The sequence below is a fragment of the Hibiscus syriacus genome, unplaced genomic scaffold, assembly GCF_006381635.1.
Source record: "Hibiscus syriacus cultivar Baekdansim isolate YM2019G1 unplaced genomic scaffold, ASM638163v2 tig00000775_pilon, whole genome shotgun sequence".
Taxonomy (NCBI): domain Eukaryota; kingdom Viridiplantae; phylum Streptophyta; class Magnoliopsida; order Malvales; family Malvaceae; genus Hibiscus; species Hibiscus syriacus.
The window spans coordinates 7,335-79,423 of NW_024061824.1; the positions used below are offsets into that span (position 1 = coordinate 7,335).

Sequence of the window (72,089 nt, forward strand, 5' to 3'; positions counted from 1 at the left end):
ATTATTATACCGTGTATTTCTTTTATTTTCCTTAAGTTTCCTAATTATTAGTAGACGTGACACCCACGCATCGATATGCTGTTTTACAAAAAAATACATATATTAGTGAATTAAATTAATTTTAAACAAATTAATCAAATGAAAATATAAGAAAAATATAAGACTTACCCTCCATCGAAATAGCCATTGTCTTCGACCCCTAATAATACGCCCCACCAAGACCGATCAAGCAACAAATAGATATCATCATTGAGCTTGCATAGTCAGTGAAACACCCCTGGCTTCGCTCGTGTAGATAAAAATCAACTGCGGTCTTAGCCCAAAGGGTGTATCCAGAATTGTGTCCGGTAGTTGTTTCCTCTCCTCTTCAGATACCGGTATGGTACTGGCCGGTAACTCATACGAGAGCCAACTTAAATCCATCATGTCCGGCACGTCAGAGGGTTTCTCAAGAATCCTACATATGACGCCATGTGAATCGGGCTCTTGAATGGTGGGAGGGACCTCTTCAACGATGACAGTGGCCTCTTGAACGGTGGGAGGGGACTCTCGAGGAATGATAGGGGCCTCTTCAACGATAGGAGTGGACTCTTGAGGGATGATAGGCGAGTCGAGCTTCTTCTTGCGGTGTCTTCGCACTATTGGGGTACACGGAGACTTAATAGCACGTGCACGCCGTCTGATGCGTGAACTCTGTCGTGCAAGAAAAACCCGACGTAAAGCATCCACCTTATCGGTCCGCTAAATAAAAATACAAATATCAGTAAATAAACAGACATGATATTTAAACAGTGAAAACAAGATAAATATATTTCAAACTTTCAACCAAAAGACAAAACAAAGACAAATACTAACTTCACAGTGTTAAAGTAAAAAGTTTAGCAGTTTTGGCAGCAACCGAATAAATTTACTAAGCAATCTAAGTGAAATGGTTAATTTAAGTGAAATTACGAGTAAATTTATCATCAAGTTAAATATGGAAAATCTTAAACTTACCTCGTTGCGTAGAGTATGAACCTCATTCTGCAACGATACTACCATCTCACGTAGAGCGGCAACCTCACCACGTAAAGTAGACACCTCCACACGCCATGCACCATCGTTATCGCGTAGAGTACCGATCTCCTCACGCAAGGCATTGACTCATCACGTAACTCCCTTGACTCATCCGTGGAGGTGGAGAACAGGGAGATAGAAGTCGTGGCATCTTTGTCGGTCGCCTATCATGAGGTGATGGTGGAGAAGAGACTCGATGATGTGACGGGATATGTGATGGCTCTCGTTGTAGAGGTGTATAGTCGGGTCGATCAGGTGATGGCTCTGGGTGAGGTGATGGCTCTCGAAGTGGAGGAAGTGGAGGCTGCTCATCATTCGTTCCATCAAAAAACGCTGACTAGCTTGCCACCAATCAGTGGCAAGCTCAGCCTCCGTGGGTGTCAGTCTCATTAATGGAGTGTTGGCCTCCTAATAATATAAAAACTAAAACAAAGTTAAACGTCTACTATTAATAACTTGTTTATATATGATAGTATTTGTGTTAACTTACATTATTTATTGTCGCATATGGTATTAAGTCTTCCCAATCCAACATACGTTTCCTCTTCCAAGAAATAGCCCTAGGAATATCATCTGAGGATTTTAATGCATATGTCCGCATGCTGGGAAAGCCTCGAATATCCAAATCTACAAACAATATAACAAACATTAGTAATTGTTAAATAATTAATTATAATTTTGAAAACATTATATAGAAATTCTTACCTTAAAGGCCCAAACAAAGCCTGACAAAGTGTATTTCGACCATCGCCCGCAAACTTTTGCGGTCATCAAAGGCAGACGACAACTTAGTCCAGGTAGCTTTCCATATATACGAACCCCACGGAAACAGATTCCATGCATTTAGGTCCTCTACCAATAATATTAGCTCCTGAGGAATAGGTTGTCTGGCCTCTCTACCTAGAAAGCCGGCATACAAAAGTAGTAGAAGGCATACTCGGACAACATCGACGTCATTCATCCGAGTAAAACCATCTTTCTTATTAAACAATTTCTTCATGTCGTCGACGTGTAAGTTCGGCTTCTCTATTGACTCATCAGGAAAAACCCTGGATAACCATGATGGCGGGTGATATGACGAGTGTACCGGCCTACATCATCATGTCCGAATCGTAGACCAGTGATAAGCAGAACTCATTCTGCCCAAAACAAGTATACTCCGGTGGAAAATGAAACCATCTCTTCCTCACCACGTTGTATACTGTCGGGTAGATCGCTAGTCATGGTCTGAAGCCACAAATGGGTCAAACTAGCATCTCCACCCGGATGCTGTACTCTCAGCCATGGCCCGAAGCAGGTTTCTTCAAACAATTTTCTTTGTGCAGGTGAAAGCTTCGAAGCAATTGTAGTGGCTAGGCTAACTTTATTCCTTAATGTCAATGAAGCCGAAAAAAATTTCTACAAAAAAACAATAAACATACCAAGTTAGATATACCAAAAATTACACTGTCAAGATATACCAAAAACAAAACAAAAACATAAATAGTAGTTTATTCTTGAAACTAAAATTTGCAACACTGTTTCTGTCTTTTGGTTGAAATGAAAATCGCAACGAGATAATGAGAATCGCAACGCGGAAATGACTATCGCAACGAGAGAATCGCAACGCGAAATGACTATCGCGACCAGACAATCGCAACGCGAAATGAAAATCGCAACCGCGAAATTAAAATCGCAACGCGAAATGAAAATCGCAACGCGAAATGAAAATCGCAATGCGATTTTGGTTTCGCGTTGCGATAGTCATTTCCGCGTTGCGATTCTCATTCTCGAAACTATTCTTCTTCTGCATTACTTCAACCAAAAGACAAAGCAAAGACAAATACTAACTTCACAGGCTAAACAATTTAGCAGTATTGGCAGCAATCGAATGAATTTAATAAGAAATCTACGTGAAATGGTTAATCTATTATTGAAATTACCAGTAAACTTATCATCAATCTCAATATGAAAAACCTAAAATAATGCAAAATTTTCAAAATAAAAATAAAAAAAACTAACCCTCGGAGGTTGATTTTCCATTTCTGAATGATTGTGAGGGATTTTTGACTGTGAATGGTTGTGAGGGATTTCGCCGGCGATGGGGACGGAAATCTTCGGAGATGGGGACGGATTTCGCCGTAGAGAGTGAGAGATGGAGATGGGACTGAGTGTTGTGTTTTTGGGTTTGAGGTTATGAGTTGCGATTACTGTGGACGGTTCATTTTCCGATTTATTAAGAAAAAATACGTGTTTGGAATTTGAAAAAAAAATACGCGTTAATACGAATGGCGCTAAGTAAATCGCGTTGCGAAAGTCAGTATCGTGTTGCGAAAGTAAGTATCTCGTTGCGATTTTTTATTATCGCATTGCGATAGTCAGTATCGCATTGCGATTTTCCCAATTCGCGTTGCGATTTACTTATTCGCATTGCGAATTTCCCAATTCGCGTTGCGATTTACTTATTCGCATTGCGAATTGGGAAAATCGCAACGATACTGTAGACCATCGCAACGCGATTTTCAACTATCGCATTGCGAAAATGCAACGCGAATTTGCGATAATGGAGATCGCGTTGCGAATTAGCGATCGCATTGCGATTTTGTTGGTCATTTTGGCAAATCCGGAAAAAGTTGGTTAAAATCGTATATTATATGGGATTTTTGGTCACTGAGGTTATTTTCTCTATTAATAATATATATAGTAACATAAAAATAAATCATTAAACGTTTATAATTACTATATTAATATTTTAAAATTAACTTAAAAGGTAAGTTTAAATTAATTATTTTATTAAATTTCCTGGAACTTCACATGAATTTGTCTAAGGAAAAGAGGACTAATATACGATTAAGAAATGATATGACTAAAAGTTTAATAAAATAATTAATATATTTAGTAAAACGCTTTACATATTTCGCCTCGCATGTGATTTTAGACGCGTTTTCTTGTGTGATTATAAACACTTTGCGCCTAAAGCGAGCTTTATAAAACCAAAATCATGAGGCCCTTAATTTGTATGGATTGGTGTCGGGGCATAAGTTTGATTTTGATAAATCCAAACATCTATTTTAGTCCTATCATCCCTACTGGCGTTCAAGCACATCTTAGTTCGATTGTGAGGATTTCTTGTGTCCTGGAGCCGGGTCACTACTTGGGGATGCCATTGGTTACTGGTCACAACAAAACTCCCAAGTCTTCGATTTCCTTCGTGATAAGTTAATTACACGTGTTCGAGGATGGACGAATAACTTAGTTTCTTTTGCAGGTCGAGTGATTTACATTAAGACTGTTGTTCAAGTGTTGCCATGTATGTTATGGGATGTTATTTGCTTTGGTCTGGTGATATAACATGTACAGTTTCGGCCCTTGGTGCATAGTGGTGGAGTGGTGATCCTAGCAGTGGCGGATTCAGAACTTAAAATTTGGGGTCCAAATAAATATTATAATATTATTTAATAATGACATTTGTTATTAAAAAAATAAAATCTTAATTACTGATTAAGCAATTTTAATTGATTCAGTTTAAAAAATTAAAATGTCCAAATTACTCAACTTAAAAATACATATTCATAATTTTATATATCACAATTTAATTTTCAAATCATAAAAACATCAAAATTTATTAAATTAAAATTAAGATTTAATTTAATTTAATCTCTCAATTTTAACTCACTCAAATTAAGATTTTTCTTTAAAAAATTAAAACTTAAAATATGAATTTAACTAAATTTAAGATGATAAGTAAAGAACCTAAAGAAAAGAAAACAGTAACTTGCAGGTAATTTGGTTGTAAAAGTTGATAAAAAAATTGTCGGTGGAAGGAGTCATTGCTGCTAGTTCAGATTGAGACGGCATATGGTTCCATGAGAATTGAGTTTGAATTGAAAAAAGCAAAAGAGAAACTTTGGAAGTAGAAAAAGTAAAAAAGTAAAAAATGTGAAAGGTATATAATATTTTAATCAATACTTTTTTAACTTAAGAATTTAAAATAAAATTAATTTCTTACTTACGTCAAAGAGCACAAAATTCAAGAAATGGGTGTGCAAAATTTTCACTCTCTTACTATAAAACATTATATTTTGATAACTTTCTAGAGAGAATGGGTGTGCATTTGCTGCCTTCTGGGCCAAGTAGATCCGCCCCTGGATCCTAGTGAACGCGGCTGGCCACTTCTTACATGGGATTCGTTGCGTTATCCGAAGCGACCGAGGGGTTTGGCTTTCATGATTTTCATCTTTCTAACATTGAAATTTGGCGTTTTATCTAGTCTCCGGATTTTCTTGTTGTTCATCTCATTTGTGCCAAATACTTCTCCTCGGTAATGTTTTGGATTCACCACTGGTGATCGGCCCTCATATGCGTGGCGTAGCCTGCACTCTGTCATTCAAACTTTCAAAGTTGATTTTCATTGATGTCCGGGACAGTTCCATTCCTATAAATAGTGCACGGTGGGGAGGTTCGGCTCCAATCCAGCTTCAATCTACTTATGTTGATAGCCCTTTACAGTCGATTTTGTATGAAGATTTCATGATTCCAAACACTGCTTAATGGGATGCGTCTTTGGTCTGTGATATCTTCTCTCTGTGGATGCTTATCTTATCATAAATTATCCTGTTTCTCTTTTGGCCATGGATGCTCTCCTTTGGAGTGGGCACTCATCTGGTATTTATTCTGTTCGTTCTTGATATAGTTGGCTCCGACGCCAGCAAGGTATTGATATTTATGTTTCTCGGCTTTGGCTTCATCTATCGCATTTACCCACTCTACCTCAGGTTCGGATGTTCAATTGGTGGGCTGCGCATGAAGCCCTTCCTGTTGGACATCGCTTGAACATTGTTGGTTTGTCAGATGGTGGTCGATGTTGTTTATGTGGGGTTGCAGAAGAAACAGCTACTCATGATTTAAGCAACTGTCCAGAGGTTTAGCAAATTTATGCCGCTGCTGAGTTATCCTTCACTGTTCCTTCACATCTGCACGCATCCTTTGGTGCTTGGTTGGAGTATCTCATTACTGTTTTGCCTACATCAAGATTTATTCGTATCGTCGAAATCTTTACATTCATGAGAGCCAATTTTTTCCAGGTTGGCAGCTTCTTGCATCCGTGGAGATTCTTTATTCCTCTTTCTCAGCTACGGTTTTGAATCATTCTCCGGACGGTTCATCAGCCCTTTCCGTGCTAATGGACGTGCGATGGGGAAAATCACCAACTAGAGTCATTCAGAGCAATGTTGGTGGAGCGTGTCTGCCGATTGATGGTTCCTTTACTGTGGCTATTCTTTCCCGTGACAATGCTGGCTCTATGATAGCTGGTCGGGCTCTGCCCATTTCTGGTCCTCGAGATGTTGGGATTATTGAAGCTCAAACCCTTTGCCATGACTGTTGAGATGGAGTTTAGCCAAGTAATTTTCGAGTGCAATTCTTTGAATGCGGTTTTTGTCATTTGGAATCTCCTACTTCTGATCAGTCTCTCATCCATTTCTACCTCGCCAAGGGCTGCCAATTGCTCGCCGGTAATCACCATATCACAATGCGTCATGCTCATCGCACCGTGAATGGTGCAGCACTCATGTTTCTCGTTCGTTTGTTCCGTTGTTTTTTTATTATAGTTATTCGGATTGTGTTTCTAACATTGCTGTTATTCACGCTATTTTCGAATAATGACCGCCTAAATATTTATTCATTTTACTTTTGTAGTTGATCTTTCAATTTTGTCAATAAGACTACATATCTATATAATTGTATTCAATCAAGCCACTAACCGTTAACAGTTGACTGAAAATATTTTGGTATAATTATACATATGGTCTTTTTTGGTTACATATTCTTTCAATTTAGTCTTATTTTAATAAATTAAAATAAATTAGTCTTATTTTTAATGTTGACATGTAGTACCATTCGATTGGATAATTTTTATTTTTATTTGATATATTTATTCTCCACCAATCAGAGGGTGACACAAGTCATTATATGGTTGTAAGAAAACAAACCAAGCAAAATGGAGTTAGTGAGATACAATCCAAGGGCAAAGGGGTTGGCAAACAAATGCCTAACCACTAAGCCAATACCACTTATGGTTTAATATGGACAACACTTTGTATATAATTTATATTAAAATGTATAAATACTTAAATTAATAATATTTTATATATCTTTAAAAATATATTTTTTATGTTAAGTTATTAAATATATTTTATTATTAACTTAATTTAAGAATATTTTATTACTCTTTTAATATATATATATATATATATATATATATATATATTCTTATCTTAGCTTAAATATATATTGTATGCTTATTTTAAATCTTAAAAATAATTTTAAATTAAAAATAAAATATTCTTAAATATATATTTAAAAATAAAAATAAAATATATTTTAAAATTATAATAATAATAATAATAAAACATTCTTAAATTAAGTTAATAAAAAATATTTAATAACTTAAGATAAAAATATATTGAAAAAATTAAAAATATATAAAATATTATTAATTTAAGTATTTATAAATTATGATACAAATTATGTACAAAGTGTTATCTATTTTTAACCATCAAGTAGTCTTGGCTTAGTGGTTAGGCATCTTCTTGCTAATCGAATTGCCTTTGATCGAATTCTACTTACTCCATTTTGCTAGGTTTGTTTTCTTATAACCTGTCACCTTCTGAATGGTGGAGAATAAGTGTATCAGATTAAAATTGTCATCATTAAAAATAAGACTAATTTATTTTAATTTATGAAAAATAAGACTAGATTGAAAGAATATGTAAACAAAAGGGATCATATGTATAATTATATCAAAAATATTTAACTGTCACGTTAGCATTTACGTCAATTTTAACAGTTAATGGCTTGATTGAATATAATTAAATAGTTATGTAGTTTGATTGACAATATTGAAAGATAGATAACAAAAGTAAAATAGCTAAATAGTTAGATAATGTTATAGTTTACCCTAAAAAAATATTAAATATATCAAAACAACGATAAAACCTCATGCTTACTCCAATAATAATATTAATAATAATAATAATAATCACAAACTTGATCAGATAACTGTCGGAATTCTCAGGAAATATTTGTTTGATTTGTACAAGGAAGAATCTAATCAATAAAGGTATATTTTTTAAAACGTGCTCTATTATTATTTTGTTTTCAATAGAGAAGATATATCAGGAATATATCACCTGCCACGTATCAGAAATATACATATATTGTGTTTTTAGGTGATTTGATTAAGAAAACATGAATTGTGAAAAATAATACGCATTTGGGTTTCAAATTTCGATTTAGTAAATACATTAACCTTAACTAATGAATTGGTTAGCAATAGCATACAAAGCTTGAAAAATAAAAAATAAAAACTGACCGTACAATCAACAGAGCATATCATGTAACATTGTAAAGAACAAAAGGGAAGTTTCCAACACTCTTTCAAGAATCGATCGAGTTAATGCAGGAGAACCAATTGGAAATGTTGATAAATCAGAAGATTATGCAAATAGGCAACAACTGCCAACACAAGTGAGAATCATAATCATGGGAGAGAAGCAAGCTTCATAAGCAGTTTTCTTCAATGGCTTTCATCAAGCAAAACAAGTAGCCCCTCATCTGTAATTTCCCCCATCTCCATAGCCCTATCTAATGCACTAAATCCCCCACCATCTCTAATTGAAGCCCGTGCACCTCTGCAACTCATCGACTAATTAATATCATTTATCTAACAGAGGTGAGAGTATGAGACTAACAAGTAAAACATTGCATTAAGTTTTGAAAGGGAATCCGTTTCTTTTCATTTCAGCAATCTTTTTATCAAGCACTATATAAGCAGAGTAATCATACATCATGCAATATTTTGAGGGTACGAAATAAGGTTTATCAAATAATTTGGTGTAGTACCGACGACCAATTGGTGTAGTGGGAGACACTAGATTCTTTAAACAAGGTCAGGGGTTTGAATTCTGATGTCGTGAATGGAGTAAACTGGGTCGGGAGGACCACCCTAATAATAGACCTCTGCAAAACCCGATCCGGAGTGCTAAAATTGGTACTCTATCATTTAGTCTTAAGACATGCTTAGACGGTGTCATCTATTTTCATGAAGTACTAGATTTCTTACGGATAAGCACGCAAAATATGCAACCTACCTTTTCAGTATATGCTTTGCCAAAGTGTAATGGCCTGTAGCAATGCAATGGTGTAAAGGAGTCCTGCCATGGAAATCGCGCATATTTATATCGGCACCAGATAGCATCAACAACTCAACCAACACAGGATTGCCATTTTGGCATGCCAGATGCAACAGTGAACAACCTTGTAGACAATAAGTAGGGTCATTTGAATTCTTGATTCTCTGACAGGCCGATGGATCATTCTGTATACTCTGCTCAGTGTAGCTATCAATTTTTTGGTCGTGAGCATCAGCATGGTGATACCACTCCACGCTGAAGACATCATCAAAGGTGGAATTTACAATATTGGTGTCTGAAAATGCAATTAGACGATATACTTCTCGTAAATTATCAGCCTTAACTGCTTGCCAGATGTTTATGTGGTTTGTAGACACTCCATATTGCTCTGGATCTCTGATGATTAGCAATTTGCTTACGTACTGGTTAAGAGAGGAATAATGTTAGGCTTCTTATTGGAAATCGCAGCATTTCTAAACACAGCATGGTAAGAGATGAAAGACTAACATCAAGACATTTTGCAATCATGAGGAATGACAATTATCAAAATGGGACAGGTTTGCATGTGTGCACCTTTGGGCATAAAGAAAATGAAACCAACAGGAAACACAATCTTCAATATCAAGAACAACACATCATTTTCTGGAGTGATTTACTCCCTTCTCGCACAAGAAGGTAAACAATCTCGAGATCAATTCAGAGAATGACAAAAGATATTAGAAGATTAATAATATAACAGGGGGCAACAATGACAATGCAGAAAGATGTTTCCTTCTTAATGTAAAAACCAGCCAACTGCCCCATGGCACAATGCAAGGAAGAATGGGAAAGAAGTGCATGGATGATGAAATGTGAAACTTAGGTATGATCATTAAGAGAAAAAATTCAACTATGTACCTTAGCGTTAATATATTTCTCTTTATCCGAAATTGGGTCTTTGGGACAAGGTTTTGTTATTGATGTGCTAATAGGATTTGATTCATCCACACTGCAAAGAAATTGTATAGAACAGGAAAGAGAGCAATTATTATAGTGCTAGCTACCAGATACAAAATTAAGCCATCAGCTCAACCACTTATAATCATCAGTTCAACTCCACAACTGCTTTCAAATTCATCTTTTAGAACTTGCTGATTATCATTCTAACATGTCAAATAAAAACAGTATGCTTCGGAAAATATGGCACAGGTAATAAGGGAAAGAATAGGACACGAAGAAATGCTTCAATAACTTTTATCCAACTGACATTATAGGCACATATTTTTTAATATAGACATAAATAAAAACAAAACAGGACGAGGCTTTCAACTTTTTTTCTTAAGAAAAGGAGGAAAAAAACACTCTCATAAAAAAGGAAAGATAAACAAAATATTTCCATTATTACCAAACCATATTTTAGCCCAAAAAAAAAAGACAACTCTCTCCCACTTAAAGTTCATCCTTTTGAAGATAAAGCAAAAGAATTAAATTTAGTGATCAAACAACATCCTTCTGCTTAAAACCTTCAATGGATTTTTAGACTGAAGAAATGGTTGTTTTAAAGAAGCTTAAACAAAGAACTGAGGAAATCTCTTTCATTTAATATTCCCTACTTCTCTAAATTACATTTTAGAATATCAGAGTTAGCATCAATTAAACACATATTTAGAGATCATGAAGCTGTTACTGGAAATTCTGCTAACAAATTTAAAACAAGTCAGGCAGTTTTTTTCTTTCTTAAAACCATTATTTCTCTCAGTAGATGATGACCTGGTTGATCGATATTGATATTACGTTTGTAATTAGACCTTAACATGATTTTTATATGAATTCTTTCTTTTTATAAAGAAAAACCTATGATTTTTTAACCCTTTTAATGTAAAAAAAAGAAAAAGAGTTTAAGCTCTGAACACAAAAAGACCACCAAGTTTAGAGGATTGGTTATTGGTATATGTCCTCCTAATTAAGACATTACATTAACCTAATTTGAACTATTTAGATATGATTTTGAAATATCACATAAACATACAAAAGGCAAAGTACAAATTTCATTTCCGAGAGAAATAAGTAGATACAGACAAAGCCTCAATCATACAAATTCATATTTAGCATAATTTTAATATTAATAAAGAATATTAATTTTTGTGTCTTCCTTACCTGATCTTCTATAGGCACCATATATGCTTATGAGAAATCAAGAATTACAGTTTAGTGCACAGAAATGACATCACAAATTAACAGAGCAGTTACTACCACTACACACACACACGCACATTATTTCCCCCCTGTGGATATCTTACCTCTTATTCTGAAGGAGTGAACCTTCCCATATAGAGTTACAATAAGAATTGCCCAGAGTACGAAACAGTTCCACAACAGAAGGTTCCCACACTTTGACATCTAATGTCAAAGATCTCACCTGCAACAGAAGAGAGTATTATTTTATTGAAGACTCTTAAAATGAAGGAAAGATCATGATATCAATTTCTTTCTATCAGTTTCCTCCCTATAATTTTTCTTTTGACTTAAATTTTCTTATTTCACTACAAGCAAACTTCCATTCAACACTAGTACACCATATTTTCACAGGCAAAACTACTTGTAAGTCAATGGCAGCAAAGTCGTATGTAAGTATAATAGCTGGTATGAAACTGTACAACATATTAATCCAACAGCTTGCTGCTGCACCCACAAAGAAATGAACGGGAACTAAATGTATCGTCCGAATATAAATCATATGGCATTAAAGCTGGTTTGTGTTGTAAACGGACTTTCCCAACAGACTGGTGCAACACCCAAGTGTTTGAAATGAAGGGAACTAAATACTTTAAGAGACAATAATGTTGAATGCAATTCAACAAACTAATAGATTTAATCTGAAATGGAGGAACTGTTACCTGGGTGCACCAACTGTACAGCTACTAATAACTAAGACATGATTTACAATATGTAATGCAGTTTCATGAAAATTGAGGTGGAAAGTGTAAAATGTAAAATAACAACAATAGCAAGGAGAAACCTTTGCTGCAACCTAATAGTCTCAAATTTCAACCTTAAACAGGTTGAAGACCAAATATAAAGTACTAACTATAACCCTATAACCAAGGGGAAAGACCAATAAGGTCTCTGTCTCTTTTCTGAAGAATATATTGCACCTTTGAAATGTGTACACCGAGATTGCGGTGAGCACCAGAGCATTCGATGCATAATAATATGCCAAGATTAAGAGATGCCCAATCGGGTTCATGCGAATTGCACTCTGCACAAAAATAATTTCCGGGAATTTCTCGGAGGACTGCAGAAACAGGTTCTGCTCTGTTGCCTATTTGATCATCTGAAGTACCTTGGTTATAAGGTAACAAAACATTAGAAGTTCTGCGAGCATAGTCATTATTCTCCACATGCTTTTTTTTCCAGGATGAAGCCACAACAGAAAAACAAATCACACTATCAGTAGCAATTTAATGACAATTGATATTTCAACATCGCAAACCTAGGGAAAAAAAAGAACCTGCTGCAGGCATTGATTGTTCAAAAGAGATGTAATAACTGCAGTTATTTTATTAACCCAGTCCATTCTATCCCCCACATTTTCAGCCTGCCCAAACCAATGACAAAAGTATCAGCACAATCATGGTGAAGAAAACATTATAGTCTAGCTTAATTTAGACAGTGCGAAAATATTTCCCTTTGTTTGAATACATTCTATTATTTAATACAAATATAACTGTAATAATTCACGTTTGTACAAGAGAATGTCACATGCTTAGTTCTCCTATAGATAGAAGGTCCATTTCAAGTTACAATATGTTTCTTGGAGGCAACTTAGTAACATGATAGAATAAGAAACATAATGTTGTGGTTAGATCAAGTGTATAAGCTTAATTTAGAGCAATGACACAAGGTATTTGTAAGTTATTATGATTGAAGATTATATTGGCAGATTTGAAGATCAAACGAAATGGACTATTGAAGTTATACTGTGACAATAAAGCAGCTATTAGTATACCACATAACCTAGTGTAACATGAACTAATTAAGTGTATTGAGGGAACTAATTTGTCAAGGAAAAGCTAGAAAGTGGGCTAATTTGTACTCTACATATTACTTCCAAGGGGCAACTAGCACGTCTTTACAAACAGGTCTGACAGTACCACTTTCTATGGAATTATCAAAAAGCTGAGAATGAATGATACTAATTCACCAGCTAGAGGGGGCGTGGAAAATACCATGTATAATCTTTCCTTTTCTCGAGTACGTCATGAAAATATCTTGCTCCTAAAGTTTGGAGATTAAATAAATTATTTTTAGGCAGTTTAGTTTCTTATTTTATCTCTTTATCTTTGTAATTTTAGTCTAGATATGAAATGATATATTATAAACTCGTAAACACCTTGCAAAAGCAAGCAAGGTACCAGAATCTTGCTAAGTGCCTAATATACCGTCATCTATCTTTATTAATCATAAAATCAGGAGTTTAAACTTTAGTCAATTTTAAATAACTAAATTAAGGTTTCATAAGATATTAATAGTATTGTAGTCACAAGCAAAATTCCAACGGGTAACAGTAAGAACACCAAACTAACTCCCTATCATACTATACATAGTCAGCCAAATGTAAGATATTGAGACGTAGCAGTACCATATAGTTGACAAGTTCAGCAAAAGTGAAGCAAAAAAATCCAATGACTAGTCAATATCACCTGCAATGTGTAAGTTTTAAGAGGAGATATGATCCTAAAGCAGAGCCGTAAGTCTGTATCTTCCGCATCCATTTTTATTGTTGAAGTACGAAGATCAACGGTACGACATCCCAGATTTTCATTAGATGATGTCTTATATATTGAACGAAATTTAGCAAATACACCGCTATTATGGTCAACTGCACCAGCATACTGATGGAGAAAACTCTGGAAATACAACAGACAAACACTTAACTATCTCTGTCGCACACCCTCAAATATGTCAAAACCAAAAACTAGCAAGCATCAAGACTAAAATATATTTACAGTTATATGCCCCATCATTCATAATCATAATTAGCAAACACTATGTTTCAACCTATATGATTAAACTTAAACAATCAAGCACGGTTGTAAAGAAATACTACATACCGTTGGTTTGATACCCTTATTCCTATAATAGTACAGTGTTCCTTGACTATCAAGCACAAAGAACCTCCTCTTCCAATCTCCCCTCAAACTTGAAGATCGTTTCAACAAATATCCTTGTTTGATTGTCTGGACCTGTAAAACGAATGACTTTATCATCTCCCCCGGCAATACCTTTGATGGAATAAACACAATGGCTAAAAATAACAGCCAAACAATCAATATATATGTGTGTGAGTGTGTGTGAAGATCACTCACTCACCTCCCCGTTTATTGAGGACTGCATGATTGCTTCTATGTTTTTGTCTGAATTTATGCCCATAACAAAAATGCCACCAGAACTCGTTGAAGACCCTATGTTACTTGAAGCTTTTAGAGTATCAATCTCAGCTTGGGTCCTGTATTCTTGAATACGTTTCTCAAGACTACACTGCTCAGCTTTTGCTAATTCTTTTTCCTGCTGAGCATATGTATATACCTATTATAAAAGAAATCAAATTTGTCTTCAATGGAAATCACATTAACAAACCAACCAAATCAGATCAAGTTAAACTTAATACAATGGACAGACAATGTAACGACATGGGACCCCAAAGTCACCATTTTAAAATGATAAGTGTGCACACAATCTGCTGTCAATGTCAAGGTTTAACAGAGATATACATTTAACCTGTGCATTTATATAACCCAGAATATGGATGCATTTATCATTTTGCAATCAGGAGATTGATTTCTTATTAAAAAATTTCAAAGGATGAGCTATGCAACTAGATTGTTCTATGGTATGATATATTCATGTGCATTGGCATGACCAAAAAATAATATTCGACATGGAAACTCCAAAAAAAAACACAAGAATATCTCTTGAATGTGCCTCTATCTATTATTCCTTTGTAATTGAAAACATTTACAATTAATAATATGCTAGATGCTAGATAAAAGAAAAAGATAAAAGAAAGAGATATGCAAATAATATTTATACTAAAGAATCTAATTGAAGACACAATACTCCTATAATTGCATGGATTATTTTCGCTGATCAAAATTCTTTTTTAATTGCCAACACTGAGATCATAGGGTCAATAATTTGCAATAATAACTTCTCCGATGAAGAAGTTTCTAGAAATTATTGATTCCACTAGCTACATGCCAATAACTTGTTTTTAACATCATGGGGTGGATCAACCTTCACTAAATAGTTAATCGGACAGTAGTAGTCAACAGTCAACACCTTTCTAACTCCCTCTCATTCACTTTTTCTATATATACAAAAAGAGAAAAGAAGTTCAAAATATTACCTGGTGAATAAATGGTTCTAACTGCTTCAATAATTCATACCCCTATAAAGAAAATAAACCAATCATATTCAGTCTACATAAGACATGTCAAATATATCACCTAATGAAAAAAAAAAGAAATACATCATAAAAGGAAATACAAACCAGCTTAAAATATTTAAGATGACTATCCATAATTGCACTTATAGATTCCAGAAACTCGTACTTCTTTTTTGCTTCAATATTCATTAGCACACTTACCTGTTTTCCTTAAACCACAACGAGAAGTCACCAAATGAAGCATGAAATAATATGGAAACTTAATCTTAATATAAATAAATAGGGATTTGCAGCTACAGCAAACATACTAAATTGAAGCGGCTTCTCTCAAAAGTAGATTTTGAATTTTGTAGATCCTGTCAAAAACAAAATCCATAGTCACCTATAAGCCAGGTATTTTTTTTAACAAATAAGACAACTGCACCCTACAGACAAGTTAGAAGCTGGAAGGTATCAAGAAAACATATGAGATGTGAACAATAATATGGTATAATCTGAACAAATGATGCATTCATCAGCAAAACACCAAGCCAAAGTTCCATCTTTAATATAAGGAACTGATTTTTTTTTTTATATAAGAAGAGGCCTCGTTAAAAAACCCCTTCATAACCGTTAAGCTACAAGGTATCTTAACGGGCATTGGAAGGAGGAAAAGAGTGCCCAAATTTTATTAATAAAAACATAGAGTACAACCTAAGAACATCCCCCTATATTAAAACCTTTCATAGAAACGTACACCTAAAGTAGGAAAGAAAACAAATACTCTAAACAAACTTCTGCAAACAGTATACAACCAGAGCAACCTTTACCCATTTCCTTTCTTAGCTAAAGCATCAGCTTCCCAATTACTGCTTCGCTTCACAAACCTTAGCAGCATATTTGAATCCAGCACACACTTTGCTAATTCTTTAATCAGACTGCTAAACACAGTAGGGCATAACTCTGGGAATTTAATTCAATTCACAGCAACCATAGAATCAGACTCCAAAATAAGACGCCTCTTAACTTTCCACTTCGAGGCTAAAAACAATTGCAACTCTGCTTGAATAACTTTTAGTTCTACCAGAACCGGTGGACTAGGTCCTGACGCAACCGAGAAAAACTCCAGCTTCTTGGCTTCTGAATCCCTCAGTAACCCACTGATACCACTGCACCTCCAATCACAGCCCACTGCCCCATCCACATTAACTTTAAACCAGCCTAACGGGGGAGGACACCAACCTGTGAAAGCTGAAAAATTCTTCAACTTGCCCTTGTGCACATCTGTCAGTGTAAGATCACCTACCAGAAGATCAAGAGCAATTAGAAAACCGGACTTCTTCGCCAAAAACCAAGCAACAACCCTATATCTAACCAAAAAACACATAGGTTAGATCCAACCTTCCATTTTCAAAAACTGAATTATTCCTACATAACCTGATAAACCACATAACTGCTCCTGGAATAAATTTTCAAATCTCAAAATTCGAAACTAAATCAGCCCACACGAAAATGAACTCATTAGGACAATTTGACAAACCTGAACAAACATTCCACATCCTTAGGAATCTCATCCACACTCCCCAAACAATTCTGAAAGAAAAGAAAAGATGAGTAACCGATTCAACATCCGAACCACAAAATAGACAAAGGGGATCATCGATTCCGCTAACACCCCTCCTAATCAAGGCTGACTTAACTGCCATCTTCTGGTGAAAAATCTTCCATAGGAAAATTTCAACTTTAGGATGAGCCAAACCAACCCAAACAAACTCCGACCAAAGCGAATTCAGAACCGATGAGCTTGACACTGCTTTAATGCCCGATTTTACCGAGTAGATTCCTTCACCATTCCCTCTCCACACACAGCAGTCATCATCACCTACTCCCACACTCACTTTGTCCAATAACGAAAGCAATTCAACCCAAATATCCATATCCCATTCCAACAAATTCTTTCTCATCCGAATATCCCACACCCATCTTCCATAATTAAGCGACCCAAATTCTGCTATAACCCCATCTTTGTTAATCGATAAAGCAAAAAGCCTAGGAAATCTCAATCTCATATGAAGGTTTTCGATCCATACATCTTGCCAAAAATGAATAGAATTTCCTTTCCCTACTTGCAACACCAAAAGGTTACGAAACCCTATGCTAAACATATCATTTAACCACAAATTATTAAAAACTCCCTTCCAAAGACAAGAAGATTGGGCGGACAAACTACTTCTCAGCCTTATCTCCCTTTTATCCAATTCATACTTAGAGCAGACCATATTTTTCCACCAGGTATCTTTCTCACTTCCAAATTTCAAACCCACTTACCTAGAAGAGCTTTATTCATAAGCTTTAAGTCATTGATCCCCAACCCTCCAAACTCTTTTTGTTTGCAAACTTGCGACCAATTAACCCAATGAACTCTATTCTTCTGTGAAGTACTACCCATAAAAAATTTGCCATAACTGAATTCAAACATCTAGCAACTTGAGAAGGCATTTTAAACAAAGACATATAGTATATTGGAAGTGTCGAGAGGACAGGTTTCACAGTCACAACCCTTCCAGCGAGTGAAAGTGTTGAAGCTTTCCAACCAGCTAATTTCTGATAAAAGCTATTAATAATCAGCTACCATAAAACTATCAAATTCCTCTAGAATCCAAGAGGGAGCCCGAGATACTCCGTCAGAAAAACATCTGCTCTACACCCAATAGATATTGCTCAGTCATTAACAGTCGATGTCTTCAAATTGACCCCAAAAAATTTTGCTTTTCGAAAGATTTAACTTCAAGCTTGTGCACATCTCAAAAACAACTAAAATCCTCTTAACATTCTTCAATTGACCTTCATTTGCTCCACAAAAAATAATTAAATCATCAGCGAATTGCAGATGAGATAATAGAAACGAATTACTGTCACAACCAATCTGAAAGCCATTAAACAAACCCAACTCCACCGCATTAGACAACATTAGATTAAGCAACTCTCCAAGTAAGTTAAATAACATAGGCAATAGACTGCAACCTTGACATAAACCCCTCGATACGTTAAAACTTTCTGTCGGAGAGTCATTGACCATGACAGAAATAGTAGAAGAGGAAATACACTCGAAGATCCAAGAACGCCATTTCTGTCTGAAACCCATGTGCTCCATAATCTTCATTAAGACATCCCAATCAACTAAATCATAAGCTTTCTTAAAATTCACTTTGAAAGCGATACCTCTCCTACCTTTTCTCCTCCAATAGTGGATGGCTTCATTTGCGATAAAAGAGAAATCGCATATCTGTCTACGTGAACTGTGAAAGACCAATCAGCGAATCTAAGCACAATCTTAGCCTCAATGAAAGCACTTTCAACAAAATCTTATACAATCCCCCCACCAAGCTAATTGGTCTATAATCTTCTATTCCAACCGGATTTGACTTCTTTGGAATCAGAGTAATAACGTATGATTCACACCTTTTTGCAGTTTCTTACCCGAGTAAAAATCCTCAAAGAACTTCAAGATATCTTCCTTAAGCGAAGGCCAAATTTTTTGAAAAACCCCATGTTCGATCCATCCAGACCCGACGCCTTATTGCTATATGACGAATTAAAAGCCTCCCAACCTTCCTCCTCTGAAAACTTCCTTTCCACCAGTGAGCATTGATTCTCTGATAAGTACTTGAAAGACAAATCAAAATTCAATACATCCAAAGTTGGCTTCAAATTGTAGTTTTTCTTGAAAAACCCACTGACATAAGTTTTTATCTCATTTGGATTAGAAACAACCTTGCCATTCACTTCCAATTTCTTCAGGCCATTTATTCTTCCCCTATTTGATGCGCACTGATGGAAATACCGAGAATTCCGATCTCCATCTTGAATCCATTTCGCTCGAGATTTTTGAAACCAAATATGTTCCTATTTTTTGTACATTGACCACAACTCCTTCTTGTTGGGAAATAAACAACAAGTAATTTTCCTTTAGCCACATTAGTGAGAACACGAAATAAAAGTGGAAAATTAATACCCGAAAAATTGATAACGGAGTTCAGCCAATTGTGCTTACGTCTCCGGACTGTTGCAGATCTTTTACTAAAGAGAAAATTTACAGATGTTTACAAAACACACTTGAGAGAGAACTGGAAGATTTTGGGATGATTTTGAAGCTAAATGGGCTAGGGTATTTATAGTTGAATCTTAAGGACTAATCTTATAAATATCCTAAAATTTGCAGTGGCTAAAAAAGTAATTAACTCATTTCCAAAAAATATAAAAAATTGGGAGAATTAATTGCACCGAATTCGGTGCCCCCATGCGCCTCCATTCTTGACCCCATGTGCTTCCATTTTTTACTTTACAATCTCCCACTTGAAGACTGATTTTAATCTGTCTTCACACCTCGATCAATGTAGCAGCTTTTCTGGTCTTGTTATTCTAGCATTCCAACTGAAGTTGAACACAACTTCAGTTTGTCTGTAGTCACCGTCTTTGTCAACATGTCTGCTGGATTTTGAGATCCACTAATCTTTTCAAGCTTCAAAATCCCATCTTCTAGAAGAGACCGGATAAAATGATATCTCAATTGTATGTGCTTCGTCCTGGAATGAAAAGAAGGATTCTTTGCTAGATGAATAGCACTTTGACTGTCGCAATACAAGACACTGTTTTCTTGTTTCTTGCCTAACTCTTCCAAGAAACTTTGGAGCCAAACCATCTCCTTGCTGGCTTCCGTAACAGCGACATATTCTGCTTCAGTTGTGGAGAGAGCAACTATCTTCTGTAGTTGAGAAACCCAACTCACTGCAGTACCTCCTAGAGTATAGACATACCCTGTAGTGCTCCTTATGTCAACATTTCCGACTAAGTCAACATCTACATAGCCTGTCAGTATCGTATCTCCACCTTTGAAACAAAGTGCTTTGTTTGTAGTACCCCGCAGATATCTGAGGATCCATTTCACTGCTTCCCAGTGTACCTTGCCCGGATTATTCATGTACCTGCTAGCAGCTCCCACTGCATGAGCAATATCTGGTCTGGTACAAACCATGGCATACATTAGACTTCCAATTGCTGAGGCTTACGGCACCTTCACCATGTGTGCACGTTCTTCCTCCGTCTTTGGTGACTGTTCTTTGATGAGTCTAAAATGAACACCTAAAGGTGTACTTACTGGTTTAGCATCTTGCATGTTGAACCTGGAGAGTACTTTGTTGATGTACTCAGCTTGTGATAACATCAAAGTCCCTGACTTTGTGCCTCTCTTTATCCTCATTCCAAGAATCTACTTTACAGCGCCCAGATCCTTCATAGCAAACTGCTTCGACAATTCTTGCTTCAAGTGTATAATCTCTTGCATGTCTGAGCCTGCAACGAGCATGTCATCAACATATAATAATAAAATAATGAAGTTGTTGTCGAACCTCTTAATGTAGCAACAATGATCTGCTTAACATCTGGTAAACCCACTACTACTCATGAAACTATCAAACTTCTTGTACCATTGTCTAGGAGCTTATTTTAAACCATACAAACTCTTCTTCAACCTACATACCAGGTTTTTCTTGCCTGCCTCTATGAAGTCTTCTGGCTGCTTCATATAGATTTCTTCCTCCAAATCACCATGAAGGAAAGTTGTCTTTACATCTAACTACTCAAGATATAAATTTTCTGCAGCTATAATTTTCAACACCAGTCTGATTGTAGACAGTTTTACAACTGGAGAGAAAATTTCATTGTAGTCAATACCTTCCTTTTGCTAAAAACCTTTGACAACCAATCTTACTTTGTAGCGTTTGCTCCCATCATGCTCTTCTTTGATCCTATAGATCCACTTGTTATGGAGCGCTTTCTTACCTGGTGGTAATTCAGCTAATTCACATGTCTGATTTGACATAAGAGAGTCCATCTCATCTTTCATGGAAGACTCTCACTTGACTGAATCCTCCACTTGCATAGCTTCATCATAGCACTCTGGTTCACCATTGTCAGTCAGCAACAAGTAGTGCAAAGAAGGAGAATATCGCTGGGTTGGTTTAGGAATTCTAGAGGAACGTCTCAGTTCTGGTGTGCCTGGTTCTTCTTGAACTGCTTCAGGAATGATTTGAACATCATTTCTAGAAATCTCCTCGAACTCAGTAAATTCCTTTGTTTCAGCTTCGGTATTGAAGCTACTTGATTCTATGGTTGCCCTGTCTTTGTACATCACATTCTCATTGAAAATAACATCTCTGTTTCTGATGATCTTCCGATTTTCATAATCCCAAAATCGGTAACCGAACTCATCACCGCCATAACCAACAAAGGCACATTTGTTGGAATTAGCATCAAGTTTACTTCTTTCAGCATAGTCTATGTGTACATAAGAAATACAACCAAACACTCTTAAGTGTGAAAGGTTTATTTCTTTCTTGCTCCAAACTTCCTCTGATATTCTGTCATCCAAAGGAACTGAGGGCCCACGGTTGATCAGGTAAGCTGCAGTGTTGATAGCTTCAGTCCATAGAAATTTGGGCAATCCGGCATGTATCCTCATGCTTCTGGCACGTTCATTCAGAGTTCTGTTCATGCTCTCTGCTACGTCATTCTGCTGTGGTGTCATGGGAACTGTTGTCTCCATCTTGATCCCATTGTTTGCGCAGAAATCTCTGAATCTTCTATTTTTGTACTCTCCTCCATTATCAGACCTCAACCGCTTGACTTTCAAATCAGTCTCATTTTCCACCATGGCCTTCCATTTTCTGAAGGTATCAAAGACTTCTGATTTCTTCTTCAGAAAATAAACACACACCTTCCTCGTAGAATCATCGATGAAGTTGACATAATATAATGAGCCTGCAAGAGATGGAACTGGAGATGGTCCCCATACATCAGTATAAACCAACTCTAGTTTTTCTGCCTTGGGTGTCTTGCCAATCTTTGCAAAACTGACTTTCTTTTGTTTGCCAAAGATGCAATCTTCACATAGTCCGACATTTACATTCTTTAGATCCGGCAGCTTCCCTTTTGACAAAAGTGTCTTCATCCCTTTCTCGCTCATATGACCAAGCCTTTGGTTCCATAGGTTTGATTTTTCATCAGCATCTGCGGCTGCAATAATGTTCTCTAAATTTGAGGTTACATAGAGAGTACCAGTCTTCTTACCACGAGCAATGACGAGTGCTCTTTTAGTAATCTTCCATTCACAGCTTGAAAAGGTTGTACTATAACCTTCTCCATTAAGCTGTCCTACAGAAATCAGATTTCTTTTGAGGCCATGAATATGTCTCACTCCTGTCAGCTTCCAGGTGGTCTGGTTTGGCAGCTTTAGTCGGATGTCTCCTTTTCCGACGATCTTCAATGTTTCATCATCAGCTAGATGAACCTTCCCAAAATCACCACTGACATAGTTCTCCATGATTTCTTGGCATGGGGTTGAGTGGAAAGATGTCTATGAATCCAAGATCCATGATTCAATTAGACTGTTGACGCTTAGAATCATGTCATCACTGTCTCCTCTGTCACATTGGTTGATTCTTGTGCGTCGGTATTTTTCTTCGGTGCTCGGCAATCTCTTTTAAAGTGACCCTTTTTGCCGCAGTTATAACAGGTAAAATCTTTCTTTCCCGTTCTGGATTTGGATCTGCCACGATTTGAATTTCTTTCTGAAGTTCTCTCTCTGGACTCCGTGTGCAAGGCTGAGGAGGTTGATGCTTCATCCGATTCTCTCCGTCGAATTTCTTCACTCAATACCAGATCCCGAACATCGTCGAATTTCAATTTACTATTTCCCGACGAGCTGCTGACTGCTGTAACAGTAGCATTCCAACTATCTGATAGAGATGATAAGAGAATTAAAGCTCGAACTTCATCATCGAAATCAATTTCCACTGAACTCAACTGGGTTGTGATTGTGTTAAGTTCATTTAGGTGTTGTGCCACCGATGCCCCTTCCGTCATCCGCAAATTGAATAATCGCCTCATCAAATGAACTTTGTTTGAGGCCGATGGCTTCTCATACATACTGGAGAGAGCCGCCATAAGACCTGCCGTGGTCTTTTCCTTTTCTATGTTGAAAGCAACATTGCGGGATAACATCAGTCGGATAACTCTGATGGCTTGTCTGTCGAGAAGAGCATAGTCTTCATTCTTCATGCCTCTGGTTGCTTTCCTGAGAGGGGTTGATATAGATTTTTCTGGTACAAAAAATCTTCAATCTGCATATTCCAAAAGCCAAAGTCCGCACCATCGAACTTTTCAATTTTCACCTCCTTCGTCTGCAGCCATCGCTCCCACTCGAATCTGAATTTGTTTGGATTGTTTCTGACAATTCTTGCAAACCACCATGTATTAGAACACCTCCGTCGACAAATTCGTATCGCCGACAAAATTTCAGTATTCACGAAATTCACTATTCACGTGAATAGTAATGAATAGTAACCTCTCAAAAAATTGACAAAATTCACAACCAAAAGCTCTGATATCAGTTGTTGGGAAATAAACAAGTAACAAGTAATTTCTCTTTAGCCAGATTAGTGAGAATACGAAATAAAAGCGCAAAAATAATACCCGAAAAATTGATAACGGAGTTTAGTTAATTGTGCTTACGTCTTCGGACTGCTGCAGATCTTTTATTAAAGAGAAAATTTACAGGTGTTTACAAAACACACTTGAGAGAAAACTGGAAGATTTTGGGATGATTTTGAAACTAAATGGACTAGGGTATTTATAGTTGAAGATTAAGGACTAATCTTGTGAATGCCCTAAAATGTGCAATGGCTAAAAAAGTAATTAACCCATTTCCAAAAAATATAAAAAATTAGGAGAATTAATTGCACCGAATTCGGTGGAATTCGGTGCCCCCATGCGCCTCCATTCTTGACCCCATGTGCTTCCATTTTTTACTTTACACTTCTTGGCTTTCGCAATTGATTCCATCGACACCTGAGTAGACCCCTATTGTACTGCTTTCTCCATTTCAGAAATTGAATTTTCCAGCCTCGCAATCAAATTCGACAGCTTCAGATGATTGTTAGAGGACCAACATTTAATTGATTTTTTCAATTCTTTTAGCATAAATTCATTTTCTCTGCTTTTAACCTTCTTCACCTCCTTAATCTTCAACTCCATCATCTATTGGAAACCCTCCTCTTCCATAATGTAATTGAACAAATATAAGGAACTGATTAGTTAGTTACATTCTCAATTCTTGAAGCAAATGATTACTTACTTTTGCGAATAAGAAACAATGTTCAAGTTCTGCCACTAAATACTTTGTCGATTGCAGATCAATAATGAGCAGTAGATACTAGAAACAAAATAAAGGATATTGTATGGACATAGGACTCTTATGGTTGATAAAAGAATTTTTTTTCTTGGCTGAATTAAAAAATAACTGTCCAAATTATATCTTTAGTTAACTTTAGGCGTCTACTGTTTTTTTTCTTGGTTGTTGAGTAAGTGTCTAGAGTTTCTTTTAGTCAATGTCTTATTATGTTTTCTAAAGTTACAATTTTAAGTGCACGGTAACCATTAAAAAATCTATCAATCACTCAAAACAAGACACATGACGTGTTTATAATTTTTTTTATTTACAAAAACTTAAAATTATTGTTCTTTAAAAAAACTCAAATTTTACTAATATATAATAAAAAAACTAAAATTTTTAAACCCAACCATGAATGTTCGACAATTGGAGGAACATTGAATCTGCATGGGAAGTTCTAATGTTCGACAATTGGGTGGGATTTTAACTTTGGTTGCTCCAAGGGAGTAGGTATTGGGGTGACAATAAGGGCGGTGACTGGTTACTTGGTGGACGACGATGGGCGGATAGTCGTTCGGTGATGGTGGCGATAGCCGGCGACGGTATTGAGTGGTTTAGAATTAGAGACTTTAGGAATTTTGGGTTTTTTTTTTTTTGAGATTTTAGAAAATTTTGAGTTTTTTTAATAATAATAATAATTTTTTTTTTAAATAAAATTTTCAAAAGAATATAAATGCAACACATGTCATGTTTTAAATGGTTGACGAATCTTTTAAACAACCAGACACTTAAAATAGTAACGTTGGAAAACGTTTAGGTTCCCAAAGTAAATAAGAGGTATAAATTATAATTTGGACATATATTTTTTAATTAAGCCTTTTTTTTCTTGGGAGAAGTTAGATAGGACTTAGTAGAAGTTGTTTTATTATTCTCAGGAGAAGTTAATTATTTTAAGATTCTTAGAATAGAAGTTGTATTTTTGTAGGACTTTATTTAGTTATTGTAATCTGATTTTAAAGGGACGAATAGAATAATGAAAGGTAAACAGAATTTCTATCAGTAACATAAGAGATCTAAGTCTCTTCTGACGAGCTGAATTATCAATCCGAAACACACAGGCGTAACATATATCTAAGCAGAAAAAACTAGATTATGTAAACGTCCCATCCATGTAACTGGAAAGATACTCTCTTCAGATAAAGGTAAGTAAACCACAATTTATTTTTTAAATAATCTGAGGTGATTATAAGGTAATATGATGTTTTCTTAGCCTATTGACAAGCCACACACACTACATAAGTTTTCAAGAAAAAGGAACAACAGATCAGGATGTGTAGTTAAAAAACGACGAGGAGTCCAATGAGTACTAGCTAATTTGATATCAGATCCGTAGTTCCATGGTCCATGGAACAGGTATTTTTGTTTCTTTTTTATGGTTTTGAAACAGTTAATTTTTTTTTTCTAACTAGTGAACCGGATTCCATATAGCAGAACAATGAGAAAACTAGAGAAACATACAGAGAATAGTATAAGAATACCATTTTCCAGCCTTCTTAGAAACATGCGAGAAGTCAATAATTACATAAGGAAAGAGAATACCTCTTCTAGCTCAGCAACAATATCTTCTGGTGTGTTCTTCTTCAAAGAAACGAACCTTTCACGTGCCTGGCAGTAAAGAACATTAAGAGAGGACATTATATTTTACAGGAATCAAGGAATATAATGGCATGCAAAATGCTTGATTGTGACTTTTCATAGAATGATAGGAAATGCAGCAGATATTTAAAACTTATACAAGGGATAACCATCTGTATCTATTTAGAAATATCAAATATCAGCACTTGTATTAGATCCATTGGAGAACAACTTAAGAACTGGGACGTCTTCATCAATGTTTTCCACTTAATATGTTTTCGGCAAGAAATATTCAGGTTTCAGGACATGTCATCAACTTTCTGATTTGAATTCTCTGCTACTCATTTCTATTGGACAGCTCTTGATTCAGAATAATTCTCAGTGGTATTACATATAAGGATAGTATGCTTTTACCTAATGATTGAATAATTCAAAATTTTACTCCTGACGACCTCACATGCAAAAAGGAGAGAAACAATGAAGAATATTCCAAACGTTATTAAGATACAAACCCAATAGTTATCTTCATGTCAGAAAGGAAGTTTACATAGTCTTTAATACCTGATCATATGCAGTTATAGCTTTGTCAAACCGTCGACGAGACTCCTGCAGCATACAGAGGACAAAAACAGTGAGACAAATTAGGAAGGGATGAAGTTTAACATTTAACTCTGATTTAATTAGCAAAAAAATAAAATAGAACTAAAAACGTTGAGCTCTTTGATAATGAATTTTATTGTTATATTTTCTCGCCTGATTTATTAACCACCTCGCACACCCACCACACATGCTCCCACCATCAGAACTTATTATATTTTATGAAGACATCTTATCCTATCTTGCAATTATTTAACTTCCACAGTTACCAACACGTAGAGTTAAAATGTTCATCCACGATGAGTTCTTAAGCGGGCAATAGACAATCTCTCCTAAAGGACTTTGTAATGTCCATGACTCAGATAAGAAAAAACTGCAATATGTCCCATTCAAAAAGGAAAATGATATGGCTCCACGTTTGGTTTGTACTCATTTGTGGGCCCTACGTCTTCTAAACATTCTGAGTTTCAGATTCCAGATAGACTACTCATTTTTATTATAAGTGTGGCAATCATAAAACCCCCTATTGCAAGCACATAAACAAGTTCCTTTTTCTTTTTCCCCCTGCTCAGTAGCACACAACAAAGTTTCATAGAAAAATCTCAATAAGGAGTGATTGTGTTCATCAATCAGTTAATTTCAATTAAACATTTCGAGAGAGAGAGAGAGAGAGCTGGAAAGTGGGCTAGTTGGTAACAATTTCAATAAACTGATGTTAAAATAACCAGTTTTAGAAAACAAAATTTAAAGATAGCTGCTAAATTATATTTACCTTTGCATCTTGCACATCAACAGTCATAAAGTGCATCAGTCGATCAATTAACACATGATCCACCTATAATTGATATTCAAATCTCAAAAAGAAAATTGAATATCCAAAATAAAATATGCAAAATATAAGTTCCAATTCTCTAGGGCATGAAGCAGGCTAAGAGGGTAATGTTTATATATACTCTCACATATAAGAAGTTTTTTAAGACAATTTTGTTTATCTGAAGTTAAGCAGCAGATAACCTCGAGATTGTTAGCTTTCATGTGCAACAAATATGTTCAATGTCTACTAATGCATTACATTAAAGAGCAAGGTAACTAACCATGTTTGAGATAAAAACATCTAATTGCAAATGAAGAATTTATAATTGCCTACGTAGAAACTAATATGTTAAATACTGGTTTGGGTAAAGCTACAACCTGATCTCGTAAATCTTTTTCAGAAGAAAATCTAATGTTGTGAGACTGTTCGTAAAGGTGCACCTGCATCAATTTTAAAAGACAAATTGCAAAGGTCCTTGGTTTCATTCTATGGCTGCTTATTTCCTTATTAAAATCTGTTTAAAGGAGTTCATACCTTAAATACACATGCTATGTCTTTTACAAATACTAGTTATAAAAATACGTGATATCTACCATCTAGAAGCTCATCTTCTGATCATGTCTTTCAAACTCATTTTGGGAGTACAGGTAAGGTGATTATAATCTGATACCAAAATTATCCGATTAACAAATTGTTCATGCAAGGTTAATTACTTCAGATAACTTAAAAAATATAGTCATGCATATCCATCCATAGAGATGTAAAAATAAATAAAGCACCAATAAGTGTTAAGCGGTTTTATCCTACATCTGTTAAGTCTTAGGTTTCCAAGGTCTTATATTAAAGTTGGGCCCTCCCCTTTTACCAATTGGATTTAGGTTGGACACTTAATATGATATCAAAGCCTAGGTTTTTCATTTTGTTCTTCCTTCCTAATCTCATGTGACGTTGACAACACCAAGGGTTGTCAACTACTAAGTATTAGGTCTCCTATGGGCTTATATTCAAATTACCATTTAGTAAAGTGTTGCTAGTAACAAAACGGATACATTTATAACATGAATAAGAAAAAAGCTACTTATCCCTGTGTTATTCAATTGCATAAGAAATAATTGCTTTCTATAAATGGTAAATTAACACTCACTTGTGAACGAAGCAACTCTTTATAGCTAGCCAGCTCACGAAAAGTTTCGATGAACTTGGACATGATTGGCCCTACAAAAAGGAAGCATAAAAATGCTTTAAAATCTTCAAATTTTCAGCTTGGTTGTTCTATCTCAACAACACAAGGAGCTCTCCTATTTTTGAAATCAGATTTGTAATCTTCTGCTTTTTCACTTTGCATTATATTTTTTTATTTAGTGAATTTGTGTATGATGCAACAGCGGGGCAAGACAATGATTGGGACATGTACAGAGGCTTCACATAAAGGAATAGATCACGAGGAAAAATCAATTGAAATTCTCAATTTCCTTTAAAAAAAAGAAAAAAGAAAAACCTCAACCTCACCTAACAAGTAAGCAAGTGGAGTATGACCTGATAAAAATTCTCATTTAAAAAAATAAAACGTAGGTTACAATTTTTGGGCCCAAGCAAAATGTTAGATGGAGAAAAGGAAAGGAAAATGTTACCCCTAATGAGTAAGCTAACGGAGCAACATGATAATCTCCTATTCTCTTTCACCAAGACAACTCAATTACTGGATGAGACGCAGCCAACAAAAAACAAGAGTACGAAACAAATAAGTGCACAGTGTTCAATGCACATATGTTGTCTGTTTCATCTCCAGTAATTGAAAAAACTTGCAAGTTGCAACAGTAGAACCAAAACTTCAAACCTAATCAAAATTGAAAACATTAACTAGTAAGACGGGTTTGGTAGTTAAAATAAGTTTGAATAAGATGACACCTTGGAAATCTCCTACGGATAAACTATCAGGATCATCCTTCCCACTACCAAATGCTTCTAAAGAATCAGCAAAGCTATTTTCTCCATTATGTGCTTCTACAAGGGCTGTCCTGCAAAAGCAGTAGAGATGGAGCAAAATAAATAAGCATGAATGTATGGAAAGAAAGAGAGGGACAGAGAGATAAAGAGGAAGACAGATCTTCAATAATTCTTTTTGTATTTTACAACTTGATTCAGTAACTAGAGCACTTGTTCTCTGCCTTGTTTTATTGGATATCGGGAAATTAACTTGATCATATTGTATGCATGATTGCAGCTGGAGTTATGTAATACTAGGGGAGAGAGGACAAATTCAAGATCATAAGTTCAGAGTCCAAAGCAAAAAAGATACATTTGCATTAGAGATCAAGATTTGAATCCAATATCTTGTTACAAAGCTAATGAGCACGGATAATACAACATACTGAGAATATGATGTCAGTTCTGAGGGAAGTAATAATATACTCGGTACTAACTAACAAAGAATAAAATTTCATATTTTAACAAAAGCTTGCAGTCAGAAAACTTGGCCTCAATAAGTCATTATTGAAAGAAAAAAAACTGAATCCAAGCATTTACAGCATGTGTAAAAAATAATTAGTGAATTTAGAAATAGAAATATACATACAGAAACTTTTTGCTGCCTTTGTATAGTATTTGACAGCGATATTTCAAATCGTCAGCCATGAGCTCTAAAGAACATATCTGTTCAATCAACAAAAATATTAGAATCATATTTTTTTAATCAATTAAACAAACATGAATATAAACCCAAAGAACATGGAAATATAAAAATAAGCCATAACTTCAACCAATGCACATTTTCCGGAAATAAGATTCAAGCGAATTTTGATTCTTCAGTATTCAGCAAAAACAAAATGAAAAATAAAACTTATATTTAAATAAAAAAAGTAAGCCTTGTATCACAATTCGATTCAAAAAAGAAGAAAAAAGCTTTACAGGCATCATTGGCTAAGGAATCGAGAGAAAAGATAATAATCTGGAAGCACAAATGTAGAATAGTTAAGATGTGGAGTTACCTGCTTCTGAAACATAGGTGAATCTTCAAGCTTCAGAAAGGTCGCCATTGCTGTTTTTGTTCTTGATTAATTGAAAATTCAATCCGTGAGATCGCAGGGAATCTGTCTCGGATCCAAAATGATAATAACGGAAACCAAATGATTGATGAAGCTGTTTGTTTTATTACTTACTTTAATTAAAGAAGGGTCAGTTTTAGGTGGCGCGCCACGAACTCAAGATCCGAAATTAAATTCATGATGTTCTGAAGAAAACTCGTTAAACCAACCACATATACTTGAAAGAAAAATTATTTGAATACCAAATTACATCTTAAAACTAAATTAAAATATCAATACATATATATTTATTTTATTTAAACTTTTAAATAAATTTTCAAAAAATCTATAAAAAGATTTTATAAATTTACCAAAAATGTTATATAACATCTGTAACAACCCGAATTGTTTTACAAAAATAATATTTAATTAAAATTTGAGGTTAATTATAAAAATTGGCGAAAATTGAGGACTAAATTGAAAGATTTTAAAATTTGAAGTTTGTGTTAGAGTTAAAAAAAATTCAGGGACTAAGTCCTGAATTTACCTAATAAAATTAGGTGAATTTTGGTTATATATGTTATATGCGTGGGTGGTTTTCTGATTCAAAACAGAAAACCACCACCCCAAATTTCCTTTCCCCTACGTCCGTTTTCGACCCAGATCCAGACGCCGTCCGAATTTCAATCGTCGTTTTGAAACCACCGTTGTGTTCATCATCAAGCGAGGAACAAACCCTTCAATTTAATTGAAGCGAAACGCGGTCAAACAACGGGAATTTTCAGTCAAAGTATCGACGTTTTTTTTAGCTCTATCGCCGAGAAAATCTTAAATTCACCGCCGGGAAAATCTTAAATTCACCACCGATCGTTGCTCCGTTTACGACACCTCCTGCACCATCGTGTTCCTTGAGTCGTTTCGAGTCCGCCGGTGTCAACCTTGTTCGCCGTCGACGGCGGCGCGTGAGGAGGTGGAGCAGTCAAAGATTCGGCCGAGTTGAAATCGAGCTCTCCGCCGTTCAAAAATTTGAACTGATCGTTGTAAGTATCTCGAAATCGCTCAAAATAATTTTTAGAAATTTTTCCGGGATTTTTAGGGCCCCGAGGAGGCCTCACGCGCCGCCGCAGGGAGAGTGGACGCTGCTGGAAACCGTTTCGACCGGTTCGAACCGTTTTGACTGGTCTGGACCAGTTTGACCGGTCTGACCCGACCCGACCCGACCAACCCGACCGACCCGACCGTTGACTCGACCGTTGACTCGACCCGACCCGACCGTTGACTTCTTTGACCAAAACTTAAAATGGCTTTGACCGAGCATTAAACGACCGTTAATATTTTCGAGTATACCTATTCTGATAGTTTTCGACGTCCCGAAGTCCGTTTCGTCAAATTCGAACCCGAAGGCCTCCAAATCGACGGTCAAAGTGGTTAACTTTGACTTTGACCAAGAATTTGAATTTTCGGAAAGTCATACTTTATGTTTTTCGACGCCCTGATTCCGATTCCGCAATCCGTTTGGCCAAATTCAGACTCGAAATACCCCAAATTGATAGTCAAACCCGAAAAATGCTTATATACTTAAGAAGTTTAGCTTTGAACAATTAAATAGGATTTGGGACTGATAAATTATTATTGTTTGAAGGTACAAGAGACTCTCCGGATCATTCGACAGCTCGACTCAGCTCTTCTAGATCAGTTAAACCACGTGTGCCAGTATTCACCCGTAAGACCCGTAAATTTTATGATTTTAGAGATCTATTTATATTACTCATAAGTAATATAGTGTTATTGTAAAATAGGTTCGAAAACTGTAGCAGAGCGTGGTGAAACCAGCAATCAGTAGATTTGCTATTTGAACCTATTGTCGAGGTGTGTTCCCTACTTATTACTGAACTATTTTATTGGTTTTAATATGTGGTACACCGAATTCATTGGTTATTGTTTTATGGATGCACCAATTTAATGTGACAATTTATGGTATATGGATGCGATCTAATTTTTGTTTTGAAATGGTATATGATTACCATGTTTTTGGATTTATGGAATTTATGTCACGGTGCAATTGAATTACGATGGAATAGCTCTGATCAAGCTAAATGGGCCTAATGTGACTCTTGAGGGCCCCAAGATGTTTCATTAGGTCGGCTTTCCTTTGCTGTGTGCTTAGGGTAAGCTATATGGACTTATTGACTTTGGCTTAAGGATACAAGCTTCATAGCCTATCCTTAAGTCGACTTTCTTTTTGCTATGTGCATAAAGTAAGCTATATGGAAAATAATTTTGGGAACTACTGATGGTGTACCAGAAAAGGGTTTAAACTATGATTTTCAAAAGTTAAACTCTTTTATGAATTTGTGAGATTTACTGGACTATGATTTGTACCTATTGTGATTTTATGGAAATGTTGGGACACACTGAGCCTAGCTCACCTTTCGAAAATGTTTCCCCCTTTCAGATACTGTTGGTTAGATACCTCGGTTCGAGCACTTGGAGGATCAACATATCTCTTGAAGTAAATCAGATTGTAATGTTTTTATTTTGCAAGTTGATTTTATTTTGGTGACATGGACCTTATTTTAAAATATCGGATTTTATAATGATGACTCTTTTGCTATTACTGTTTGGTTTAGTGTGATTTTGAATTTGAAGACATGTTTTAAATTAATTTATTACTTATTGGTACTATATTTACGAGTTGGATTTTGATAGTATAATTGTTTATAATTTCATGTTATTTATAATATGATTTTATATTGATGAAATAACAGTTTCAGAAAATATCTTTAATAATCATAATGTGATCCACTAGACTTAGTCGAAACGCATAGGCCAGGTCTAGGGGGTTACATTTATTGGTATCAGAGCTTTTGGTTTTTAACCCTCGGACTGTGTATGAGTCCACATTGAAAATACGGTTTTGAAATATTTTACAAAACGAGTTACTAAGGCAATGTCACAAAGTTATTAAGATTTTAACTATGTTCGAGACTCCAAGTGCTTATCTAACCTTAAGTTTATCTTCTGTAGTAATCTCGAGATCTACCAAAATGAGTGCTAGACGTGGTCGTTGAACTAGCCGTGGACGAGGTCGAGTGGCTAGATTTGCAGATCCGATTGATGAGATACGAGTAGATCCCCCACCTCCGATAGGTGATCCTATTTCTACGACCCCAACGAATATGCCACCTACCGATGGTATTGGCATGACTACACCGATCATAGGAGCGACCGATATTGAGTCAGAGTCTACTGGAGTTGCATTGGATGAGAATTTTAGTAGACAGTTTCTGCAGTTAATACAGGGAGCAGTTAGAGCTACTGGTGTTGTATCTGAGGTTCCTATTTCACAGACGTTGATTGCCAATAGAGTTAGAACTTTTGGGGGATAGATTGGTGGAGCTCCTACTGAAGCTGAGGATTGGCTCCAGGATACAGAGAGACGCATGGATCAGTTGGGTTTGGACTCCACTAAGAGATATCTGGGTGCTGTAGCAATGTTAGATGGTAATGCCTACACTTGGTGGGAGTCAGTGACCAGTAGTGTTCCTACCGATCGTTTGACCTGGAATTTCTTTAAGGATCGCTTTCGGAGTCGTTTTCTGGGAGTGCGATACTTAGCTCAGAGACGACAACAGTTTCAAGACTTGGTTCAGAGAGACATGACTGTTTCTGAGTATGAGATCGAGTTCTTGAAGTTGCTGAAGTATGGATTCAGTATGGTACCTACTGAGAGAGATCGATGTCGTAAATTTGCCCTTGTACTCAGATACGAGCTGCGTAGCAAGTTGTAACCCATCAGGATGAAAATATTTGATGTGCTGGTGGAAAGAGCCAAAGATGCTGAAGAGGTAGAGGTTTTAGCTTCTGGTAGAGAGCGTGTTGATCAGGAACTAAGAAATTTTCAGGCCCGATGGAGTCATCATCATAGTCCGGGAAGAGGACTCGTACTTCAGCCCCTCAGAGAAGCAATACACGTTTCAGGCCAGCAGCATCCTCACCGTTAGTTGGCAGTCGAGGCGGTTCCTCGTCGTATTATCATGGGTTCCTCTGTGAGTTTTGTGGTAAACAACACACAGGAGAGTGTCGTAAGAAGATGGGTCTTTGCTATCAGTGTGGATCTAGTGGTCATTTTCGGAGGGATTGTCCTCAGCTAGCTTCGTTTGAGCAGACTGCTACCCAGACTCCTGTGCGTTCGCAGACTATAGTACAGACTCCAATTAGAGATCGTAGTCAAGAAAAGACTCGAGGATCAGCGTCCAGGACAGACAGTAGAGCCCGACCTCAGCAAAGTAGAGGGCCAACAGTTTCTGAGGCTAGACAACCAGCCTTGGTTTATGCCACTAGACGTCGTGATGACAGAGATGAGCCTGAGGTTATTGCAGGTACATTTACTATTTATTCCATTCCATACTTTGCACTATTGGAAATGGCTCCACCCACTCCTATGTATCAAGCTCAGTATCTCAAAACCTTCAGATTCCGATCGAGAACACTGAAAATACTGTTACAGTTACAAGTCCAGTAGGACAAGCGATATTAGTGAATAAAGTATTTCGGCATTGTCCTCTCGAGGTTCAGGGAGAAATTTTTCTCGCTGATCTTATGGAGCTTCCTTTAGAGGAGTTCGATCTAATTCTTGGAATGGATTGGTTGAATAAACACATGGTAAAGTTGGATTGCGAATACAAGTGGGCTACTTTGAAGACTTCAGATGGTCGGACTGTTGTGTTAATTGGTGAACGGCGTGGTTATCTCTCCAATATAGTTTCAGCGATGGAAATTGATCGTATGATCCGGAAGGGATATGAGACCTTCATTGCTTGTATTTTGAACACCAAAGGTGCATTGTCCACGATCGAGGAGATTCGTACAGTTAGCGAGTTTCCTGATGTTTTTCCGAAGGAGTTGCATGGGTTACCTCCTGTTAGAGAGGTAGAGTTCGAGATTGAGACTTATCCGGGATCTTCACCTATTTCTATGGCACCTTATCGTATGGCTCCAAAGGAACTTAAGGAGTTGAAAGTCCAATTGCAAGAATTATTCGATCGAGGATTTATCCGACATAGTACTTCACCATGGGGAGCTCCAGTTCTGTTCGTGAAAAAGAAGGATGGGTCGCTAAGATTATGTATTGACTATCGGAAATTGAACAAGATGACGGTCAAGAATAAATACACACTACCCAGGATTGATGACTTATTTGATCAATTGCGAGGAGCTACTGTATTCTCTAAGATTGATCTTCGTTCGGGGTATTATCAATTGAAAGTTAAAGGATCTAATGTTGCAAAAATGGCCATTCGCACTAGATATGGTCATTATGAATTTTTAGTGATGCCTTTTGGTTTGACGAACGCTCCTGCATCTTTCATGGATTTGATGAATCGGGTGTTCCGACCATATTTGGATCAATTTGTGGTGGTCTTCATTGACGATATTCTGATCTATTCTCGTACTGAGGTAGAGCATGACAAGAATTTGAAGATCGTTCTGCGGACTTTGAGAGAGCATCGTCTATATGCCAAACTAAGAAAGTGTGAGTTTTGGCTTCAAGAAGTGTCATTTCTGGGGCATATTATTTCTGCGCGAGGTGTTCAGGTCGATCCCAGCAAGATAGAGGCTATTATGAATGGGACACGACCTAAGAACGTATCTGAGATCCGCAGTTTCTTGGGCTTGGCTGGTTATTATCGACGTTTTGTTGAGGGCTTCTCGATCATTGCTTTTCCTTTGACAAAGTTGTTAAGGAAGAATGTGTCGTTTGACTGGGGTGAGGCACAACAGGAGAGCTTTGAGAAATTAAAGGCGGTTTTGACTCAAGCACCGATGTTGATTCAACCAGAGTTCGGGAAGGATTTTACAGTGTATAGTGATGCTTCACATTCAGGACTTAGTTGTGTTTTAATGCAGGAAAGTAAGGTGGTGGCTTATGCATCCCATCAGCTGCGGCCGCATGAGAGTAACTATCCTACTCACAATTTAGAGTTGGCAGCAGTAATTTTTGCCTTGAAGATTTGGAGACACTATCTTTATAGAGAGAAGTGTTACATTTTCACGGATCATAAGAGCTTAAAGTATCTTCTGACCCAGAAGGAGCTTAATTTGAGACAGCATCGCTGGTTAGAGCTTCTAAAGGATTATGATTGCGTGATTGATTATCACCCTAGTAAAGCTAACATTGTAGCGGATGCTTTGAGTCGAAAAACGGTATCGGAGTTGAGGTCTTTAATGGCCAAGATGAATTTATATGATGATGGCACTTTGTTAGCAGAATTGCAAGTTAAGCCGACCTTGGTTGATGAGATCAAGGCTAAGCAGCCCCTTGATAGCTCCTTGCTTTCCATCTTTGAGCAAGTAGAGCAGGGGACAAACTCAAATTACACAATTGATCAGGATGAAGTTTTATGCTTTAAAGGTAGATATTGTGTGCCTAATGATGTTGAGTTGAGGCAGACTATCCTTACTGAGGCTCATAGTAGTCCATATGCTATGCACCCCGGAGGAGATAAGATGTACCGGAATTTGAGAGAGAGGTGTCATTGGATTGGGATGAAGAAAGACATATCTGATTTTGTGGCTAGGTGTTTGACTTGTCAACAAGTTAAGGCAGAACATCAACATCCATCAGGTTTGTTACAGCCTATCAAGAATCCTGAATGGAAATGGGAGCGTATTACTATGGATTTTGTTACTGGCTTGCCTATGACTCCTTCGAAAAAAGATTCAGTTTGGGTGATTGTTGACAGACTTACAAAGGCAGCTCACTTCATTCCTGTGCGAGTAAATTATACTTTGGACAAGCTGGCAAGATTGTATATTTCAGAGATTGTCATATTGTATGGTGTTCCATTGTCTATTATTTCTGATCGAGATCCGAGATTTACTTCGAGATTTTGGAAGGCGTTACATACGACTTTGGGAACAAGATTGGATTATAGTACATCCTTTCATCCACAAATTGATGGTCAATCTGAGAGAGTAATTCAGATTCTGGAGGATATGTTGTGGGGTTGCGTAATCGATTTTCATGGTAGTTGGGAGAACTTTTTGCCATTGGCTGAATTTGCTTACAATAATAGTTATCAGACCAGCATTCGTATGACACCTTATTAAGCACTCTATGGGTGTAAATGTCGCACTCCGATCTGTTAGACTGAGTTACGTGATAGGAAAACGTTGGGACCTGAGTTAGTGCGTGAGACGGAGGACACAGTCAGATTAATCCGTGACCGTTTGAAAGAGGCATTTGATAGGCAGAAATCTTATGCAGATCAAAGGAGGAAGGATATACAGTTTGAGGTTAGAGATCAGGTCTTTTTAAAAGTTTCACCATGGAAGAAAGTATTGAGATTTGGACGTAAGGGTAAACTGAGTCCGCGATTTATTGGGCCGTATCGTATTTTAAAGAAAGTTGGACCTGTTGCTTATCAGCTCGAGTTGGCTTCCCATCTTAGTCGTATTCATGATGTTTTTCATGTGTTTATGTTAAGGCGATACCGTCCAGATCCAAGTCACATCATTCAGGTTGAGGAAGTAGAACTGAGACCTGATTTGTCATATGAGGAAGAGCTCATTCATATCTTAGAAAGAGATGAGAGAGTTCTTCAGAATAGGCACATTCCAATGGTCAAAGTTCAATGGAGTAATCGAGGCCCCTCAGAAGTTACTTGGGACACATTGGTGTCAATGGAGGCTCAGTTTCCTCAACTATTCTCATAAGGTAAATTTCGAGGACGAAATTTTTTGTAGAGGGAGAGAATTGTAACAACCCAAATTTTTTTACAAAAATAATATTTAATTGAAATTGGAGGTTAATTGTAAAAATTGGCAAAAATTGGGGACTAAATTGAAAGATTTTAAAATTTGGAGCTTGTGTTAGAGTTAAAGAAAATTCAGGGACTAAGCCCTGAAATTACCCAATAAAATTAGGTGAATTTTGGTTATATATGTTATATGCGTGGGTGGTTTTCTGATTCAAAACAGAAAACCACCACCCCAAATTTCCTTTCCCCTACGTCCGTTTCCGACCCAGATCCAGACGCCGTCCGAATTCCGATCGTCATTTTGAAACCACTGTTGTGTTCATCATCGAGCGAGGAACAAACCCTTCAATTTAATTGAAGCGAAACGCGGCCAAACGTCGGGAATTTCCAGTCAAAGTATCGATGTTTTTTTTAGCTCTATCACCGGGAAAATCTTAAATTCACCGCCGGGAGTTGCTCCGTTTACAACACCTCTTGCACCATCGTGTTCCTTGTGTCGTTTCAAGTCCGCCGATGTCAACCTTGTTCGTCGTCGACGGCGGCGCGTGAGGAGGTGGAGCAGTCAAAGATTCGGCCGAGTTGAAATCGAGCTCTCCGCCGTTCAAAAATTTGAACCGATCGTTGTAAGTATCTCGAAATCGCTCAAAATAATTTTTAGAAATTTTTCTGGGATTTTTAAGGCCCCGGATAAGGCCTCACGCGCCACACGCACCGCCGCAGGGAGAGTGGATGCTGCTGGAAACCGGTTTGACCAGTTTCGACCGGTTCGAACCGTTTTGACCGGTCTCGACCGGTTTGATCGGTCTGACTCGACCCGACCCGACCAACCCGACCCGACCGTTGACCCGACCCGACCCTACCGTTGACCGTTGATCGTTGACTTCCTTTGACCAAAACTTAAAATGGCTTTGACCGAGCATTAAACGACCGTTAATATTTTCCAAGTATATCTATTCTGATAGTTTTCGACGTCCCGAATCCGTTTCCGAAGTCCGTTTCATCAAATTCGAATCTGAAGGCCTCCAAATCGACGGTCAAAGTGGTTGACTTTGACTTTGACCAAGAATTTGAATTTTCGGAAAGTCATACTTTATGTTTTTCGACGCCCTGATTCCGATTCCGCAATTCGTTTGGCCAAATTCAGACTCGAAATACCCCAAATTGATAGTCAAACCTGAAAAATGCTTATATACTTAAGAAGTTTAGCTTTGAACAGTTAAATTGGATTTGGGACTGATAAATTATTATTGTTTGAAGGTACAAGAGACTCTCCGGATCGTTCGACAGCTCGACCCAGCTCTTCTAGATCAGTTAAACCACGTGTGCCAGTATTCACCCGTAAGACCCATAAATTTTATGATTTTAGAGATCTATTTATATTACTCATAAGTAATATAGTGTTATTGTAAAATAGGTTCAAAAACTGTAGCAGAGCGTGGTGAAACCAGCAATCAGTAGATTTGCTATTTGAACCTATTGTCGAGGTGTGTTCCCTACTTATTACTGAACTGTTTTATTGGTTTTAATATGTGGTACACCGAATTCATTGGTTATTGTTTTATGGATGCACCAATTTAATGTGACAATTTATGGTATATGGTTGCGATCTAATTTTTGTTTTGAAATGGTATATGATTACCATGTTTTTGGATTTATGGAATTTATGTCACGGTGCAATTGAATTACGATAGAATAGCTCTGATCAAGCTAAATGGGCCTAATGTGACTCTTGAGGGCCCCAAGATGTTTCATTAGGTCGGCTTTCCTTTGCTGTGTGCTTAGGGTAAGCTATATGGACTTATTGACATGGGCTTAAGGATACAAGCTTCATAGCCTATCCTTAAGTCGGCTTTCTTTTTGCTATGTGCATAAAGTAAGCTATATGGAAAATAATTTTGGGAACTACTGATGGTGTACCAGAAAAGGGTTTAAACTATGATTTTCAAAAGTTAAACTCTTTTATGAATTTGTGAGATTTACTGGACTATGATTTGTACCTATTGTGATTTTATGGAAATGTTGGGACACACTGAGCCTAGCTCACCTTTCGAAAATGTTTTCCCCCTTTCAGATACTGTTGGTTAGATACCTCGGTTCGAGCACTTGGAGGATCAACATATCTCTTGAAGTAAATCAGATTGTAATGTTTTTATTTTGCAAGTTGATTTTATTTTGGTGACATGGACCTTATTTTAAAATATCGGATTTTATAATGATGACTCTTTTGCTATTACTGTTCGGTTTAGTGTGATTTTGAATTTGAAGACATGTTTTAAATTAATTTATTACTTATTGGTACTATATTTACGAGTTGGATTTTGATAGTATAATTTGTTTATAATTTCATGTTATTTATAATGTGATTTTATATTGATGAAATAACGGTTTCGGAAAATGTCTTTAATAATCATAATGTGATCCACTAGACTTAGTCGAAACGCATAGGCCGGGTCTAGGGGGTTACAACATCCATAAAAATATGAAACAAATAACCTAATCTTTGATTTATAAATGTATTTATATATATATATATATATATATATATATTATTTTTCTAGGTTTATTTTTTATGAAATACATTAAAAATCGTTGAAAATCAATTTAAAATTTAATCTTTTAGATACTTGATGTCCTTTTATTATCGTCTGATAAAATAATTTAGATTTATGTTATTTGTCTTCTTAAAATCGTACTTATCTTTATATTTAAATGATAATGTCAATTTCTAAAATCCAACAAAATTCACAAAACTTAAAAAAATTATGGATATTTGTGTTTAATTTGATATGTTTTAAAGATTTAAAAAAAAATAAAGTAACATAATATTAGAGGATTATGAGATAAAAGTGTTTAAGGTGATCATGAAAAAGAATGCTAGATTTTAGTGGAGATTAAAAATTAAAAAATTTTAAATTTGATAAGAGAGGTGATATGAGAAAATAAAAGTTATATTAAAAATTTATATTAATATATGTCACCAAAAAAATCATAACATCAAATTGTTAATGATTTATTAATTTATTAAAAAAAGAAATGGAACATTTTAGTTGTAAACTTAATTTTTTCTAATTCAGTGACTAGAACAAGAAAATATCTAAAAATCAATGGCTCGTAAGGTAAATTAACCAAAATAAAATTTAAAAGGAAAGGTGGCGAGTGGTTGATATTTTTATAATAATGCTGTTGAAAAAAATTGTTCGAATAGTGTACTTTCGGAATTATTTCTTCAAATAGAGTGATTGCTACAGTACACCCTAAAGATGCATTACAGTCCATGCGACTCAAATATAAATTTTGAGAAGACGCATGGAGTGGAATGCGTCTCGCAAATCTTTTTTCATATTTTGTTTTTTATTTAAGTTTTAATATTTAGATAAAAAATTGGGAAGGTTAAATTTTGGGGCGATTTTATCAAAATATCAACTTGAAATGTAATAATTACCTTTCAGGCACCCTTTCTCTTAATTTTACCGATCTAGCACCCTTTCTGAACCATTCGCTCCTTCGCGGGGTTTTGTCTAAGCTTGCGACACGTAATGGAAGACGCGGATCGTTATCCACGCCTTAGCTAAAACTCAGACATATTATGACAAGGCGCGGATCGTTATCCGTACCTTAGTATTTGTTGAGTTAATCGATCGACGAATCGGCTAAGAGGGGTGAATTGGCAATAAAAATTTCGGTGGAAGCTTTTGCAGAAACTGAAAAATATTTGCACAACGATTTAGAGTGGTTCGACTTTCTCAACCAAAGTCTATGTCCACTACCTTAACTATCCACACTAAGGATTTTCCACAAATTCACTAATTTGTCTTTCTTTTGGGGACAAAAAATAACCTTACAACTCCCTCAAAAATTATACCCCAAATTCTTGAGAACACTCTCTCCCAAAGAGAAATATACAAATTTTGCAAACTTACAGAAATTCCTCACAAGGCAAAGTGTTTGCACAATTCTAGAACAAGAAAAGAACACTCAAATATGATTACAAATGAGGACAAATTGTGTTCTTGAAAGCAAAGATGAATATTGAAGGAAAATTGGCTTGAATTGTACAAACTTGGTGTTTGATGCTTTCTCTCTTGTTTCTCAATGATCTATTGTATATTAATGGCTTTAGAACTTGTTTAAATACACATTGGAATGATTCTAGCCGTTGGGAACCATTTGGGGTGGTGTTGGAGCCGTTGTAGTGTGAAAATCCACTAAAAATTGTCTGCTAGGAGCGTATGGTATCGGTACCATTCCATAAGGTATCGGTAACTGCAGTGTGAAATTCAAATATTTTGACCGTTAAATGACTGGGGGTATCGGTACCATCCAGGGGGTATCGGTACCATCCGAGCATTCTGTTTTTTCTCAGAGCCAAATTTGCCATGGGGGTACCGGTACCATCCAGGGGGTACCAGTACCATACGAGCATTCTGGTTTTTCCGTGAATCCCTTCAATTAAAAATAATTTTTGGCTCGATTGAGGCTCGAAATACTTTATAATATTTGTTTTAAAAATGCTTTGACATTAAAATATAATTTTACACTTTACGTAAGGATTGAAATTAAACTTTGAAAAACTTGGAGTTATATTCGAATAATTGAATCGAATATACTTTTGAAAATGATTTGTAAAATCTTAAAATTTATTTATACTTAATTTGTTATATCGAAACATCAAAATGTTTTCAACAATCTCCCCCTTTTTTATATAACAAAACATTTGAGTAATTTTAAGATTTTCTTTGACAAAACATTTTTGAAATCAATTTTGTGAAATTCTCCCCCTTACTATAACACTTTTCCCCCCTTTTGTTAAATCAAAAAGACTCTAAAACGTTTTTAAACAAGGTTTTCGAAATTTAAGCCAATTGATATTTAGATATAGCTTAAGCTACTAAGATCACAATCAAGAGAAATGTTAGCCAATAGTTCCATAATTCAATATTAAAAAATAAAGTGAAATGGTAAATTGGTCATATTTACTAATATGTAAATAATGTAAATGATGTAAAAACATAAATCAATCATATATATAAATAAGCATTTAAGTTCAAACATCCAAAACAAAGTCAACCATCCACAAATTCAAATATTCACAAACATTCAAAATATTAAAACAATAAGTTCTGAGTCCCATCAAAGAAAACTAAAGCAAGGTAAGGTTCAAGCATCCGTAGGAGGATCAGGAGGAGGAATCGCATAGCGGCCATCTCAAGTGTAAGCGCATTGATTCTTTCGTTTGTTATTTCATTGTTCGCGCGCATCTCCCATAAAATATCCAATTATTGAGCCCCCATAGTTGTTAAGTGGGACTCTATGGATTTAAAATGTGAATTCATGGATGCAAACTTGAAGTCGAACGTCTCCATAAACGATTGAAAATATGGAGGCATTTGACTCTCTTGATGTGTCAGTGCTGGCTCATTATCAGGAACTTCATCGTCAATGTCTTGCATGAGTTGTTGAAACTCAGGATCATCATCATCTGCCGGTGCTGGAGGAGGTGGAGCTCGTGATGAACTAGCTCCAGGAGTTTTCTCGACTGAACGAACCCATTGATTAGTTTCCTTATCCAACATCCATCCCGATTTCTTTAAAGATGTCAAATTGATTTGGTTTTTGATAAGGATGGCTACATCAAGATGTACTCTAAGCTCGGCTTTGATAAACAAATTACTCAGGAGACAACCGTAAAAGAGAGTTTCACAAACTTTCTTATTAGGGACTAGGTTTACGGTTTCAACGAGTTCGGAAAATATAATCTGAGAAAGATTAATTTTCCTATTATTTTGAATACAGTGCATCCACCAAAGGTCTAAGGCTCTAAAAGTGGAGCATTTTCCTCCCAATTATCTAAACCACCAAGAGATCATCAGATGAAGAAAACGATCTTGGTGATCTAATACACTCGCACTAGACCTAACATTGTAAGGAGAACCTATTGTTTCCTTTTCATTATATAAGATGTCATTATCTAATCCAAATGTGTTAGCAATGTAGGCTGAGTCAATACGGATGAATCTACCTAGAAGATAGTATCGAATTCCTATTGTCTTGGTTTTAGCTCAGTTTTGAATACAAACGGCATTTGAATGGAAAATCTGAACGAGTTGTTGGTAAACTACTGGTTCGAGATGAAAAAGTTTATCAAATTTCCATTCTTGAAGAGTAGGAAGATATCTAAAGTTTATTGCATCCATAGCTCGAAGAGAATGAATACGTTCTTCCCGAATTTTGTATGACTCAAAATACTGATAATACCTAAAGAGGAGATTTTGTCTACGACCAGTTTCGTTAAAGCGCGAATTGCGAATAGTCATTTCGGGTTCATCGGGATTAGGAATTTGTTGAATAGGAGGTGGGTTTTGAAGTGGACTTGGTGGTCGGCTTGAACGACTAGAGGATGTCCTAGGGCATTTGTGAGACATGATTAAGAAATCGGAAGAATAACCAACATTTTTAAAAATATATGTATGCAATATAATCAATTCCCAAAACTCAAATGAGTCCTCAATATATCAAGATTCTCTAATATAATTAGGGATGGCAATTCAACCCGAACCCGACCCGATCAGGTCAGATTTTTTAAAAAAAAATTGGATTCGGGTCGGGGTTTTTTTAATGCACTGTTCGAGTTGGGTCGGGTCGGGTTTAGGGTGAAAAAAATCTGACCCGACCCGAAATATATATATAATTTTACCCTATATATTTAGGGATAATTACAATAATACCTCTCTATATATAATTTTTTTTTCAATTAAGTCATTGTTTTTATTGAATAAAAATATATATTTTTAATATTTCGGGTCGGGTCGGGTTTCTAAGTCATATATTCGGGTCGGGTCGGGTCGGGTCGAGTCGAGTGAAACCTTAATTTCGTTGGGTCAGGTCACGGGTGGAGGACCCTTTCTTCTCGGGTCGGGTGGCCCAAAAACCCGACCCGACCCATTGTCATCCTTAAATATAATCCCAATGGGCATATTTTGAAAACTATGTTTGAAAACAATGTTTGAAAAATTAATATATATAGTTTTCAAATCTTGTGTTTTTGATGAAATTAGTTGTAGAATCTAGTTTAGAAGCATTATATAATCAAAGCCCGATCATTATTTCAACCTAGAACTAATCAAAACTAGTACTAAGTTCAAAAATCAATAAAATAGAGTTTTTTAGAAAAATTACCTTGAAAGATGAAGATTGAGTGGATTTTGATGATGTTTTCATGAAATTAATGATGCTAGCATGTTTAGAGTTGAAATTTGAGTGAAATTCGACTTGGGATCGTTGATTTCAAGTAATCTAGAGATTAGGGATGAGATAGAGAATGAACGGTGTGAGAGTTTAGAGAGAGAGGGTTTTGCAGAAAAATGAGGTTCTAGGTGTTAAAAAACAGAACCCGTGGATGGTATCGGTACAATCTTAGGGTGGTATCGGTACCCATTCAAGGATGGTTTCGTTACCAACGCTAAGGGCATATCGATAACTAGCACGCAGAAAATTAAAAAATATGTATTTTAAACACCCAAATTGCTAAATTAATTTGCTCTAGTGGTATTGGCAATCTCATATCACGAAGATTAACAATGTTCAATCAATCGAATCTATCCTTAAAACTTATTTAAACATATAATTAATTTTCACTGAGAATCATAAACTCAATTAACTAATAGCAAAGAATGCAATCAAAAATATTAATTTTATAAGCATTTTTCATTTCTAATTAAAAGTGCTAAAATTATTTTAAACACTAAGTCAAGGTAGGTTGGTTAAACCTAATTCTCTCCTAAGTGTCCAAAATCTTTCTTTATCTAAAGGTTTTGTAAAAATATCCGCTAATTGATGCAAAGTATCAACATATTCTAGAACTATATCTTCTTTAGCGACATGATCTCTAATGAAATGATGTCTAATTTTAATATGCTTAGTTCTAGAGTGTTGGATGGGATTTTTAGTGAGACAAATAGCACCAGTATTATCACACTTTATAGGTATGGTACCTACTTCAATTCCATAATCTAAAAGTTGTTGTTTCATCCATAAAACTTGTGCACAACAACTACCTGATGAAATGTATTCCGCTTCAGTGGTAGATAATGCAACACAATTTTGTTTCTTTAAAAACCAAGAAATCAGCATATTTCCTAGGAATTAGCAAGTACCAGAGGTGTTTTTCCTATATATTTTGCATCCTCCATAATCCGCATCAGAGAAGGCATGCAAACTAAAGGTAGAGTCTTTAGGATACCAAAGTCCTAAACTAGGAGTGTCCTTAAGGTATCTAAAGATCCTCTTAAAGGCTAGTAAATGTGATTCCTTAGGGCATGATTGAAATCTAGCACATAAGCAAACACTAAACATAATGTCTAGTCTACTTGTTGTTAGATAAAGCAGTGAACCAATCATGGATCATTATAATTTAACATCTACACATTTACCTCCTTCATCTATGTCAGACTTTGTAGAAGAGCTCATTGGAGTAGCATGAGGTTTCCCATTTTCTAATCCAAACTTCTTGAGCATATCCTTGACGTATTTAGCTTGATTGATGAAGATGTCATCTTTTCTTTGCTTGATTTGGAGTCCCAAGAAAAATGAGAGCTCCCCCATCATCCTCATCTCAAATTCACTCTGCATTAGCTTAGAAAATTCTTGGCAAAGAACATCATTAGTAGAACCAAATATTATATCATCAACATAAATATGAACTACTAATAAATCTTTTCCTTTATGCTTTAAAAACAATGTAGTGTCAACCTTCCCTTTTGAAAAACCCTTTTCAATTAAAAAATTTGACAGTCTTTCATACCAAGATCTAGGAGCTTGTTTTAAACCATAAAGCGCTTTTGTCAATTTAAAAACATGATCTGGAAATTTTGAATCTTCAAAACCAGGAGTTTGTTCCACATACACTTCTTCTTTTATAAAACCATTTAAAAATGCACTTTTAACATCCATTTGATTTATTTTAAATTCATTAAAACATGCAAATGCTAATAACATTCTAATTGCTTCCATCCTAGCTACGGGAGCATATGTTTCATCATAGTATATGCCTTCTTCTTGAGTATAGCCTTGAGCAAGAAGTCTAGCCTTGTTCCTCACTATATTACCACTTTCATCAAGTTTATTCATAAATACCCATCTAGTACCTACAGTAGATTTATTATTAGGCCTTTCAACTAATGTTCATACTTTACTTCTCTCAAATTGATTTAACTCTTCTTGCATAGCCATAATCCAATGTTCATCATTTAATGATTCTTTAATATTCTTAGGCTCTATGCATGAGATAAATGCTATATAATTACAAATATTTCTAAGAGAATATCGAGTTGTTACCCCCTTTAGAAGGATCACCTATTATCTCACCATCCTTGACATAGTTGTACTCTCTTGGGTAAGAGATTTCCCTTTCTTCAATGGTTGGATTCTCGAGAATATCATGAGTTTCCTCATCTTTCGTTTCTTCCTTTGATGATGGTTCTCCAACGTCATGTTTAACGTCTTTTGTGTTTATAATACCTACATCATCATTCACACAAGAATCCTTCCTCGGAAGGGGATTATCATCGAAAACAACATGTATAGACTCTTCTACAACTAAAGTTCATTTATTAAATACTCGATAAGCTTTAGAATTTAAGGAATAACCCAGAAAAATTCCTTCATCACTTTTAGCATCAAATTTGCCAAGATTTTCTTTACTGTTGTTTAAAACAAAACATTTACATCCAAAAGGATGAAAATAACTAGTGTTAGGCTTTTTGTTTTTGAAAAGTTCATATGGAGTTTTCATCAAAATAGGCCTAATCATTACTCAATTAATAACATACAAGCGATATTTGTGGCTTCCGTCCAAAAATATTTTGGCAAATTATTTTCACAAAGCATGGTTCTAGCCATTTCTTCTAAAGTTCTATTTTTCCTCTCAACAACTCCATTTTGTTGAAGGGTTCTAGGTGCTGAAAAATTATGACTAATACCATTAGAATTATAAAACTCAGTAAACCCAAGATTTTCAAATTCAGTTCCATGATCACTCCTAACACTAGTTATAAAGTAACTTTTTTCATTTTTTTATTACTTTTGAAAATGTGATGAATTTTTCTAATGCTTCATCTTTAGTACTTAAGAATAGAACCCAAGTATATCTAGAATAGTCATCTACCAAGACAAATGCATATTGTTTTCCACCCAAGCTAGTTGTCCTAGATGGCCCAAAAAGATCTAAATTGATTAATTGTAATATTCTACTAGTTGATACATCATTAATGGATTTAAAAGAAACTCGCTTTTGTTTTCCTTTAGCACATGCATCACAGATTTTATCATTATCAAATTTTAATTTAGGCAACCCTCTCACTAAATCTCCTTGAATCAATCGTTGCAACTAGCATGTCCTAGTCTCTTATGCCATAACCAACTATCATGCTCATTCTTAGCAACTAGGTATAAATTAGTCATATATATAGAATCTAAATGCACCATGTATATGTTTCCTATTCTATGACCAACAAGCATAATCTGATTAGATGCAATGTCAACAACTTTACAACCACTAGTCTCAAACATGACATTGAATCCCTTATCGCATAATTGACTAATACTCAATAGATTATGCTTTAATCTATTCATATATAATACATTTTTATTTTGTATGGAAGAGGTATTACCAATAGTACCTATACCTTCAATGTGACCTTTTTAATTATCACCAAAATTCACTTCTCCTCTCTTTTTGGCGTTAAGCTCTATGAACCGGCTCTTGTCTCCGGTCATGTGTCTTGAGCATCCACTATCAAGGTACCATGAGTTTGAATTTGTTTCCCGTGCCTTGTAGCAATGCTCCTTTTCCTACAAACATAGATTAAATTTTGATTTTTGGTACTCAAGTTCTTTTGGGTCTATATTCATTAGTTTCCAAAATCCTAGTCCCCTTAGGTATCCATTTGTGTAGGATATCCTTATCTTTAGTAGTAATGAGTCATTTAGGAACCCATATACTTCTAATGATTTTACCATTTGAGGTTTTTTGGGGATCTCTATGATTGTAGTTTTTAAAACTTTTCTAACAAAGTTGGATTTTGAACTTTCTGCATTTTTAAAACGTTTTGTTCCAACTTTATCAAAAGAAGTTTTAAGATCATCAATTTTCTTTTGATGACCATCAATTTTCTTTTGATGATCGTCATTTACTCTTGAAAGTAAGTTATGCAAATCGGTGTTTTTCTTTTCAAATTCATCTAATTTGATTTGCAATCCTTTGATCTTACTTTGAAGATCATTGTTGGTTTTGGACATAAGACTATTTTCATTTTTCAATTTTGAAATATCATTTTTGTATTTTGAAAATAAAGTCTTATAATCCGAAGCCAACCCATTGTAATCCTCTAATAACTCATCATAAGATAAATCACCTGAATCAAATGAGTTAGAGGTTACCTAAGAATCATCCCCTAATACCATCAAGCACAAGTTTGTTACTTCTTATTCCTTTTCATCGGAACCTTCTTCATCGCTCCATGTAGCCACGTGAACTTGGTGCTTATTCTTTGATTGACCCTTCTTCTTCAATTGTGGGCAATCATATTTGACATGCCCCAACTTTTTGCATTCATAGAAAATGATCGGGTCCTTCTCCTTCAGTTCGTTTTTGAAGCCTTCGTTTCGTTTGAATTTTCTTCCTTGGTTGGGCCTTATTAATTTTTTGAACCGTTTGGCAAATAATGTCATCTTCTCATCATCTTCATCCGAATCACTCTCATATCTTGTGGATTTGAGAGAAACTCCCATGTTCTTCTTCTTCTCCGTTTTTTTCTTTATCTCATCCGTCTTTTCGAGGTCTACCTCATCTTGAAGCATCATTTCATGAGTGAGGAGAGAACCAATTAGCTCATCGAGAGCTAAGGATTTTAAGTTCTTAGCCTCGATGATCGTTGTCCTCTTTGATTGCCAAGATTTTGGAAGAGAGTAAACTAACTTCCTCACAAGCTTCTCACTTGGAATGATCTCTCCAAATGATTTGAGACCATTGACAATCATGGAAAATCTATCCGTCATAGCTTTGATATCTTCATTCGGTTTCATCCTGAAATTTTCATAGCTATAAGTTAGAAGAGTAATTTTAGATTCTTTTACCTCGTTTGTACCTTCATGAGTGAATTGTAGTTTATCCATATCTCCTTGGCGGTTGTACAAGATGAAATTCTCCCGTATTCATTCGGTCCAAGAGCACAAAAAATAATATGGATAGCTTTGGAGTTGAGCTGGAACATTCTTGCCTCTCCTTCACTCCATAATCTTGGATTAGTGGAAGGTTTGATATATCCGTCTTCTATGATATTCCATTCTCCCATGTCACTGCTTGAATGAAGTACATCATTTTATTCTTCCAATAAGCATAATTAGCTCCATTGAAGAAATGAGGCTTGTTGACGGGCAATGAATCAAGACCGAAGTCGTGGTTTGAAGTGGTGGCCATTGATGACTTGATTATCGATGTAACTCTTCCCGAATCGACTCAAGAGGCGATTAAACTTTCAAATGAGTGAGGCTCTGGTACCAATTTTTGTGTTAATCGATCGACGAATCGGCCAAGAGGGGGTGAATTGGCAATAAAAATTTCGGTGGAAGCTTTTGCAGAAAATGAAAAATATTTGCACAGCAATTTAGAGTGGTTCGACTTTCTCAACCAAAGTCTACATCCACTACCTTAGCTATCCACACTAAAGATTTTCCATAAATTTACTAATTTGTCTTTCTTTTGAGGACAAATAGTAACCTTACAACTCCCTCAAGAATTATACCCCAAATTCTTGAGAACACTCTCTCCCAAAGAGAAATATACAAATTTTGCAAACTTACAGAAATTCCTCACAAGGCAAAGTGTTTGCACAATTCTAGAACAAGAAAAGAACACTCAAAGATGATTACAAATGAGCACAAATTGTGTTCTTGAAAGCAAAGATGAATATTGAAGGAAAATTGGCTTGAATTGCACAAACTTGGTGTTTGATGCTTTCTCTCTTGTTTCTCAATGATCTCTTGTTGATTAATGGCTTTAGAAATTGTTTAAATACACATTGGAATGATTCTAGCCGTTGGGAACCATTTGGGTGATATTGGAGCCGTTGTAGTGTTAAAATTCACTAGAAATTGTCTGCTGGGAGCATATGGTATCAGTATCATTCCATAGGGTATCGGTAACTGCAGTGTAAAATTCAAATATTTCAACCGTTAAATGACTGGGGGTATCGGTACCATCCGAGCATTCTGTTTTTTCTCGGAGCCAAATTTGCCATGAAGGTATCGGTACCATCCAAGGGGTACCGGTACCATCCGAGCATTCTGGTTTTTTCGTGAATCCCTTCAATTAAAAATAATTTTTGGCTCGATTGAGGCTCGAAATATTTTGTAATATTTGTTTTAAAAATATTTTGAGATTAAAACATAATTTTACACTTTAAGTAAGGATTGAAATTAAACTTTGAAAAACTTGGAGTTATATTCAAATAATTGAATCGAATATACTTTTGAAAATGATTTGTCAAATCTTACAATTTATTTATACTGAATTTGTTATATTGAAATATCAAAATGTTTTCAACAGTATTTTAAAAAATATGCTTTAAAAAATTAAAAAAATAAAACTATAAGGACTAACATCGTAATTTAATACATATTAGTTCTATGAGTTGAAGAGCTTAATGAGATTAGCTTATATAGACATATTGGAATGTTTAGGTTATGTTTCTTGATAATGTGGGATAAAAGCTAAAAGGTGTATTTCTTGACAATGTGTTAATTCAAATATTCAAAATATAAATAAATATATTAAAAATAAAATACTAAAAACACTATTAAAATGATAAATAATAAATTATTCAAAAAAACATATACTATACATAATATATAACAAGTTATGAGATATTTTCATAAAGGCCCTTAACAGTGTTTAGATTGATTATCTATATAACAAGTTGGACATGATTAATATATGTGCTCTAACTTGAGGAGAGTTTTAGGGATTTGTAACTTAAATCTTATAGATTGATATATATTGTATTTAACGTAGAATATTATATAATTAATATATGATATTACTTTACATATTGTAGATATTTATATTTGTATATATACATGTAATGTTTATGAATAGTAAATAAGGAGCATTGATCTGTTTTACAGTTTCTAAACATTATCAACAAATATAAAATAAACACTCCAATATACCTATATAGCTCTTCAACTCATGGAACTAATATGTATTAAATTACGATATTAGTCCCTATAATTTTATTTTTTTAATTTTTTAAGTATATTTTTTAAAAAAATTCTAAGACGCAGATGACGATTCGCGTATTGTCAGAATATGTCAGAGGTTCAACTAAGGCGTGGATGACGATCCATGCCTTCCTTACATGGACCAGCTTGGACAAAACCCCTCGAAGGTGCGGATGATGATTCACGCCTTGTTAGAAAGGGTGTTAGATCGATAAAATTAGGAGAAGTTGTGCCTTATTACCTGTCAGGGTGATATTTCGGTAAAATCACAAAATTTGGGGAGAGGGGAGAGAGACGCATTGTGATCTAGAATTGGAGGGAGAGACACATTATGATATGGTGGAGGGGAGTCGTATGGTGTTTTATGCGACTTTAGGTTATACAACATTCACCCCATTCGAGTAAATAAAATAAATATGAAAAAAAATATCCAAATTTATATTAGAGTCCCATGAACTACAATACGTCTTTAGAGTATAGTGTAGTAATCACTATATTTAAAAAAATAATTCGATAATAAACTATTCGAATAATTTTTTTCCAACTGTATTATTATAAAAAAATCGGTCGGTGGTTGGCATCAAATACTTAAGGGGATTCACACTGTTTCTCAAATTCCAATATAAGCAAATATCAATTGCATATAACAAATAAATTCACTTTTATCGACAACAACAAAAAAACGAACTTCTTTTTGTTCTCCGTTGAATTCCTTTCATTGCTTTGCTTCGCAAAGCTTTGCTTTCCATTGGGTGGAATCATGGAGGTGTAAGCTAATCCTTTGCTCTCTCCATAAGAAAAAAATGGAGATAGTAAGCTAAACCAAAGAATCCCACAACCAAAAACACCAAGGAAGCTCCCGGAAAACATCAGTAATTGGCTAATTGTAGTATCCAAGCTTCTAGTTGGAAAGTTGATGTGATTTTTAGACCTCGAAAAGGTAATCTTCTCTCCTCCTCCTCCTCCTCTTCACTACTCTCTTTCCCCTTTGTTAGTTAGTCTGTTTCTGTCGTTTTTAGACCTCTTCTTATTGATGTGATTTTTTGTTTGATTGTTTTTAGGATTCGATTTTGGTTGAATTTCGAGATTGATATGTTACTTTCGTTTCTCCTTTTGGATTTGTTCTTCCGAGCTAAAAACGAACCATGATGAGATTATGAGGCAATGAAGTGGAATTTTGACTGAAATCGTGTGAGGAAAAGAAAGGGAAAAAATGAAAAAAAAAAAAGCGGATAGTAGGTTTAATCAGGAATATAGTTTACGTTCTATAATGAACCGACACGATGTAACTTTGCAATCAGCTGCTATTGATAGTAGCTCTGAGATGATTCCAATGAGTGGATACTTTGCACCACTGGCAATGATATTGCCTGGGAATTCCGGCGTGATTACAAGTTCCCCTGCATTAGTCCAACGTGGATATTCCCTACTCGTTGATTCAGTTTCAGGGTAAAAACATGATTCAGGGTTTGCTTCTGAATGGTCTGTTGACGAACAGTATATGTTGGAAGACGGCCTAGAAAAGTATGTCTTCATTAATTTTTCTTATTTTTTTTCAAAGCCTTTTGTAGACGTATTCAGTTTCTTATTGTTAATGTTAGTGTTGTAAAACTCTGCCAATAATATAAGTAATTGGTCCAATATGTCATAGTTAATATTAAGTAGCCCGAATGATTTTACTAGGATTGATGTGTGTTTCTTGCTTAAGTTTTTTATGGTAGAACCTATTTTTAAGGAGGTACTTATTAGGTATTTCTTGTTTTGAAAACGATAATAAGCGCTGATTTTTATTTTAATGTACATGTATATAGGTATAAAGACGAACCAAATATTATGAAGTGCATAAAGATTGCAGCCACCTTGCCTGAGAAAAATGCGCGTGATGTTGCATTGAGGTGTAGGTGGATGCAAGTAAGCTCCTTTCTTTAATGATGCATTTCTTCCATTGATTGTTCTATTTTTTAGTCTCTTACTTAGCGTGATCTACACTCTCATGTCTGCGTATGAAACAGTGGTGTGCAAATTTATTAGTTTTGATATGCTGGTGGAAATGTTCAATTATTAGTTTTGGTCTTGACTGCAGCAAGCGGAACCCAACCAATATGTTAATGTGTTCCTATACTTTTTATTTCTTAGATATAATATTTGCATTTAAAATATGCAAATTCATTTGCTTTAAGAAAAATATATATTTTGAAAATTGGCAGAGAAAGCGAAGAAAACCTGAAGAACTTAATGCATGAAAGAAGGTGAACAATATAGGAAGGTATGCTGATGAATTATGTAAATTTGTAAAATACATTATATTGATTTCTTTCTCCGTTCCCCCTCTCCCAAATGATTTTAAATATGTTAGTTAAATTTCTTGAGAAGCACCACATAACAGTGTGTGCCATGAGATTTCTTATTTACTTTGTATAACATGGTTTTTTTATCTTTAGTGTCAACTATAACAATCTCTTGTCCGAAGACTGTCCTGCGTGCACTGCTCACCGGACGCTCAAAATATTGTCTTAAGCTCAAGATGCACTCCTAGCTTATGAAGCCACATTCTGATAGACCCATTTCTATCCAGTCTTGTTCACTAATTCATTTAGCACTTTTCTCACAAATCTGGCTATGAAACTTTATCCTTTTTTGTTGGGAGAAATTACAGTTTCTCTCTATTGTTTTCTTTCCTTCAAGAAATTACAAACAAGACTGCTAATTATGACTAAAAATCAGTACATATTTTTTCTTTGTGCTTCAATTAGCCAAGTTAAATGGCATAACTAGAATTCCCGTTTTGATTTCCTGAATCAACTAATGCCTTTAGGATGTGATGTGATTTAAAAACCAGTCTTCTAAAGCTCATACTTCTTCAGGGTAAGCAAGTAGAATCCTCCTCAAATGTGAATATGCCTTCAACACTGCCTCAGAACATGGCTGCATATCCTCTCACGATGCACCGTCTAAACCAGAATGGAAGAATGTTTTCTGAAAGTTTGTATTTTATATTTCCGCCAAGAGGTATTGTTATATTTCTCTTAGTTGTAAATTACTTCTGATTATACATACTTTTGAGTAATCTTCCAAGATGTTGCTTAGATGGATTTATGTTAGGAAATTAGGATTTTGAGGTTTTCAGTTGTAATTTGAAGTGGATTATAATTGCTAAGGAATTAGATGGACACTAGCTATCAAATTGGCAGAATTTGGAAATGTTACATATGTGTCAATAAGTTTTATCTGAGAAAAAGTTTCAATTAATTTTTCCATTAGTGAACATGAGACTAGGTGTCAATGAGGTTGATTACTTGGCATTTAAAGTTAACCAAGTTGAGCAAATGAAAAACTTGATAAGCAACATAATTTGATGAAAGCAATCTAGATACAAAATGTTTTGGTTGAAAGCATTTAATCAAATTGTAGCACAGTATGTCACATGTCAACATTTGTATCCATCATTTCTTTTCTTTATGGGATATTCAATATATTATTATACGATGAGAGTATGGTAAGTAGACTAGTGCATTTAGAACTTGTTTTAAGACTGGCTTAAAACACAATATAATTCACAAGACAAAGTAAAACAATTTTTCTGGAGGATAAGCTTTAACTTTATATAATTGCCACGTGTTTGTTGTCTATTTTCTGGAGGACTTACTATGTGCACAAAATAGAGGAGCATGTGGTAAGGGCTTACCCTGTGTACAAAGCAGAGGAGCCTTCAGTAAGGACTTACCTTGTTCACAAAGTATAGGTACCTATGGTAAGGTTTTACAAGTCATAGACTAAGCCTGCGACACTTCCTCCAATATTAACCAATCTCATATAGTAAAACGATAATACAAAAATCATGATCCATATATATTTTGTATCATAAAACTAAAATCAAAGATCGTTTTTTATTTCAAATAACATCCATACGTTTAAAATCAGAGAAAATAGTCTCGTTTTTAACCCAGAGAAAATAATCAAATGAGCATGGAACAAACTAAAAGACCCAATTTATTTCTCATGTGTACTTTGTAGTTATAAGAAAATGGGCCAAAACTTCAAATAGATTTCGAATTGGTTTCACGAATGAGATCTCTATTAAAGGGTTCGATAGCTAATGGATCAAATCAGACATTCGAGAGATGATACGTCAGGATAATTTAGGATTCGAATACATCAACAAAGTATTCAAGAACTGTGACACCAAGGCTATTCACGATTTTAGATGTATTAGAAAAAGATTCCAATATTCAAACATGTAAGGCCATTTTAGTCACTTTAATTTTTGAAGAAACTTTGGTAAAACGACTTAATAAGGATGAATCGTAATTTGCAGTATTCGAGATTTCTAACAACTTAATCAACTTCCAAGTCCAATCGACCTATATATGTCTCACCATTGTGGTATTTACCAAGAACTCTAACAGGAACAGTTCACGGATGTCGATTCCTTAATACCGACTGTATTATGAAGTTGAACAATTTACTTTTACAATTCTTCTTTTAACGAATCACAAGGAGACACAAACTTTATTCATATACTATTTATCCTTATTCTTGTAGTGCAAGAGTATTAGGAAAGGTCGACCATAACACCTATCCAACTGATATTTATTCAAGCACTGACCAATTACAACATGTACCGTAAAACATGCATAGGGTAGTAAAGTATTACCTCAATTTCCGTGCTACACCGATCATTTGTTTAACACCACTCGATCACTCTTAAACTTGAATATGGCGTCCCATAATATCTCAGATACATGGCAAAAATAATTCCATCAAAAATAGATTTAAACGCGGAAATCGAATCAAATAGGAGAATAAAATGTTGAAAATAGCTTATCGGGTTTGAATTTGGCAAAAACAAACCTAAAAACAAACTCAAGACATCAAAAAACCTCAAGATAGATGGTCTAAAAAAGGTTAACACCTGAGCAACGGGTCAATGGCAGCTTGACTAGGCTTGGCTTGATGGTTTAGCTAAGCAACTTGGCTCGACTCGATAGCTCAATTCATGCATATCGGTTCAGAAGACTCCCTAGGAGACAGACGAAGCCCACACGCATGGACGACACGTGCAGTGGCCCGCTGTGGCTGGGCGATCACCAAAAATTCCAGAACTAATTTTTAACTGCTTTTGAGGCACTTATAGGTGTTATTTCACGATGGGGAGCGACGAAGGGGATGATTTTACGAACACCTTAAACTTCTTTCGTTTCACCAGCCTCCACGACGGTGCTGACGACAAATACAAGGGCACCGGTCGACTTCTCTCAACGTCAAGAACACCATGGTGTCGATTGTGTAATGAACGGAGGTTTGATCAATGACAAAACGATGGTGAAACCTTCTTGGAAAAAAGTTACTAAAAAGGGAAATTAGAAGAGAGAGAAAGTCGGGAGGAAGGGGTTTCTGAAAATGGAAAACTCCATGTTTGGAAGCTTTTTAGCTCAACATAAATAGAAAATGGAAAAATTATGTCATAGATCCCTAAACTTATTGTTCTCTAAATTTGGATCCAAACTTAATTAAAAAATTCACTTTGGTCCTCATATTTAACTAGGATTTCAATTTAATCCTCGAAATAAGTTTAAGGAAAAAATTAGCCCCTATATTGGGGTGTGACAATATTAAAACCAATGTTGCCGTTAAACCCAATTGGATAATGTCTCTCTTCGGGATACTGTGATCAATATGACTTGGTAGAAATGATGTAGTCTTCAATAGTAAAAGTGGGTGTGGAGAGGATTTTTTCGTGATGGCATTGCTAAGGATATGTTTTTGGCGTAAATGTAAATGGTCGCGCTCGATCTCTTCGGTTCTCGATTTTTGCAGGTGCCTCAATGCTAATGCCATTTCGAAGAGGCAGTCTAGCTGAATTTTCATTTTATGGCGTTTGTCTCATGTTCAATTGGTTTCTGACGTCTATATTTGGTAGTGTGGATGTCTCGTCTGATCAGTCACCAGGGCCATATTTGCTTGAGTGAGTTTTGTTTTTATTGTTGAAGACTTGAAGTTTTGTTAGTGGTGTGCATAATTATGTCATTGTGTTCTGTGTTATTGTCTTGGGGTAGGATTCGATTTCGTTTGATTTACAGATTCTTGGAGTTGTTTGATGAGTGTTTTTGATTAATATGGTTCTGGTGTACGCTTTTTGGTAGTGCTTTGGTCAAATTTGAGTTGTTAGTGATTTTCCAGCTTTGAGTTGGTTGCATTTTTTTTCGTACGGTTTGATTTTTGTGGTATTTGTGGAAGGGGATGTTAATTAGTCACTAAAAGGATGTTTCTGCGCTTGGATCTAGTTGTGCTCGTTTAGTGCTGGGGTCGGTTCTTCAGGTGGTCTTTCTAGCTATTGGTATTGGTGCTCTAATCTGTTCGGTCCTTGGGTCACTACTCATACAACTATAGCTTTTGGGTGGGTCTTTTGTCTAGTTCGATTGGATATTCATTGATTTGATTGTCTTTGCGAAGGATAAGTGATGATATTTTATGCTTGTTGGGAACACATTTTTCGTTGTAGTTGGGTCGTTATATCTTGGGATTACGTATTCTTATATGTCGTTTATCCTTTTCGATATAACATGGTGCATTCTTTTTCCTCCATATAGGATCAGGGAGGTTTTTTATTGAGCTCTATGTATTTGCCTTGTTTTGTATGTATGTCCTTAATCATCATTCAGAACACCTTTTTTTACAAGACAGTAACCCTGGACATTAAGAAATAACAATAATTCTTTTACCACCGAGGTCGCTTGATTTGTGTAAAATTTTGTATTGTGAATATGTATACTCTTATATAAAGATTTTATATTGTTAATATATGTATATCCATTGTTTACTGTAAAAAAATATTTCTAAATCCGTGATTAGCATCATACTAGCTACGTGATTGTCCCTAAGAGCAAAGATGACTCCATCTCTCCTTGCTGGCTCCACTTCAAAATAAATGCAATAATTATCGATATATTCAAACATGAGTGATCATCTATCTATGTGTATATATTTGACACATCTTTCGCTTCCATGATTTCAACCATCAAACGTCATATTGACAAAATATATATATATAAAAAACAACAGTGTTCAAACATGGCAACAGCTCTTCTTTTCCCCCACCTACCAAACATTGTTGGAGTTGATACAAAATCTCTATGTATATATAATTCCTATATTTGACGCCTTTGTTGAAAGGCTAGAAACTAGTCCCTCATTTAAGCTTTGAAATTGAGATATTATATGTATATTTACAAAAACTCTTCCCTCTTATATAATTGTTTTGTTTCACGGCTTTCAGTTCATCCCAAAAGAATTTATAGCCAGCGATCATGTGTAGGTTGGCTTGGGGAGTTATGAATTACCAGCCCAATCATAATCCTGATACACCACGTTAATAGGGTCTCCATCAGCCAAAAGATGCATCAAAAGCCCCGCCTTGGTTGCATCCAAGTAATTCATCACCCACTCCACCACTTCTTTCTCTCCTCCAAAATCTACGCTAAACCTGTCAAGGTGAACAAAGGTTGCATGCCTGCTTTCAATTTCAAAGTTCTTTCTTTGTGTATGTTCTTTTGGGATCCTAACTATGGAAAGATTCTCTAAAGATTTTGAAGGGGAGGTGCGGAAATTATTCGACGGAGGTACAATATATATATAAATTGGCATTATTAATTTAGTTTAGTATATGGAAAACTTGCCAATTGATGATCCGAGTTAACGAAACTGTTCTCCTTTCCAAATTGATCTCAATGGCTCCATTCTGGAAGTACTCCCTTGCAACAGATCTTAACTCAGCTTCGACACCCTGAGGAGTGAAAAACCTAACCGTGGGGCTTGACCTTGTTCCATTGCATAGTCCAAAATGAATCAATGGATTAACTTTATCCGGAGCAAACTATCAATTTAAGAAGAAAGAAAAACAAAGTCAACCATGCATTGGTTCATGAAAAGTGAGGCAGTAAAGCAAAGAAACTGATTAAGATGGGGCCTTAGGAGGGGAGGGGTACCTTTAAGCGCCTATCTCCATTGGCAAAGGGTCTGACCAAGGAATAAGGAGACTTTCGATTGTTTCTAAGGATCCCATTCTGTATAATGCTGAGGGAGTAAGGGTACCCTCCGATTACATACTGGAAATCAGAGAAAAAAGCCCTTCTATCAAGTATTCCTTCAGGGTGTCCGATGGTAACTACGGCGTGGATGACCATGGCATTATATAAATTCAAGAAGAAGGCTAGCTTTTCATCTGGAGTTAGTAATTGGAGATCGACCCTTTGTAGATCACGAGTCAAATTCAAGTACCTGCAACAAATCACGGCATGGGGAATCGATGATTCACAAGTTAAAGCAATGGAGATTTTGTAACGCGAAAGAGTAGGAAATAAAAAAAGAAAGATAAACTACCTATTTGGTCACCCACTTATTATTTATTTTCTGTTTTGGTCATACAACTATTAGTTTTTTAAAATCATAACTAGTATTATGTTTAGATTCTATTTTCATCACCTGCCATTAAAAATGTCACTCTGTGTCACTGTTAATTTTGAAAAATATTAATACTTGGATGACCAAATTAGAAACGAAGTAATATGTGGGTGACCAAATAAGTAGTTCACCCAATAAAACAACCTGCGGAATTCTTCACTTTCGCCGATTCTGTAATAGTCAACATGGTGCCTGTCGTCCGATGCATATGCTTCGAGTATGGCGGACATCAGCTTGAAAAGCCTGTCGGCTAGAAAAGATGGGGATCTGGGTTCACTATCGTTCGTTGAGGTTCCAAAGTTAAAGCAATCTGCAATGAATGGCTCCTGCTCCAGGAAACGATAAAAATGTCTTCCCTCTTCAAAATCATTTTCCCTACAATAACTCATACACAAATGCAAAACTAAAATTATTAGTAATGTAATGGTTTGGAATATAAGTAATATATTTGGGTGGAGGATGTATCTACCCAAAAACATGTTCGATGAAATGCTTCCGGGCAATCTGTTTTGCAGTTTCCACACCCTGTAAGATGGACAAGCATTCAAATCAACATGTCAAACTTGATTCTACTCGAAAAAGCTACTTTTTTTTAACTAACGTTAAAAAATTAAATTCAACTCGTAATTTCATAAATTAGTTTCAGTACAACTTTTAAATATAGTTTAAATTATATAATATGATTCGAATAACTCGAAATTTTTAACAATCAGTATATTAATTTTCAATTTTGAGTCAAGATTTTCAATTCTTCATGATACATGTATATCATGTATGAATATATATAAAGTTGTTTAAATTAGAATCAATTAGTATCATAATATTATATATATATATATATTTATAACTAAATTTAAACAAAAATTCAAATAATTTAACTTGATTTGACTTGAATTTCATAAATTTGAGTAAACAAAATTTAAATTAAAATAATATTTAACAATTCAACTAATTTAAAAAAAATTAACTTGATTTAATTATATTAGATCAAATAATTGCACTGTGAGAGATACATGTGATTTAAAAAAAATTAAGTAAATGCCATGTAGAGTTTTCCGATTTTTCGGAGTTAACTTCATCACATATCCTTAGAGTATAACTCTCATTTTAAATTTATCTTTAAAGTTTGAACTATACTAATTTTATATCTAAACTATAATTATCATTCTAAATTAATCCTCAAACTTTTGAACATTTTAATTTCATCCACAAACAATAGTCCCCAAACTTTTTGAACATCCCAGTTTCATCTCAAATTGTATGTGTATAATAATAACATATTTTGTTAATAAAATCGTTAAATCAAGTTATATTATTATATTTTTGAAAAAATAAAATTTAATTTAAATTGTTATTGAAACTAACTAATGTTAAGATGAATTTGAGAATGAAATTGAAATATTCAAAAAATTAAGAACTAATTTAGAAAGAAGGTTATAGTTTAGAGATGAAATTATAATAATTAAAAATTTAAAGACTATTTTGAAGTGAGAGTCATAGTGTATAAATAAATTTAAAATTTTAAAGATTAATTTAAAATAAAGATTATACTTTAAATACATATAATAAAATTAACTCTAATTTTCGCCTTGGTTAAAGTGTTATAGCTTAGAACAGCCTTAAAGAAATGAATCATTACGCTTTGAAATCATAGGAATGTTAACAAACAACAATCTGCATTTATTATATACAATTATTCATATCATGGGATCAGAAATAGAATCGCAATATATGTATATAATAAACCTATACGTACAACTTAGGCAAAATTAGCCCAATAATGACGTAATAATTATTTAAGTTTCTACAATAATTTAAAAATTAATTAATAATTTACGACATTTATTATAGCGACTTCAAACTCGTCAAATAAGCATGATAAGTTTTAATATAAAAATATTTTTCTATTTAAATTTTTATAATGACGAAATAAATTTTAATGAAAAATTATATTTTTTTTTAAAACTTATTACCTCTACATGACAAGTTCATTCTTCACTATAATAAATATCGTAAATCTCAAAATAAACTTTAAAATGTTCTATTGAAGTAAATAATTTATCCGCCTAAATTACTGTTCTCAATTTACCTACATAACAATGCGGAACTAAATGGTTGTTAGGAGAGGTTATAACCTCAAATTCCAAAATTTTTTACATTTAATATACATACATACATATATATATATATATTTAAATATTTATAAGGAACAATTATAAATTATCTTTTTCACTTTCAATTAATTTTTTTTTTTGGAAATACTATGTTTACCCTCTCAAAACTATGATCCTAACTCCGCCCCAAACTTAAGCTTTGCTGCTAATTCTATAATAACGAGTGCTTAATATGTCGTATTGATCAATAATAATACTCACCGTCTCACCATTTTAAACAACCCATAATAACATTTTATTAAAATAATATTTTCATATTTTTTAAATTAAGTATATTATATATTAAAAATAATTTTATTTTTAATTCATAATAATAAATTGGATAACTAATGATGATGATATAGGAGTTGTGAACGAGAGCCATCATAATTGCATCGTTCACTTGCAGTTCATCATTAGTGTCTGGCCTCGAGAAGATAAATTTCAGTTTCTATTAATTATTAAAAGGTTTAAATATAATTTAATACTTAAGTTAAATATTTTCTTGTACATTAGTATATAAAAAACTATTCTTAAATTAGTTTTGATTTAGATATTTTTGTAATTATATAATTTTTTTTAAAAATTGATATTTGAATTTTATTTATTATTTTATTATTTTAATAAATTTTTTATTTTATTTAATTATTAAAATATTAAAATAATGAATATTATTAAAGTTTAGGTGCCAATCTAAAAAAAATTGATCAATTCGTATATTAATTTGAGAGTAAATATTTGAGTTAATTATATCACATGTACTCAAAACATAACTCTCATTTTAGATTGGTCTTTAAACTTTTAAATATTTCAATTTCATCCTTAAAGTATAATTGTCATTTTAAATAAATACTCAAATTTTTGAATATTTCAGTTCATCTTCAAACTATAACCATTTTAAATTTGTCTTCAAATTTTTTGAGTATTTCAATTTGATCCCAAATTATACAAATATATTAATCACATATTTGTTAATAAAATCGTCAGTCAAGTTATATAATTATATCAAGTTATATAATTATATGTTTGAGAAAATAAAATAAAATTTAGGTTAAACTATGGTTCAAACTAATTACATATTTGGATAAATTTGAGAATAAAATTAAAATTTCAAAAGTATTAGGACTTATTTAAGAAGAGGGTCATATTCTAGTGATGGAATTGAAATGTTCAAAAGTTAAATATTAATTTAAAATGAGAATTATAGTTTGATAACATATGATACAATTAATTCTAAATAATTTTTAGATATTGAATATGTATTGAATATTTTTATAAAATTGATTTATTGTTAAATAAATGAATGTATATTTTTATTTTTATTAGCAAATATTCTATAAAAACAATCCTATCATATATATATATATCCGAATAAGTCATTTACTTTGATGCAATTTGTTACTAAATATAGTGATTTGATTAAAGTGAGTAATTAAGCAATGAAAATAGACAAGTAAATAAGGAAATTACCTTTCTTCTGCCACAGTCAAGGTGGTGAATGATGGCTTCTAACATATCATCACCGGCGAAGCAATTCTTGACGATCTTCATCTTAATCAAACGGTCCTGAATCGGCAAACTCTGTCTCAGCATCTTCACAATCCCCACCAACTCATCTTCCTCCTCCTCTCCATCATCTTCGAATCCATAAACCGGTATTTCAGGGGCCGCATCACAACATTTCCGGCTCAACAATTCCCTCATTATCTTCTCCAACTCCCCACTGTTCCTCAACGAATTCAATGCCACCAATCCACCCAACAGATTCTCGTTGAAAAATATCTGGGGCACTTCCGATTTCCCAGTTCTCTCCATCAATTCCTTGGTCCTTTTGGGGAACACGTCCATGTTTATTTCGACGTATGATAGCCTTTTCTCTCTGAAGAATCTCCGAACGGCGGTGCAGTCTCGACAGTTGGACCTTGAGAAAAACGTTATTCTACCTTTTAAATCCAAGTTATCGTCTTCGCTTTTCATTTTCACTATGACTTTGATCCCGGGGATTTGTATCTCCGTCACCTCGAAGTTTAAGGAATCGTTTTTCACGACGATATCCTCTCCGTCTTTTTTTAACGACGATAAACGTTTCATGATCGCCGCCGAGAGAGTGATGCTTCGGTCTCTGATGTATTTCCCTATGTTTGGCATGGTTTCGGCTAGGGGTACGGATTGTGTGGGCTCCACTTTAGGCTCCTCCGGCGGTGGCTGCGGTATCGGGAATTGAACTTGAGCCTTGATGGTGAGTATGTACTTATTATAGCCATTGCTTTGATTTGATGATTGAGATTAACCTCGTTAGAGTTGGAGTCATCGCTTTTGTTAAGTTGATCGAAATTCAAATTCTCCTTATCACATCTGTTTTGATCTACCAGGACATATTCAGCTCCGATATGATCATCTGGCTTGGCGGTTCCATTAGCTTCGCCTTTTGAAACAGTGATCTTCCGATCATCGGAGTCGACGACGTCTTTGGGTGGGTCGGGGTTCATTTCCTTTTTTATTTGATTATTCCTGAAAGTAAGAAAGAAATTAAAAGAAAGGAGGAGAGCGATGAAAACGGAGAGATTGGATGAAAAGAAATTGAAAAGGGAAAGGAAATATATAAGAAAGAGGTTGAAGAAGAGGTCAGTGGCTTCCTTTTTACTTGGTTTTAGATGACTCGGCACTGAGTTTTGTGAGTTGACTCTGTATGCTGAGTGGGTACAGATTTGCCTGTTGGATTTGGGCCAAAGCCATTTCGTTGAATCAGCCGTATTCGTTGAATCAATCTAATTTGACTTGCCTGTTGTTTTAAATATCCACAATTCCGTTTCCTTTGACGGCTTCCTGCGTTATCAGAGTATTAATATATTACAACTACCCATAGAATGACTTGGGCTCCGTTTAGTAAAGTTTTAAAAACATTTTTAGTTAAAAGATTTAACCATAAAATCAATGTCTGTAGTGCATGTTAGCTGGCTCTAACAGCGAGAGAAGGCGAAGCTCAATTCTTCTGGTTTAGTATTCATTTCTTCTTCTTCTGTCTAGATTTCTTAGGGGTTCTATTGGGCAATGTCTGGTGATACTGCTACAAACTGGCGTGAGCTTTTTGCGGCGGGGATCGACCAGGAATTGAAAATTTTTTCACCTGCGGTGATAGAGGGTTCCTGCGTTGTCAAACCGTCGAAGGATGTGTTTGAGGAGGGTATTTTGGAGTGGAAATTTGCTCTTGTTGGTCAATTCATAGGTTCGGCTCTAGCTTTTGGATCCATTCAGAGAGTTGTCTCGATGCTTTGGGGGAAGGCTTCTCCGATTAAGGTAAGTTTTGCTGGGCAAAATTTATTCATTTTTTCATTTGCCAATTCAGTTGCTAGGGATTAAGTTTTAGACAATGGTTCATGGCATGTACAACATAAGCCGATCTTTCTTAAGAAGTGGGAACCTAATTTGAAGGAGCTTCAGTTTGATTTGAGCCGAATGCCGATTTGGATTCATTTGTACAATGTCCCTCTGGAGCTTTTTTCAAGGAGGGGGCTAAGTTACATTGCAAGCGCCGTTGGGAGGCCCCTCCATATGGACTCTGTTACAGCTGCTCGAGAGAAGCTTGAATATACTCGAGTTTGCATCGAAATTACTGATGGATCTTCTATTCGGGATCGTGTTGATGTGATTTTGAATGATGAATCAGTTGCTAGCATTAGAGTCTCAGTTCCATGGATGCCTAGTTCTTGCACGGATTGTGGGCGTTTTGGTCACTTTGTGAAGCTGTGCCCTCGGGGTAAAAAATCTGAACAGGTATGGAGGGCCAAGGGGCCTGTCAATGATGCTCAACTGAATGTTCCTTCTACTAGTGGCAAGACCTCAGATGATGTTAACATCAATATTATTGCATCTGAGGGGCTTAGTTCTGGCAAGGGTAATAATCATGCAATTAATGATATTTTGCCAAGTACTCAGGTGGGAGCTATCGGGTGTCTTGCTACTGTCAACCCAGAGCTGGGTGGTGATTGCTCTGCTACTCTTGAGTTGGTTAATCAGATTGATACTGTTACAGATGCCAGTAAAGTATCTGAGAAAGGTATAGGTTACAATGTCTTCACCATACAAGCTGATCCCCTAAATAATCCTCTGGTGAAAAGAGGCAGAGGAAGACCTGCCAAAGAGGGTAAGATTACTGGAGGAGCCTCAAAAAAAAAATTCAATGTCCTCAACTCCTTAGATCCTGACAATGTACTGGAAATTCCTACTGTTGATTCTGGTAGAAAACAGAGAGGAGCTTCTATGGGAGTTGCTAAGCTTGTTCAAGAGCTAAAAATGAAGAAGAAAGAGCATGTGGATAATGTTAAGAAACTTGAGGCAAGAGGGGCTCCTTCTTTCTTCACATCTGCTTCATGTTAACCTGCTTTTGGAACACTAGGGGTTTTAATAGCCCCCTAAAACAAGGAAAGGTTTTGAGTTGGGCTTCTACGAATCATATTAGTATCCTTTGCCTTCTGGAAACTAGGGTGAAGGAAAATAACTCCTTAGCTATATTGTCAAGTAAGTTTGGTGACTGGCGGTATTGCTGCAATTATGATTTTGCTGAAAATGGACGTATCTGGGTTCTTTGGCGAAATGATGTAGTTTGCTCTATTATCTCTTCTTTTGATCAAAGCATCACCATTAAAGGTTGTTTTAAAGATATTGAATTCTTCCTTACTACTGTTTATGGCTCTAACGATGGCTCCATTCGTAAACATCTTTGGACCCAACTTTGCTCTGTGGAAGCCTCTGTGGGAGATAGGGCTTGGCTAATTGGTGGTAACTTTAATGTCATCCTCAATGTAGAGGAAAGTTCTTCACAGATCAACGCTGGTACTTTGGCTGATATGGTCAATTTTCAAAGTTGTGTGGTGGACTTGGGGCTAACTGATCATCCTTACACCGGTCCACTGTTTACCTGGTCCAACAAGCAGCAGGCTACTTACTTAGCGCGCAAGCTGGATCGGGTTCTCGTAAATTCGAATTGGTTTGAAATTTTTTCTGCCTCTGATGTTGAGTTTCAGGCTCCTGGAGATTCTGATCACTTCCCTATACTTGTATGGCTGTATAAAGAGGTTCCTGCTGCCAAGCCCAAACCGTTTAAATTTTTTAATTTTTGGGCTATGCATCCTGATTTCATGTCCTTAGTCAAGGACTCTTGGCAAGACCTAGTTAATGCAAATCCTGCTCAAACTCTCTTCCTCAAGCTCAAGAGGCTGAAAATGCATCTTAAGGAGCCTAATAGAAATAGCTTCAATGACTTATCTGGGCAAGTTAGGGAGAAAAGAGATAAGTTGAAGACCCTCCAACTTGCTAATCTTACTCCTGCTGCTGCTGGATGAAATATTGATGCTGAGCTGGAAATTGAAAAGGAGCTAAGGGCCCTTGAAAAGGCTGAGTTACTATTCTACAAACAGAAAGAAAAATCTGACTGGATTAGGGAGGGGGACAAAGGTACTCAATTTTTCCATTCTATGGTTGCCACCAAAAGGAAATACAGTACAATTAGAGTCCTTTACAATCAAAATGGAGCTAGGCTTGACACTTTTGACGACATGTCAAATGAAGTGGTTAGTTTCTTTGTGAACCAACTTGGAGTGGCTGACCCTGCGGTTAAGGCCAGTTCAGTTAGCATTATCAAGGATATCCTTGGTTTTTCCTTGACAAGTGAAGTTGCAGATACTTTATGCATAGCTATTTCTGAGGCTGAAATTAAGGAGGCCTTATGGGGACAAGGCAACAACAAGTCCCCTGGCCCTGATGGGTACAATGCCTTCTTTTTCAAAAGGGCATGGTCTATTGTTGGAGAGGACTTCCTGGCAGCTGTTAGGTACTGTTTTGATCACTCTTTCATGCTTCCTTCTTTTAATGCAACTGTTGTGGTGCTTGCCCCTAAAATTCCTAATCCTAGCTTAGTGAAGGATTTTAGGCCCATATCCTGTTACACGGTTGTCTACAAAACGGTTACAAAGATTTTAGTGAACCAACTCTCTTCGGTCTTCCCTAACATGATTTCTTTAAATCAAACTGCATTTGTGAAAGGGATGAGCATAATAGACAATACCCTCCTTGCTCAGGAAATCGTAAGGGGTTACTCTAGAAGTAAGATATCCCCTAGATGTGCCCTTAAAGTAAACCTACAAAAGACTTTTGATTCCTTAATTTGGGGTTTTATTAATGTAATCTTGCATACCATGGGGCTGCCTGAGAAGTTCATAGGCTGGACATGGGCTTGCTTTGCTAATCCTAGATACTCCATTATTTTCAATGGTAGTCTTGTTGGATACTTTAAAGGTGCTAGAGGAGTGAGACTGGGTGACCCCTTATCACCTTACATCTTTGTCCTAGCAATGAATGTCTTATCTAATCTCTTAAACATGGCAGCTGCAAAGGGTATCTTTAGCTATCACCCTAAGTGCAAGAGGATTGGGCTCACCCACCTCTGTTTTGCGGATGACCTCCTCATATTTTGCAAGGGTACCTTAGATTCTATCATGGGAGTACAGGCTGTGCTGGACCACTTTTACTCCATGTCAGGGCTGAAGCTCAATGCCAGCAAGTGTGAGTTGTATGCTGCGGGCATCCCTGATGAGCAGCTCGCATCATCAAGGAGAGCGCTGGTTTCAAACTGGGTATCCTCCCAGTGAGATACTTGGGAGTCCCACTTGTTACCAGGAAATTGACTGTTAAAGACTGCCAAGGCCTTATTGATAAAATTAGAGCAAAGCTTAGTCTGTGGACTAGCAAGCACCTCAGCTTTGCCGGTCGTTTGCAGCTTGTTCGTTATGTCTTACTCAGCATTACTTGTTACTAGAGCAGGCAGCTTATTCTTCCTCAAGCAATTATCAAGAAGGTTGAGCAGTTGTGCCCTTGTTTCTTCTGGAAAGGGTCTGATACCCCGACCAAAGGTGCACGTGTGAGCTGGAAAACTATTTGTTTGCTGAAATCTGAAGGTGGATTGGGGATACATGATATTGGTGGCTGGAATAAATCCTGCTCTGTTCAGTTAATCAGAAAACTTCTGGCAAACAATGGCTCCCTTTGGGTGGTGTGGATGCGTTCTTATACCATAAGAAATGCTGACTTCTGGCAGATGGAAGTCCCTAAGAACGCTAGCTGGAGCTTCAAATACTTGCTGAAAATCAGGCCTGAAGCTGCTCCCATCTTAGTGGGTCAAGTCCAAGAGGTTAGCACGAGTTACATCTGGGATAAGCTTTGCTCCCCAGCTCCTAAGGTTCCCTGGCACCACTTGGTCTGGTTCTCAGGTCGTATCCCCAAGCATAGTATCATCGTCTGGATGACCTTACTTAACAGGCTCCCTACTCGGGTAAGGCTTCTGCGTATGGGCCTAGACATAGAAACAGATAAATGCTTGCTGTGTGGTGCAGAGGCAGAGACAAGGGATCATTTATTCTTTGAGTGCCAATTTTCTAAAGAGCTTTGGGGTTTTATTCTCAACCTTTGCTGCATTTCTCGTAAAGGTTGTAGCTGTGAGAGTGAACTGGCTTGGGCTTCCTTATTATTCAAGGGTAAGTCCCTCATTGTGGGTATCCTTAAGCTTGTCTGGTCTAGACACATTTATTGTATTTGGAATGAAAGAAATGTCAGATTGTTCGGGAATAGGGCAAGATTGAAGGATGAGCTTCTAGGTGACATAAAAGAGACTATACGCATCCGACTGGTGGGCAAAGTTTTAAACCGGTTAGACTTGGTCAATAATGCGCTGTGTGCCAATTGAGGCATTGCTTGAATATTGCCTTTCTTGATGTTCTAGCCTAGTTGTCTGGTTTTCTTTTGGTTCCCCTTTGTGGTTATTCTTGCTTTGTTTTTGTGATGTTTATTGCTTCTGTATTCTGTAGCAGGATTTTCTGCTTCTTGGGTAATGAAATTGAATTATCCAAAAAAAATCAATGTCTGTAATTATTTTTGTGATACAAACAGTGGGTTTAAACCAACCCTAAAACCATAGGGTTTTTAGTTTTTTTTTTTAATTTCGAGTTTAGAAATAAATTATAATTTTATCCTTATTAATGTATGGACTCCAATCAATTATATATTTATATAATAATTTATTACTAACATCCTTAAAAATAATATATCACTTTTAATAATTTATTTTAATCATTTAAAAATAAATAAAATTTATTATATATAATATTTTTGTTATAGTTTAAATTAATATAATTCATAGATATAATAATATTTTTTAAAATTTATTACAATTTAAATTTATATGCTTTTCATATAAAGTGTAAATATGATTTAAATACTATACTTTTATTTTACAACATAATATCTATAATGAACAATTTATCTTTTAAAACTCAATTTTTAACAACAATCTCAAATAATTAAATTTTAAACTGCACTTTTGTACAACACTTTTAAAAGTTCGTAAAAATTCGTTTCTACAACACTTGTAAAAGTCACTTTTTCAAAAGTTATATCAAACAACTAACCCTTATTGGTTTACAAGGAAAATATGCATATAATTCTAAAATATAT

At 35.4% G+C, this 72,089-nt stretch overlaps 4 protein-coding genes and 1 pseudogene across 7 annotated transcripts; 3 read left to right on the top strand and 2 right to left on the bottom strand.

Annotated features, from left to right (window-relative positions):
* Positions 1-8,443: 8,443 nt before the first annotated feature.
* LOC120218403 (ADP-ribosylation factor GTPase-activating protein AGD2-like) lies at positions 8,444-31,073 on the bottom strand. 4 transcript variants are annotated; one of them, XM_039215346.1, is made up of 19 exons: positions 30,896-31,073; positions 30,484-30,560; positions 29,817-29,926; positions 29,053-29,123; positions 27,867-27,929; positions 27,059-27,103; positions 26,462-26,527; positions 15,963-16,010; positions 15,760-15,855; positions 15,616-15,657; positions 14,580-14,795; positions 14,321-14,452; positions 13,910-14,116; positions 12,718-12,804; positions 12,362-12,610; positions 11,507-11,625; positions 10,125-10,215; positions 9,186-9,649; positions 8,444-8,726 (listed from the first exon to the last, which is right to left on the bottom strand). In XM_039215346.1, the coding sequence occupies exons 1-19, from the start codon at positions 30,941-30,943 to the stop codon at positions 8,612-8,614; spliced, it is 2,346 nt and encodes a 781-aa protein (XP_039071277.1). In that variant the 5' UTR covers positions 30,944-31,073; the 3' UTR covers positions 8,444-8,611. The 4 variants fall into 4 exon arrangements, with proteins under 4 accessions (XP_039071277.1, XP_039071292.1, XP_039071282.1 ...); XM_039215361.1 differs by having other exon boundaries at positions 29,817-29,921; positions 30,896-30,936; XM_039215351.1 differs by lacking the exon at positions 12,718-12,804.
* A 23,015-nt stretch (positions 31,074-54,088) lies between these two features.
* On the top strand, positions 54,089-55,214 carry LOC120218369 (annotated as a pseudogene).
* A 4,824-nt stretch (positions 55,215-60,038) lies between these two features.
* On the bottom strand, positions 60,039-66,135 carry LOC120218433. Its single transcript, XM_039215366.1, has 6 exons — positions 65,055-66,135; positions 61,901-61,956; positions 61,576-61,806; positions 60,957-61,248; positions 60,648-60,844; positions 60,039-60,454 (listed from the first exon to the last, which is right to left on the bottom strand). Exons 1-6 carry the CDS (start codon positions 65,730-65,732, stop codon positions 60,301-60,303), a joined length of 1,608 nt encoding a protein of 535 aa, XP_039071297.1. The 5' UTR covers positions 65,733-66,135; the 3' UTR covers positions 60,039-60,300.
* Positions 66,136-66,635: 500 nt separating this feature from the next.
* On the top strand, positions 66,636-68,926 carry LOC120218382. The gene is made up of 3 exons (XM_039215332.1): positions 66,636-66,881; positions 66,999-67,956; positions 68,091-68,926. The coding sequence occupies exons 1-3, from the start codon at positions 66,636-66,638 to the stop codon at positions 68,924-68,926; spliced, it is 2,040 nt and encodes a 679-aa protein (XP_039071263.1).
* A 132-nt stretch (positions 68,927-69,058) lies between these two features.
* Positions 69,059-71,322, top strand: LOC120218393. Its single transcript, XM_039215339.1, has 2 exons — positions 69,059-70,216; positions 70,399-71,322. Exons 1-2 carry the CDS (start codon positions 69,059-69,061, stop codon positions 71,320-71,322), a joined length of 2,082 nt encoding a protein of 693 aa, XP_039071270.1.
* The last annotated feature ends 767 nt before the right edge of the window (positions 71,323-72,089 follow it).

What these genes read in the sequence shown, in the direction of transcription:
- LOC120218403 (XM_039215346.1), bottom strand. Translation starts at nt 30,943, where the DNA reads ATGGCGACCTTTCTGAAGCTTGAAGATTCACCTATGTTTCAGAAGCAG. An exon ending in AGAGAAGCCGCTTCAATTTA is followed by an intron (nt 15,856 to 15,962) that starts GTATGTTTGCTG and finishes TAAGGAAAACAG; the next exon opens with GTAAGTGTGCTAATGAATAT. An exon ending in TAGAACCATTTATTCACCAG is followed by an intron (nt 14,796 to 15,615) that starts GTAATATTTTGA and finishes CTTTTATAATAG; the next exon opens with GTATATACATATGCTCAGCA.
- LOC120218382 (XM_039215332.1), top strand. Translation starts at nt 66,636, where the DNA reads ATGTCTGGTGATACTGCTACAAACTGGCGTGAGCTTTTTGCGGCGGGG. An exon ending in GGAAGGCTTCTCCGATTAAG is followed by an intron (nt 66,882 to 66,998) that starts GTAAGTTTTGCT and finishes TTTCTTAAGAAG; the next exon opens with TGGGAACCTAATTTGAAGGA. An exon ending in TTTCTTCACATCTGCTTCAT is followed by an intron (nt 67,957 to 68,090) that starts GTTAACCTGCTT and finishes ATAACTCCTTAG; the next exon opens with CTATATTGTCAAGTAAGTTT.
- LOC120218393 (XM_039215339.1), top strand. Translation starts at nt 69,059, where the DNA reads ATGGTTGCCACCAAAAGGAAATACAGTACAATTAGAGTCCTTTACAAT. An exon ending in GAGCGCTGGTTTCAAACTGG is followed by an intron (nt 70,217 to 70,398) that starts GTATCCTCCCAG and finishes ACTTGTTACTAG; the next exon opens with AGCAGGCAGCTTATTCTTCC.
- LOC120218433 (XM_039215366.1), bottom strand. Translation starts at nt 65,732, where the DNA reads ATGCCAAACATAGGGAAATACATCAGAGACCGAAGCATCACTCTCTCG. An exon ending in ATGGAGATAGGCGCTTAAAG is followed by an intron (nt 60,845 to 60,956) that starts GTACCCCTCCCC and finishes TTAAATTGATAG; the next exon opens with TTTGCTCCGGATAAAGTTAA. An exon ending in TTAACTCGGATCATCAATTG is followed by an intron (nt 60,455 to 60,647) that starts GCAAGTTTTCCA and finishes TCACCTTGACAG; the next exon opens with GTTTAGCGTAGATTTTGGAG.